The sequence below is a fragment of the Nycticebus coucang genome, chromosome 22 (genome assembly GCF_027406575.1).
Source record: "Nycticebus coucang isolate mNycCou1 chromosome 22, mNycCou1.pri, whole genome shotgun sequence".
NCBI lineage: Eukaryota > Metazoa > Chordata > Mammalia > Primates > Lorisidae > Nycticebus > Nycticebus coucang.
In genome coordinates, this window is record NC_069801.1 from 8299392 (window position 1) to 8370034 (window position 70643).

Here is a 70643-nt window from a genome sequence, read left to right on the forward strand (position 1 = left end):
AACAGAGAAATAAAATGACTTGTCCAAGGTCATACTAATAAAAGACATACACACACCCAGTTTCTTAAATCTAGAGTTCTCTCCAGCATCCCTCAGTTCACCTGACTCTGTCCAATGGCTTCCTGGGGAACGTGAGAGTGGAGGCGGGGGTTGAGCGCTCCAAAGTCAGTGTGTGTTGGCAGACTGAAGAGGGCATTACTTATAAATGTATTTATTCTACTCTCTGCTGCTGGGGCAATGTCTTAATATCATATTTTTTAAAGATAAACACTCCCAACTCTCCACATATGCTCAAACCTCAGCTGCTCAACCATCTGGTGGGAGGACTTGATTTGCACACAATCCCCCTCCCCTAGTGGAGGAGTGAGAAGGGAGAGGTATTATGGTCAACTTTTGCCCAGCAGGTGGTAATAATGTGAAGAAGAAAGTGCTAATATTTATTCAACACTTAATATCTGCCATGCATTGTGCTAAATGCTATTTTTGCAGAGAGATGATCTCATTTAGCAAACTCTTTATAACCACTGCAATGAGATAAATGTTTTTGCCTTCCCCATTCTGTAGATGAGACAACTGGGGCTCAGCAAGGTGAAATGACTTTCCCAAGGTCACATAGTTGATAAAGGGTGGAACAGAGATAAGGCTTTACTGGGAGGGTTGAATCAGAAGCTAAGCTCAGAGGCCCTGCTTCAGACACAGTTGGAGAGAAAATAGGAATAAAAATAAAGGGACAGGAACTGAGGACAAAGCATCCCTTTATAGCTCATACCCCTTATAAATGAAGGCTTTTCAATTAGTCGTGAAGACAGAGTATAAGGGAAGCAGCTTATCGGCACCAAGAGGCATTTAAATCAGATCGAGGAAGGGCCGCCCTGGAATGGGCAGCCAGAGGGGAAGCAGAGTTCATCCTCTGCAGCCTTTCAGCTGGGTGGATCATTTGTCCACTAGAGTCATCTTTGATGCTCACCTGGAGGTAAGGGAGGCTTCAGGGAGGTACCCTGAGGTTGGGCAGGGCTGTCTGAGTCCAGCATCCTCAGGTGCCTGTTATCAGGCTTCCTGAAGGCAGAGGAGGAGAAGGGAGTCTGAGGATGAGCCCCAGGAGGAGGGTTCTCATGACTTTCTACACCCGCGCCAGCTCTGCTGCCACCACCAGTTCCCCTTTATGGCAGGCATATTTCAAAGGCCTGGTTCCATTTGCATTTTTAAAACCCCACTGATAGCCGGGAAAATTGCATCCTTCCAGTGTTCCTGGGTACCACACTCCCCACCTCCTCCCTCACTTCACAGCCCTCAGCCTCTGCACCCTCTCCTTGCAGGAGATCCCCATCGAGGGCAGAGAGCCCAGCCTCACCAGTGATCAGCTGGAGGTCCTGAGAAGCTAGGGAGGGGTCTGAGGAGGGTGTGGATCAGCATGAAGCTGGGACCCTTTTGAAGGTGGTGAGAATTTCAGCAGGGACTTAATCAAATCCACTAAAAATACTTTGAAGGGCTGTAGCTCCAGGCATGGGCTGAGGGTGGCCCAGCATCGTGGGAGCACCAATGGGATGCCCTGTGGATTTCTAAGACTGAGAGGAACAGTACTGAGGTCTTGGAGAACTTTGAGGAGGCTCCTGGAAGCAGCCTTAAAACAAACTGAAAAGAATCAGGCCATTCACCCAGCAAAGAAAATCCTTTCCTCTCAGCTGGGCTTGGGAACACACTTTGTGTCTCCCTATTGCTCCCTTAAAAACAAGTCTTTTCCTTGTTCTCCCTCCTCCCACCCTCTCCCATGGCTCCTTGTTCTCTGCCTTCCCTCTGGGATATGGCAATGGGACTGGAAGTTTGCAGGGCTGTGCTGGGTCTGTTCCTCTGTGCTCTTAGGTCAGATCTGGGGCAGCAACACACACACCCTCCACTGCTTGGGAGAGGTCTCCTGTCTCTCTCTCTCCTCCTCACAGCTGAGAGTGGCCCCCAACTCTAATGTGGTCAAGGCCAGTGGTATCACTGGGAGTCCTCTGACAGTCCTGGGCAGCCTGGCAAAGGTTTCCCTGAGATCCTGAGCACATGGGAAGTGAGTGCTGGGGCAGGCACACTGGGTTGGGTCATTTGCTTCTGCATAGATGAGCTCTCAGGTGTGCAGGGTCATAAATACCAATGTGTCCAGTTGGCAGCCTGCCAGTGGGTACCGTTCCCCGGGACTACACACCACAGAGATCAAGGAGGGAAGCAACAGAACAGGAGCACCACTCAGCACCCTGAAGTTAGAGATGTCTCTGACTCAGTTTTCCTCTTAAAAAAAATAAGGGCGTGGGTGGCGCCTGTGGCTCAGTAGGTAGGGCACTGGCCCCATATACCGAGGGTGGCGGGTTCAAACCCGGCTTGGGCCAAACTGCAACAAAAAAATAGCCGGGCGTTGTGGGGGGCGCCTGTAGTCCCAGCTACTCGGGAGGCTGAGGCAAGAGAATCAGCTAAGCCCAAGAGCTGGAGATTGCTGTAAGCTATGATGCCACTGCACTCTACCCAGGGTGACAAACTGACACTCTGTCTCTAACAACAACAAAATAATAATAATAAGGGCGTGTGGGGGCTGATGTGGGTTGAGCACCTGTGTGTTCAGGGAGAGGTGGTGGGGCTTGTCATGTTTCACTTTCTAACTCTCTGGTATTCTTACCTTTCCCATGAGCTGGAAGCTTCCTGAAGGCAGGGCTGTGTCTCACCCATCTCTATCTTCCCAGTCCCTCATCAGCACACACTGTGAAGATGCACGCTAAAGTCGTGGCTGATCCTTCACACAGAAGTGGCAATGGCCTGTCTTCTTTCTGGCTTTCCTCACTAACACGCCAGATCTTGCAACTGGGGCTGGCAGCTGGTCCTCCTTTGAGGAGTCCTCCTTTGTGCTCCCTGAGTGATACCAAAGCCGATGCCCTTTGAGCCCTGATGGATAGAAATGGGGCGAGCCCCTTTCTCCTTGTGGCCCTCCGCCCAGGGTGTCAGGCAGACAGTGCGCTGGAGCTGGAGGAATGCCCGGTCCCAGGGGCTGGCACAGCTCCGGATTCTGGCGCCAGAGAGGTGAATAAAGAAGGAACGAGAAAGGGACGGCGCCAGGAGCCTGGGTTTGGCAGCTCCCTACCGAGAGCACCTGGGGATGCCCTCGAGCGTCCAGGAGGCTGGTGACCTGCCAAGGCTTGGCGGACCGACCCGGGAGGCACAGGAGCGCGGGCCGGGGAGACTCCGGAACCCAGGAAACTCGGGGGGCGGGGCCAGGGGCCTGGCCCGGGCCGCTTGCAGAGGCGGGGACAGACCCCCAGGGGTCGCTGCGCCGCGCGCTGCCCCCGCCCGCCGGCGTAGCAGCCCGGCTGTACCACCGCGCAGATCCCGAAGGGGCAGCGGCGGCTTCGGCCGCGCCTGGCGGCGGGCTCCGGACACAACGGCGAGCAGCGGAGCGCAGGCCCTCACCGGCCATGGACACAGGGACCCGCGGCGCGGGTCAGAGGTGCCAGTGGCGGGAGGGGGCGGCGCGGCTCCAGAGCCTGCCCTGGACACCCCCACAGCCGGTGGTAGAAGCCGGGACCCAAACAAAGGCGGGCGGCGAATAAAAGGCAGCGGCGGCGCTGAGTGCTCAGGGTTTCCAGCCTGGGACCGGAATCCGCTCGGACCTGTCTGGGGTCGGTACGCCCGGGAGCGGAGCGAAGTCCAGCCTCCTACAGCTCCGAGGAGCTTCCCTCTGTGACTCGGGTGAGGGGACAAGTCTGCGAGGCGTGGTAGCCGCAGCCCCCCGCCCCTCCGGCGTGCCCCTTCCCGCGCCTGCGGTTCAGCCCAGCTCAGCTCAGCTCCGCCGGCCGAGGTGAGTGCGACGGCCGCGGGGCGCCATCCGGTCTCCAGGCTCTGGGCGTTACTCAGAGGAGGGGACCAGTCCTCCGCGCCGCCCGCATCCCAGCCTGCGCGGGGCTGCGCGTGAAGTTATCCCGCTCTGCGGCCAGCCCGGGAGGCGGGCTTCGGAGACCCCCGGGAAAGCCAGAACCCAGAGCTTGCCCCCCGCAGCCCGGCCCCAGCTCCGCGCCAACTCCCAGCAGGGCCGGAGCAGCTTTGATCCGTCTGGGTCTGGGTGAGTTTGATGTCCAGAAACGGCGAGGCTACTGACCTCTGGCCCTCTGCTCGTCCCCGCGGGTGGATGCTTGGTTCCATAAAAGTTGAGCGTCAGTCTGAAGCCGTTTCTGGATCGGGCTCTTGGCCAGGCTAGAGCGGAGGCAGGGGACAGGGAAAGGTTAACTACGCCCTCTTCATCCACCCCCCCTACCTTAGCGCACTTTTGCTCTCGGCGGGACATTTCTCGAGTTCTGGGGCCCAATTAACCTGCTGCAGGTCCGGCCGGGCTCATGGGGACTTTGGAGTGGGCCAGGCAGGCGATGGAAGCCTAACACGAGAGGGTCCCAGGGCTCGGCAGAGAACGCGGAGGATGGAGGTGGGGTGGTGTCCTAGAGGGTTGAGGAATATTCCCTGCGAGCAGCCCCAGTCCCGTGAGCCAACCCCACCTCTGGGAGAACTTTTCCCAACTCCCCAGGGAGGCTCGCAGCTGGGCTGGAAGGTCCCTCCTTGGGGGCTTTCTCTCCTCTGCCCCTCTGGGCACCCGCTGCCAGCTTTCCGCTGGGTACGGGTCGGTCCACGGCCCGGGTCAGCACCGCGGACAGCGCCTCGGGGCGGCCTTGGAGATCCACGAAGCCCGCGCACGCTATGAACCCTCCCGTGCACACTCACCCATCCACGCTCACGCACACGTATCTATAGACCACTCGAAAACAGTCCACACACATATTCATAGCTCATTTGCGCAAACACACACACCCACAGTCCACAGGCGCACACAATCTGCACACAATTCACGCACACGTGGGCAAACACAGATCCCTCGCAAGCCCCAGTCTGTGGACCTGGGCAGCATCTTCACTCTGGGCTGGCACTTGAGGCTGCTGTCTCTGGACATACTGACTAAGCCCTACGCTCCAGAGACTACCACCTTGTGCTCACGCTGGTGCCCAGTGACTCACAAAGCGACTCTGGCGCGCGCGCTCACACACACACACACACACAATTCTGCTCTTAAGGGGGAAGCATGGGAGACGCAGAGCAGATGACACCACCCCATCTCCTCCACACCTCCCACTAGAACCCAGACATCTGCCAAGGGAGGGAGGAAGCCTTGGTTCAGTGGAAGCTCTGGGCAGAAGCCCAGTGTGGGCAGGTACCTTGCAGAATCTTGGTTTTAAACTCAAGGTCCATTTTGCTCAACTCTGCACTCCAGTGCCTACTCCCCTTCCTCTAACCTTATTCCAGACGCATCTTGTGCAGTCAAGGTCCACATTCTTTGCTTGCACTGTATGTTTCCCTGCTCTGTTCTCACCCCCAGGTTCATCTTTCACGATGACTTTCTTTTTTGGTCTTTCTAGTCATCCTTTCCAGCCACCTTCGCTTCTCTCCCCAACTTTCCTTAGCCTGGGTCTGACCCAGTCTTTGCACTGATAGAGGCACAGCTGTTCCTTAGCGGGAGCTGACTCCCTTCTCTCAGACTTGCCTTCTGAACCGCAGATTCCATGCCCTCATTAGTCTCTCTTTGGAACTCTAACTCTCCCCCCCAATCCCCTGTAGCCTCAGCAGCTTTTCCCCCCTTCCCTGGGAAATTTTCTAGGGCCATATGTCCCAGAGCCCCTATAGTCTCTCCAAGGAGCCAAGAATCCACAGAGATTTGGCTTTTGAAGAATCATGTGCCCACGCTCTGGCTTGCCCTTTGACACCTCTCCGCTTTTAAAATCCAGAACTTGTTTGAAGAAGGAGGGAGCCCTAGCGTGGAGCACTGGGCTGGAAATGAGAAGACCTGGATCTTGGTCTCACTTTGACCACAGGCTTCCAGTGTGCCCTTAGGCAAATTTATTCCTTTCTCTGCATTTCAGGCTTCCTCTCTGTAAAAGTACAAGCCTGGTTGAGGTGACATTTAGGATCACTTTTTGGCCCTCATAATCTACAACATTGGTTCTCTAGTGAGTCTCTTGAGTATGGATGAGATTGAGAATCATAGTTCTAATATGAGATTATGGTACCTTTCCCTTTCCTTACAACACCCACCACTGGTAAAGTCAGCCTTTCCCTCAAGTGTTTAAATGGTTTCCTTATTGGGGCCAGAGATGTTAAGTAATTTTCTTGAGGCCACACTGCTGAAGTGTCATCTTCATTGGACAGGGATTGATTCTACTGTCATAGCATCTCTGTGTATCACTGGTTCTGCTAGCAGGTGCTTAGCGAATGAATGAATAGAAGTCTGGAAACTTAAACATGAATCTCCTGATCCCCACATGCTTGGAATTATGGCTTAAACCCCTTCCTTTGATAGTTTAGACATATTTTTCTCATCTCCCCATCCTCTTCCCTTAATTCTCCTGGTCTTTCAAAGGCAGATGGAATTGTTCGCATTAAGATCTTTCTCCCAAGAGGCAGCCTCTGGGCTGGTTGTAGAGGGCCCCAGGGAAGGGATGGTTACCCCAGCCAAGTAGCCTGCCTATGGACAGTTGGTTGCTGACCAAGATCTGAGGCTGGGAGAGAAGACAGCCACTACTACCATTTGGCAGAAGGAACTTCTTCTCCCAGCCCTATGAGTTGTGGACTGCAAAAATAGCCTTTATAAGTGAGCAAAGTGAGCTGCTGAGAGATGAGATTGTTTCCCTAAGGGCAATCAGCCAGGCCACTGTCAGTCATTAAAGTAGGCACCCAAAAAAGGCAGAGGGTGGTGGCAGCCAGTGATTGATAATTACAATACCATTGGTGTCAATAATGATAGCATTATTATAATTGGGAGTTCAATGATTAGCCTCTTTGGTTCCCTTTGTCTTCTTTGAAATTGTTTTCCCACCTAAACCCGTCTTGTACTCCCCCCTCTCAAATATAAAGAAACTGGGATGGCAAGGCAGGGGTGTTCAATTGTCCATCAGTCCTAGTCAAGGAAGGGGGCTTGTCATCTGAAATCATCCACCTCTCTGCCCATCCTCTCCCCACCCTAGCATCTTTCCTGCCAAATGAGTCAGGAGAGGTGTCAAAGTCTGTCAAAACACCCTTCCAAGCTGGATTCCAAAGCGCCAAAGCCCAGGGAAAATAAATAAAGAGAGCAGTGTCAGCCTGAAATAGAAACATGCACCAACTCACAAATATGCATGTTTTCCAAAAGTCGCATTTCACAGCCAGACAGTGCAGCTCACGCTCTAGCTGCTCGACAAAGGCCAGAGGTATGGATGCTGTTGGACTGGTCCAGGGATGGTGGCAGAGCCTCCCCCAGCGAACTCACTCCCTGCCTTGCCATGAGGAGACCAGACGGCTGCATGCTGCTCTGCACCAGCTGGAAAGTATATGGGTTGGGAGGATTGCGATGAATATGCGTCTCCGTGTTAGTCAAAGCTCTTCGGAAACAGGCACCAGGCAAGGCTGGTGGCCTTGGGTCCTCTACCTTACAAAGGGAGGTTGGTGATAACAATATCAAAAATAATAGCTGCCATTTGTTGATACTATGTTTCCCAAGTACTGAGCATTTACACAGACTATCTCACTTAAGCCTTGCAACCATCTGAGGGCATATGAATTGACCTTTTCACTTAATATATGGGAAAAGCAAAGTTCAGGGAAGTGAAGAGATCTGCCTAAGGTTACACAGCTAGAGGAGGTCAAGTTGGGATCAGATTTTGATCTGAATGAATCAGAAGCCCTCCTTTTGCCCAGTAGCTTGCATTATTGTTTCTGGTTTTTTAATTGTTCACGCACTCACTCAATCAGTCAATCCATACATCCATACATCCATACATAATACTCAGGAAACCCATTTATGTGCTAGCTTTCCAAAGAACATAACTTCCTCTGCTGGAAGGGCCAGGAGTCACTTGAGTTTATCACTCAGTAGCTTGGGCTGGGTACCCAAAGCTTTTGGACTGTGTCTATGCTGGGGCTGAGTCCCCAATCGTGCCTCTGTCCCCAACCACCAGAGCCCAGAAGGGACTCATGCAGGAGCCCCACTATGAAGCTTGGACACCTTAACTCTGTAAGAGGTCAGGGCAGTAAGAGGCCTCTGCAGATGGGGAAGTTACTTCAGAGAGGGCAAGTGAGTTGCCCAGCATCACACAGCAGTTGGTGGCCGAGCTTCTGTCTCAGAATCCCAGGCCAGGGTGCTTCCATGCAGCCAGGCTGGCTTCCTTGAGCGTATGAGAAGTGTCCAGGCAGTGCCAGCTTAGGAGTCTGAACCCATACAGGCGGTAAGCCTAATAACTCCCTTCCAAGTGCAATGCCGCTTCCATTCACTGCTCAAGTCCTTTCTCCTGCATCCACTTTTTTTTTTTTTTTTTTGAGACAGAGTCTCACTGTGTCACCTTTGGTGGAGTGCCATGGCATCACAGCTCACAGCAACCTCAAACTCCTGGGCTTCAGCAATTCTCTTGCCTCAGCCTCCCAAATAGCTGGGACCACAGGTACCCGCCACAACGCCCGGCTATTTTGTTGTTGTTGTCATTATTGTTTAGCAGGCCCTGTCCAGGTTCGAACCCACCAGTCCCAGTGCATGTGGCCAGCGCCCTAACCACTGAGCTATGGGCGCCGAGCCCCCTGCATCCACTTTGACATCACTCCTGACCCTGCTGAGCTTCCCCAGCTCCCCGCCTAATGGTCATCTTGAACAACAATGGCAAATGCAGAACATTAGCCATGTGCCAGGCACTGTGCTAAATGCTTTTCATATATTAACTGCTGTAATCCCCACAACCAGCCTAGAGGGAGGTGTTCTTAGTTTGTTTCACAATAGAAATCCCTGAGGTTAGAGAGGTTGAGTCACCTGCTCAAGGTCACATAGCTAATAAAGTGGCAGGTGGGGCCCAGCAGAGCTCCTGCTAGCTGGCTTGCTCTGGGGGTGAGGAAGGGGAAGGCTTGGAACCAGTGCCAGAGGGGAGGAGAAGCTGATGGGCAGCGGCAGGCTATTTATATTATACCTCCAGGCTGGTCACGCTTGCTGGCATGTGTACCAGCAGAGGCTGTGTCTCTGCCAAATCCTGGAAGGAAGAAGCCCAGTGCAGCATCCTGGGACCAGCCCCTGGAAGATACTAGCAAAGCACAGGGTCTGGGTATGTTTCTCTCAGAACTCAGGGAAGAGCAGCCACCAGAGAGGGCCCAGTTGCCTGCAGAACTCCTGGCATGCCCCTAATCCTGGCATCTTGCTTCCTCCCATTTGTTCCTCCCTCTGAAGGAACCAGACGGGGAACTTGGCAGTTTGGAAATGGCCATTGAGTGGCAGGTTATAGTCAAGCTGTACACAGTGAGCTTGACAATTGGGAACTAGGTAAGGGGGTAAGGACAATGGGAGGATTGGCTGGGATTTAGGTGCCAGCAGATGCCATCCAGGGACCTTATGGGGGTACTTGGAACCAGGAGTGATGTCCTGGGAAACAATGTCCAGAGGCTTAAACCTTCTCCACCAGAAAAGGCCTTCTCTTTACTCCCCCTCCTACACACATTTGCCTGAGCTGTCCTACTCCGAGCTGGGTGCTGGGTGTGCAGACATGACACGGTCTCTGCCTCTGCTCTGTAGAGTTCCCCCTGGCACCTCTTGTCCTGGGAGCAGAGGAGATAGGTTAGTGATAGCTCACTCAGTCCCCCACTGGAAGTAGAAAAGGGCCCTGGGGCTGAAAGGACATGATCCTGGCAAGTGGTCATTCCAGGGGCAGGAGGGAAGTTTCCCATGGGTAGTGCTCCCAGCACAACTGGGCACTCTCCCCAGTTCAATGTCTTGGTGGGAAGGGGTTAGGTGAGGAAGACTCTTGCCCACCCAGCCATCTGCTTGGGGCCTCCAACACCTGGGTGACATGTCCTTTGCCAAGCCTTGTTCATGGAGGAGACAGGAATGCCAGCTGGAAGCCATCCCTGCCTTGAAGGAGCACGTGATGATCTCATCTCTGAGGAAGGTGGCTTAAATGGGGCTCAGGTTTGGGAAGGTTGTGGCAAACTGATGTTCCTGGGAGGTCTGGGAAGAAGTAGGTGTCTCTCCCACCCTGTGACTGGATTGACCTTGGCACTGTCCTGGAGGATGTCTCCTGTCCTTCACTGGGGAGTTCTGAGGGGCAATCACACCAGCGCTAATGATAATAAGTCAACATATTTTTAATGTTTACCACCAGCCAGGCACGGGGCTTAGAACTTTTTAGGTATTATCTCATTTCATCCTCATACCTGCCCAGCAAGGGGGATGGCACCATTATCTCCATTTTAAGGATGAGAAATGTGAAGCACAGAGAAAGTAAGCAGCTTACTAATAAGCAATGGGGACTGTACCCAAACCCAGCCAGCTGACCACAGGCATCACGAGCACAGATACTGTGCAGTGAGTAAGGCCTGCACTTTGGCCTTTGTGTTAACTGGATTTGGGTCTTTGAGGAGGAGTCTGATTGAAGCCAGTGTACCCTTTGGATCCTTCAGCAATCTGGGTAATTTGCACATACAGGCTCGGCTGTGTTCCAATTGTTGGGGTGACTTGTGTTGACCATTTACTTCTTAGCTGCCAAGCCACCTCCGAACAGATCACTTTTTGGATGTCCAGATGTGGGCAGCATCTGGCAGACTGGCAAGATGTTGCTGGCTCTCATCCAGCTGTTTCCTCCTTTCTTTCCATGTAGACACAGCTGGGACTTGCCTCCCTCCGGACACAATTGTATGTGGGCAATTTCTGGTTGAAAAGTATTCGCTGTTTTGTTTTTTTAAGTATCATCTTGTGGCTTCACAAAGGCAAGATGTTGGTTTTGGTTCCTTCCTGCAGTCCAGATCTGAGAGGCATGAGGCTAAGTTAAAGAGAAATCAGGCTTTGGAAAAAGTGACAGCCGCTGAAGAGGAAAACCCCTCCTTCCCTTCCTTAGCCAGCGAAGCTGGGAGAGGCTGGAAGAGCGTATGCAGGCAGTTAACGCTGCACGTTCCCTACACGGGTTCCTGACTTTCTGACCTGGTGTTCCGGAGACTTTGAGCAGATGATCCCAGAATAACAGAGCCAGGAATTTGTGATGAATGGGGACCTGTCAGCCAGGAGGCATTCTTGAGCATTAATGAGCATGAGAATAGATCTGGGGTGAGAAGGTTCATGCAGCCTTTGGGAGGAAAGGAGTTCAAGACATCTCAAAGTTAAGATCATGATGATTTAACAGAAAGTTCTTTTTTATAGATAGTGAGCACTGACTAGTGAATGAAGTAAGGCAATGAATGAATGAATGAATTGGTAAATACATGAATTAGTGAATGGAGCCGATATACTCGGACAGTCGGGGCTTTGATATGGCAGGGCCTATCCTAAGTACTGACAAAAAGAAGGGTCATTTTCTTGTCCCCACCCCCCAAATTTGAAAGAATGTTCCCCATCTCAGGAAAAGCTGAGGAGCTGCCCTGCTCTTTGGGGAGGCCTCTGGGTCAGAAAAGCTTGGGCAGTGGGAGCTTCAGCTCTGGATTAGGGAGGGCCCTGCACATATCCCCTTCTGGGGTGAGGGAGCAGTTGTGGCAGCTGCCACCACTGCTTAGAGGTTGCTCCAGTGCTCAGAGCATAGGTGTACAGGGAAATGCTTGGGGGAGAGGAGGCAGCTGCCCTCTGCACCGTGTCCCATGGCTGGGACAGAGTTTGAGTAAGAATCAGTTGTTTCATTACTGCTTCCACCAACCTGAAAGAGTAAGTAGGCTACTTCTCCCTCTGCAGATTTACCTTGAAGCATCCCTAGACTTTCCCTGTCCAGCCAGCTCCCTTTGCTCCAGAGTAATGAGGGACCCAGGGTTGGGGAGAGGTGGTCTGAGTCCCTGAGGCTTGTCCGCTCACTGCACCCCCTTCCCCCTTCATTCTGCAGGACCCACTGGTTGTGGGGCTCCTCTGGCTCCTGACTGTGGCATGGATGGGGACCCAGGAGGCTGAAAGTTGAAAGAGGAATCTACAGCCCCCCTCCCCTTCCCAGCTGACCCCTGGTCCTAAGCCACCCTCACCTTCTTTCCTTATGCCCGACCCTTTCAGAACTCCAAATGACAGAATTGAGAGGTACCTGGAAGCTCATTGAGTCCAGCCCTCCCCTTTGACTCAAGGGGAAACTGAGGCCCAGAGAGGAGGAGAGGCTTGCCCAAGTTCAAAAGGAAATAGGAGACCCAGCCTCATTACTGTGGAAGGACTGGTGTGTGTGGTGGGGGTGGGGGGCGGTGTACCACTAGACTTTGGATAGCACTTCCCTAGGAAGCAGGGTGGGGAGCAGGGAAGGGGCCTGGGATTCTTGAGCCCAGGTAGCTTCACTGGGTCTCTCCTAGCCCCTGGGGCTGGGAGCAGCAGTACTTAGTTCCTGGGCTGAGAACCTCCCAAGCATTTGAGGAGAAAGGCAGGGGATTTGGGGGAGCATTTGAGGATCTGCGCTCCCTCCTGGGCCCTTTGCTCCCGTTGTTCGGCACCGGACCCGACTCTAGAGGCAGCTGTGTGGTCATGGACAGTGGCTTGAGGTCAAGGGTCAGTGTCAGAGCCTCTGACTTGAGCCCACTTCTTGGACTGACACTTCTCTTCATTGTATGTGCCTGAGCTGTCACTCGACAAGGAAGCCAGGGACCTTCCCCAAGAGCCACAGAACTGTGCAGGCACTGCAGGTGCGAGTCCCCCTGGATGGGGAAGCTCAGTGTCAGTTCCTGATTATTTCCACCCTCCTCCCTTTCATGGGACTCACTGTCCCAGCATGCTGTACCTAGACTTGGGCCTGAATAGCTCAGGGGCAGGCACTGTATGTGTGTATGTATGTGAGTGTGTACACCCAGTTGGACTCAGAGTTTCACACATGTAAGACTCAAATAAAACCCACTACAGTGAGAAGAGTACTGAGCTTAGCAGAAATCAAGTTCAAGTAAGTCCTTCACTTCTATAGCCTCAGTTTTCTTGTTTGCAAATTGGAAATAATTCGTCAGAGGAGAAAACCTGCAGGGAACTGATCTGCAAGCTTGGTGTTGCTGCACAGATCCAATATCATCCAGCCCCCATCAGAGGGTGAAGGACAGGAGGAGAAGTGGCTCCGGCACTGGGACACAAGGGCCGCCACCCCAACCATCTCCTTGCTGTTCCTGTTCCAACAATTGCTGGCTTCTCAGCTCTCCAGAAGCCCACACAGCAAGCAGGGGGTGGAGGAGCCCCCAGTCCTTAGAGGGAAAGAGATTTGCCCTGAGGATTTCACTTCCTTTCTAGGCAGTGAGGCTAAGGGTACAGCCCCCATCCCAGAGCTCCATCCCAGACCAGTCAGTCATTAGGGCACTTTGCCTTTGTATCCTGTAGCTTCCAATTTACCTTTTACATTCTAGCTTCTCTCTGGGTGGTGTGGGGCTCAGAGGAATTTTGCAGCATCCCTGGTACCATAGTCTGAGTGTGCTGGGATTGGGCAGGGGGTAGCCTCCAACGCCATCCCCAGAGCTAGGAACCGACAGGTGGCACCCAGCGCGTGGCAATTCAGCTGTTCCTCCCTGTTGGCCTGATTCCTATGAGTGTCCCCTCTAGTTATTCCATAGCCTCTGAGTAGAAGAGAAGAGACCCTCCCCATAATCCAACTCCCCTTGCTGTGCCTCCCCCAAGGAGATAGCAGCTAAGAGTCAGAGGCAAAGGGTTTAGAGAACATCTCTTCCCACCAGAGATGTTAAGTGTCCTTATTCTAGGTCACACAGCAGGCCCAGGTAGCAGGTAGGTCCCTACTCCCATCCCCTGCTGTTTCTTCCTGCAGCTCCCTACCCTCCACCAGCCCCTGAACTTGAACTTGCAGGAAGAGCCTGATATGAAATGCTGGGGAGTTGTTTTACATATCTGCTAATCAGGTCTCAGAGAGAAAAGAGCCCTGAGCTTATCAGCCAAGAAGGAATCCAATTTGGGTTTTATGGATGTGGTTATTGGTCATATATTGTGGGGATCTCTTTGTTGTTTATTAACCTAGCAGGCTTGGGGCTGGAGAGTTAGACTGAGCGCTGGGCCCAGTGGGTCCTCGGGCTCGGCAGCTGCAGTCTCCAGCCTCTCACAGGTTGGGCAGGGCTGGTGCATGGGCCAGGCAGGCCAAGGCCTTCAGTGAGTGCAGTGAACATTTCTGGGAACCTTCTCACCCTTCAGGACAACGGCATCTGGGAGCCTGGTTAAATTCCCCGCATTCTGTAAGTGTTGCTGGTTTTATTAAGCTTTTATTGTCTTTGTCTCAGTGGTGCAAGGCTGCTTCATGGGCTGTGGGACCCAGGGCTGAGGGGTGTAGGTGGTGAGGCCTTAGTTGTGGGTAGATGTGGGGATGGTAGAGGGGCCCGAGTGGGCCCTGCATGGAATTCCTTTGAGCTGCAGAGTACGGTGGCTCTGATTACCCCTCCAGTGCCACCCCACCTGCAAGCAGCCTTTTAGGGTACAGATTGGATCAAAGATGACATAGTTAATAAAGCACCTAGCATATGACATACAGTAGTGCTCAGTGAATGATAAACTTGCAAGGGGCCTGGAAGATAGTAAGCCCTTGGCCTTCTGTTTCCTTACTGCCGGGGCCCGCCAAGAAGAAGCATTTGGCATATTGGCCTATTTATGTCTCCCTCTCCAGTCAGTCCTGTTCCTAGCCCAAATGCCATCATGTCTTCTCTTCCTGTGGCTGGAGGAAGAGACATTCTGAGGAGTAAACCTTGGCCTGAGATCCAACCGCCTGAGTCCATCCCCAGGGCACAGGTGTGCCTCAGCAGTGGGGGTGGAGTGGCAGGCCACCTGTGGAGAAAGCTAGGGGACTTGGGGAGCTGAAGAATGGTCCTGGAGCACCTGCCTCAGAATCACCTAGAGCAGCGGTTCTCAACCTTCCTAATGCCACGACCCTTTAATACAGTTCCTCATGTTGTGGTGACCCCTAACCCTAAAATTATTTTCGTTGCTACTTCATAACTGTAATTGTGTTACTGTTATGAATCATAACGTAAATATCTGATGTGCAGGATGTATTTAGGCAACCCTTGTGAAAGGGTTGTTTGACCCCCAAAGGGGTCGCGACCCACAGTTTGAGAACTGCTGACCTAGAGAGATGTTTAAATACAGATTCCTGGGTTCACCTCCTCAGTGTCTGATCCTGGAGTTTGCATACTAACAAGTCTGACTCACACAAAAGTCCCAGGACCTCTGGCAGAGAAGAAGAAAGTCTGCCCCACTGGCTTTAGACCTGCCCATGGCTGGGGCTCCTGCCTCTGAGTTCACAGTAATCATACTGGTTGCTGTGATTCAGCAAAGGGGGCAGCGCCACCACCCCCACTTTATAGATGAGGAAACTACCACTTGCCCGGGGTGCCTGGCTGGTGGCAGAGCCAGGGTGCGAATCCAGGGGTAGCAGACTGAACGGTCCGTGCTAGTTTCCCCCATGCCCTCAAATCAGGCCCAGATTGCTCTCAGAGTCTGTTTCCCTCTTAGGGTTGGGGGGACCAGTTCTGTCCCAGCCCACTGGAGAGAGGACCCGGAACAGGGAAAGGGACACTGGCTGTTGTACCCGTTAATGCTGGATTCCTCTGGTGTTGGCCAGAATATTTCCTCGGGTGATATATTGACCCGAACAAAGCTTGTTTGCCTGATATATATTGAGCTGTTGGGTTTACGAGTCAGCGCCCTCAGTTTCCTCAGCAGCTGTCAGCTTGGGAAGGCCAGCCGTCCTTCATCCTTTCCATCTCTGCAGCCCGCTCTCCTCTGAGAAATGGGGGGCTTGACAGGCTCACCACGTAGCCCCCACCCAATTGCTTTTCCTCCTCCACCCCCACCTAGGCTCCCATAAATAAGCCCACCTTTTCTTTGAGAGAGGAATGGTCACATGCATCCCTTTGAATTTCCTGGCAGCTAATTGAGCCAACAAGGACTGGGTCTCTTGGAGGGGGCAGCAGGTGTGATGGGGCAGGAGCAGGTGCTTAATTTAGTCACAGCCACAAAGCCATCCTCCCTGGGGCTGGGGCAGGGAGGATGAGGTGGCAGAGTTAGGATCTTCTTTGTGGGGAGAAGAGCTCGCACAAGTATGGAAAGTCGCCCAGCCACACCCCTTCCTCTGTGGATTTGGAGGGCACCCCTGGCACTGCCGCCATTTTCTTTCTTTCTTTCTTTCTTTTTGTAGAGACAGAGGCTCACTTTATAGCCCTCAGTAGAGTGCCGTGGCCTCACACAGCTCACAGCAACCTCCAACTCCTGGGCTTCAGCGATTCTCTTGCCTCAGCCTCCCGAGTAGCTGGGACTACAGGCGCCCGCCACAACGCCCGGCTATTTTTTGGTTGCAGTTCAGCCGGGGCCGGGTTTGAACCCACCACCCTTGGTATATGGGGCCGGCGCCTTACCGACTAAGCCACAGGCACTGCCCCATTTTCTTTAGAGATTCTGTGTAGACTTGGGATTTCTTGAGAGAAGACTCTGGGAGGTCCCTAGTACCCAGCTGCCAGGATGAGGCTTTCTACCTCACCCCCTCTGGGATGCTCCTTGCCCCATGTTATTAACCAGGGTTCCCCAGAGACAAAAACCAATAGGATATACACACGCACACGCAGACAAAGACATTTATTGCAAGGAATTGGCTTATGTGATTATGGAAGCAGAAAAATCCCAATGTCTGCAGGGGCAAGTTGGAGGCCCCAGAGAGCCCATGGTGTCTGTAGCTCCACACAGCATCTGAGAACCAGGGAGGCGCGTGGTGTAAGTTCCAGCCCAGAAGTTGGCAGGCTCCTGACCCAAGAGACAGTGTCTCAAGCTTGAGTCTGATGGCCAGAAAAGACCAACGTCCAAGCCCCTGCAGTCAGGAGAGAGGTCTCTCTTGCTTGGCTTTTTTATTCTGTCCAGGTCTCAGGCCTGCCCACCATAGGGAGGGCATCTGCTGTACTCAGTCTATTGATGCCAATGCTAACCCCATCCAGAAACATCCTCACAGACACACCCAGAATCTGGTTTGGCCAAATGTCTCTGGGCACTCCATGGCCCAATCAAGGTGATACGTAAAAGTAACTGTCATAACCATATCCTGTTGAAGGAGGTGGAGACTTTCTTTATACCATGCCCTGAGTTGTCACCTACCAAAAGTAGAATTGCCAAGATCAGACGGGGGCATTTCAGGTCTTATGGGGATGGTGCAAACTTGCTCAAAGCCATTGGGGGTTTCTGTAGTGGGAGCTGACCTCTTGGCTCCTTGGCTCTTAAGGGACACACAGGCTGCCTGAAATGGCAACAAGAGCCCAAGCTTTGGGATCAGCAGACCCAAGGTTCAAATTCTAGTTCTGATCCTTATTTGCTGTGTGACCACCAGGTAGCATTTAACCTCTCTGATTCTGATTTTTCTTCTGTAAAATGGGGATGGCCCTAATGCCTTCCTTGCAGAGCTGATGTGAGGATGACAGAAGATACATAAGGGGACCTGGTCAATGCAAACTATCTTAACAGGTGTCAGAGTTTCTGCCTCGAGTTAGTTGGGTGATTGGCTCCATCCCACGTGCAGGAGTTTGCCGCAGTTTTACCACCATATGTCCAGTGCTTCTCCAGCCCTCCAGCCTGAGATGGAGTATCCAGCTCTTGGGAAGGATTTAGGGTTCTGGATGACAGGCACATAGCCAAGGCCTCTGGAGAGTGACTGATTCTCAGAAGTAAGAGAATCTTACTTAGGGCTTAGGACAGTGGTGTCTAGGGGGCACCAAGGCCTCTGCTTTTCTTTCCTCCCGTCTCTATTCGTTTTGAACTTCTGCCTAAATCTCTTGACCGAAGGGTAAGAGAATCAAAGACCTGAAGTATTCAAGGACCAGAGCTGAACCAGGAAGGCAAAACACCCCAAGTCAGGAAGAAAAAGCTGATTAGCTCCTAATTGCCGTTAAACTATATATACATATATGTATTTTAAGTCAAATCTGCATGTCTAATGTGATTTTTTGATTACATTTTAATAGTCTGGCTGGGATGGTGGGATGAAGAAGGAAGGGTTCTGCCAGCTTTTGCCAGAGGACAGAAGCTATAAACAGGGCCTCAAGGGCCTCAGCCCTGGGAGCCCTGTTGCTCTGGAGAACAGTGATGCCTGCAGGGGGCTGGGGGTGTCTTTGAGGCAACATCACCTCCCACCAAAACCCCATTCTATCCAGATGGGGAAGTCCATCTGGCTGGTGACTTGAAGAATGTCTTTTCTCTTCGGTTTTAAAAATAGCTTTCCTATTTTGGCTCACTGGGTCCACCTGCCATCTTCTCCAGGTCTGGTTGTTCCCTGGGCCTGCCAAAACTCCCCCCAGAATCTGGTGATGAAGCAGAATGAAAGCTTTGAGCCCAGAGTTCTGGTCCTGCCACTGAAAAAATGACCCTGGGTGATCCCTTCTCTTCTTTGGGTGTCAGTTTACTTACCAGCAAGAGGAAGGTATAGGACTAGGCGTGCGCTGAGGTCCATTCTGGGTCTGAGGGGCCATAATAATCTACTTTCTGCTCATTTAAAGACCCTCTCTGTCCATCTCAGGGAATAGGCAATACCACATACATTCACCCACTGGGCATTTGCTACCTCCCTATGTGCCAAGGTCCCTCTGCTTTCTTACAGGGATTTCTCCTGCTGCAACTTAAGCCAACTCTCCCTGATCTCCACCCTCGGGGGACAGGGCACTCCCCATTACCTAGTATAGTAACTCCTCAAGGATTTGAAGGCTGTTAGAAAAATCTTTTCCCCAAATATATACACACATTCTATTTTTAAATAACATTTATTTCTGAATCTAAAAGTAAGGCTATACCTGATATTTGCAGAAAAATTGTAAACAGGTAAGTATAAAGGAGAAAATAAAAAGTCACCTATAATCCTCCCAAATGGATACTGCTATTAATTTTTTTTAATATTATATATACTCAAAAAATTTTTTCTGTTATAAAATTGGGATTTTGCTGCAGATGTGGCTTTGGGTTGCTCCAAGCCTGGCCTTGAAACCAGCTCATGTTCTTCCTTTGAGGCTCCCTAAGATCTGCTCTTCCCTTTTACGCAGCTGCCCCAGTTGCCTTTCCCAAGAGGAGGAGGACCTTGTTCTGTGTATGTGTGAACACATTGGTTAATGGGCCACTGGGAGACCCAGGGGTTAAATTTTGACCACTTCCGAGTGTGCTTGTGTGAAGGAGAACACTCCCAGGGCACCACAAGGGCATGATCACAGGACTCCTTTGGGCTCTTTGTCTGTGTCAATGGTGGGGACTGTGGGAGCCACCTTTGGTTCTTTTCCATGGAGCAGCTGGAGCTCCTCACTAAGCTAATCAATTCCCATCATTTAAGAAAGGAAAACAAATTACAATTTGCTGTGAATGGGCCTTGGGGGAGGCTACCAGCTGAGACCCCCACCCACCAGCGAGGCCTCAGTGTGGGGGAGGGTCTTGGATGGTGCCCACCCTCCTTGGTCCACAAACTGAGAGGTGGGAATGCCTGGCTGCCTAGGGCTTCTTGGAAACTCCAGGCCTGTCATAGCTGGAAGAATTGGGTCTTAGCCACCCTGTTTCTAGAGGAGAGACAGGACAAGACCTACTCAGGGCCACACAGAAAGATGGTGGCTAAGCCAGACCTGGAGACATGTTGGTTGACCACCGGTCTGGTGTGATTTCCCACATGGCAGCTTTTCATTTCAGGGGTGGGCTGAGAAGGCAGGTACAGGCTTGGCAAGGGGGCGTGATATACCAAGAACCCATTAAATCCACTTCCTGCCTTTTCCATTTTATAGTCTTCCAGATCCTTCCAAACCCAGAAGAATTTATCTTCTCTGTCTTATGCTTATGTTGCTTGGTATCTGATTGTTCTTTCTGTCCAGGGGGAGGTTTCATTGAATACCTAACCCAACCCCTTCAGAGACCCCTTTTGCTTCATTTGGTGAATATCTGCTAAGTACTTCTCCACCTTCCTCACCCTCAGGGTATTTTAGGCCATGGGAACCCAGCTGGGAACATGAAAGCCAAGTCCCTCTCCCTTGGGGCTCCTGTTTCCCAGGCTGTGGGGCTCCCACTGGGAGATGCAGTGGCTGGGCCTAATTCTCTGGTCACTTAAATCCAGCAAATGCTGCTGCAGGGCATGGAGTCACAGACCTAGAGCAGGGCCCTGTTGTAATTGTTCCAGTTGTTAGTGCCACGTAACAAAACATCCCCAAGCGTGGAGACGTGCAAGGACCACTGGCTCACACTCAGGACAGGGCACAGGATAGGTGAATTAGCTCTACTCCATAGTATCTGGGCCATAGCTGGGAAGACTTGAAGGCTGGGGGGTAGTTACTCAATGAGTGGGGGATGGGATTATCTGGAAGCAGCTTCAGTTAAGTGTTCACATTGCGTGCTGGCTGATGTTGGCTCACTGTCTGCAGAGCTAGTCTGGGCTTTCTTACAGTATGGCATGCCAGAAGTGTCCCAAGAGAGCCAGGTGGAAGCTTCTTTTCCCTTTGTTATGTAGCCTCACAGGGCAGAGAGCACCATAGTTACCAGCCTACCCAGACTCAAGGGGAAGGAAGGCACACATTCCTTCCCTGATGGGAAGAGTGTCAAAGTCGTATCATGAAATATACATGTGAAGTGGCAAATATTGTTGCAGCCATCTTTGGAAAATACAACCTGCTACATGAGCTTGTTAGGAGTTCCCAGCCCTTGGGGGGAAGTACAGCATAAAAGAATATAGCCATCATTTCCCAAGCACTCATACCTACCAAGCTCTAATCAGTCTGTGGTGTACATAATCTTTCCAACAACCTCGGTGGTCAGCACTGTTATCCCCATTCTGCAGATGGGAATACTGAGGCTGAGAAAGTCCTAAATCATACAGTTGGCATTTGCACCCAAGTCTATCTGCCTCCAAAGCCAAACCTCATAACACTCTACTGTGTTGCCTCTCCCTTTCTGCCCCTCAGTAATTTTTAATCCCAGAAAAAATGTGGTAGGAGTGGCGAGAAGCTTAGATAGGCAGCTAGGGGTTCAGAACTGGGATGGCTTCTTGGCAGAAGACACATGAGCAAGGCCTTGAAAGATGAGTTGGATTTGGACACCTGAGGAAGGGAGTGGCATTCCCGGTGAATAGCAATGAGATGGAGGGACTCTCAAGACACTCAGGGAGTGTTGCTGTGACTCAGAATCATAGCCTTTAACATCCTCCCCACACACACCCCTACCCACTGTAAACCACACTCCCCACAAGGCAGGCTGGGGCAGGGGAAACAGGGATGGGATTAGTCCCCCCAAAAGTGCAAACATGGCCCCTGCCCCTCTCTACCCCTTTCCCATCAGCTTCCTTCCTCTAAGGCCAGGAATGGGGCAGAGGCTGCCACACACCTGCACCTCCACGTGCAGACTTCATTTTCACTTTGGATGGGATGAGTCTGAGCTGCCTTCAGTGTGAATACAAATTGGACCTGAGAACGGTAACTATCCCCTTTCTTCTCGGCATGCTGGGAGGCTCAGGTGAGGGCATCACAAATGGGAAGTTTAATTATCTCTTCAACAGGAACAGTTCCTGCCTCTCCCAGACCTCTCCCTTGAAAGTCTTCTGCGGTGCACCGCTCCTTCCCACCCACACTCTGCAGACCCCTCCCAGGTCACTCTTTCTGTTTCTCTCCTCTTTTGTTTCCCTATTTGCATCTCCCTGCCCCCCCATCATTCCATTCTCCCTGTCTCTTTCCTCTTTCCTTCTGTCTCTGTCTTAGATCTGTCCCGAGGCTGTCTCAGTTTCCCTCTTTTCCCTTGCCTCCTCTTCTTCACTTTCTCTGGACTGGCAGCAGCCCTCTCTCTTCCTGGACAGACCATCTAATTGAAACGGGGCACTCCAGAGAATGTTAATAGGAAGGCAGCATTAATTAGCCAGTTTCAGCATAATTAGCTTCCTCCTCTCATTGCCTGACATCTAACTGAATGAGTCTCTCTCCATCCAGAGGGCAGGCAGGACAAGGAACAGGCCATGCCTGGGATGCCGGAAGGCCTCTTGCCTTTGGGCCACCCCACTGGAGTCCTTGGCTGCCAAGCTCTGCCCTCTCCTGCCAGGCACTCCTGCTGCTGAGCTCAAGTCTCAGGGAGGCAGATGCCTGGCCCCTGCCTGTGCCCAAAGGTTTGATGTTGCTAGAGCTGCATATTAAGTGGTCTGAGCTTGACAAACAGTGGCTGCAGCTGTAGCATCCCAGAGAAGGGGGTGGGGAGCTATTGAGGTTCTCCAGAAGAGTTATGACAGGCACCCAACCCTGGCACAGCACTATGGGCAATGGCTGAGCATGTTGCAGTCCCCAGAGGGGAGGAAAGAAACCTACTTATGTGACAGATAATAACTGTGTAATGTACTACACAGACTGCAGAATACTTCCACCCTTGACCCCTCAGTCAGGCCAGGCAGAAATGGCCACCTCCATTTTATAGATGAGGACTCTGAAATTAAGAGAAGCTCACTGCCTTGCCAATGTTCACCCTGCCAGGACCCAAACCAGGGTCTATCTGATTCTCCAGGTCATGTTTTTTCCCTTGTACCCTTATGCTTCCTGAAGATACTTTACAACTGATCATTAAGTAAGAGTGGCTGCAGAGGGGCCACATCTTACATTGACCTTGAGTTCTGAAGTAAGAGAATGCAGCAATAATTAGGAAATCATGTGTAGTCAAAATTTCCCCTTTAATATGCCTTACACGGGGAGGAATATGTTTTCTGTTTGCAATTGGGCTGTGGTTTTCTTTTTTTCTGTGGCCTTGAAAGCCAAGATCTAGGTGGGAGAGGTGATGGACAAATAACAGGATTTTTCTTTCTTTTTTGTGCACATATGGTTGAATTCTGTTGAGTTAAATGCCTGCTTGATGTAATTCCACTACAATATTAGCAGTTGATTGTGAGTGGGTAGGATTTGTACCAAGTGCTGAACAAATTGCTCCATAGGGCTCCATCCCTTCCCTCTCTTTCCCGCAGGCTATGGACACAGAAGATGACCCCTTGCTGCAGGACGTGTGGCTAGAGGAAGAACAGGAGGAAGAGGAAACAACCGATGAAGTCTTTAGGAAGGCCCAGAAGCCAGGGCCTGGACCTCGGGCAGAAGGGCAGTGTTGCTGGAGGCACTGGACTTTGCCTTCCCGGCCCCCAGCATCAGGCTTCTGGAATACCCTGGGCTGGGCCTTCACCAATCCGTGCTGTGCGGGGCTGGTGCTCTTTCTGGGTTGCAGCATCCCCATGGCCCTATCGGCCTTCATGTTCCTCTACTATCCACCACTGGACATTGACATCTCCTACAACGCCTTTGAGATCCGCAACCATGAAGCTTCACAGCGTTTTGACGCCCTTGCCTTGGCGCTCAAGTCCCAATTTGGATCCTGGGGGCGCAACCGACGCGACTTGGCCGACTTTACCTCCGAGACGCTCCAGCGCCTCATCTCAGAGCAGTTGCAGCAACTGCATCTCGGTAACCACTCGCGGCAGGCCTCCAGAGCCCTGCGCGCTGTCCCTTCTTTTGCACCTCCCAGCGGCCAGGATTGGTCCAGGGAGGCCGCCAAGGCTCCAAAGCCAGCAGCCAATCGGAGTAGGCGCTTTAGGCGTGAGGCCCCGCCTCTGAGGGATCTGGCAGCCAACCAGAGTGAAGACCCGCAGATCCAGAGGTTGAACATAAATGACCGGCGCCAGCCCAGCGTCCCGCCCCCCGTGGTCACCGCGGCCAATCAGAGCCGTGCCCGCCGAGGAGCCTCGCGCTGGGACTACTCACGTGCGTACGTGAGTGCCAACACCCAGACGCACGCACACTGGCGCATGGAGCTCATCTTCCTGGCGCGTGGCGACTCAGAGCGCAATATTTTCACCAGTGAGAGGCTGATCACCATCCACGAAATTGAGCGCAAGATCATGGACCATCCGGGCTTCCGGGAGTTCTGTTGGAAGCCCCATGAGGTGCTCAAAGACCTGCCCCTTGGTTCCTACTCCTACTGTTCCCCGCCCAGCTCGCTCATGACCTACTTTTTTCCCACGGAGCGGGGCGGCAAGATCTACTATGATGGCATGGGGCAGGACCTGGCTGACATCCGGGGTGAGCAGGGCTGGGGCAGCCCGAGGCGAGGCCTGTGAGGGATGGGGCCTGGGAGAGGGCGGGACCGGCACTTAGGTCCTGCCTTAGCCCAGTGCGTTAGGGGAGACTTCACCCAGGCCAAGTGGGTCTGGGGCAGAGTGCTGGACATGGCCCGAAGACGAGGTGAGAAGGGCTGGATGTGGGTGTGAGGTGAATGTGAGCAAAGAGGGAAGTTTGGGTGCAGACACAAATGAAGGATGTGGGACATTCAGCTGTGGCCAGAGTTAAAGAAAGCACGGGATGAGGCTTGGTTGTGAGGTTGGTTAGAAGGAGGCCAGTATGTAGTTATAGAAAACCAGGATTCTGGTCAGAGGAAGACAGGAGAGACGGGGGTTGAAGGAAAACTGAGGTAGGGCTTGTCTTAGGGAAATTAGGGATGGGACCTGGAGAAGGGCCAGAGAATGGTTGTGGGGGTAGGATGGAGTTCAGATATGCCTTTTCAGGGAGGACGGGGCAGGGCAGAACCTTAGGAGGAAGGATCAGCATGATGACCTTGAAGGAGGGCTGGTGGGAGCTGACCGACTGAGCTCTTTGGGCTTCCATCCGCCCCCTTGCAGGCTCCTTAGAGCTGGCCATGACTCACCCCGAGTTCTACTGGTATGTGGATGAGGGACTTTCAGCAGACAATCTGAAAAGCTCCCTCCTGCGCAGCGAGATCCTGTTTGGAGCACCCCTGCCCAACTACTATTCAGTGGATGACCGCTGGGAAGAGCAACGGGCCAAGTTTCAGAGCTTTGTGGTCACCTACGTGGCCATGTTGGCCAAGCAGTCTACTAGGTAGGAAGTTTAACTGTACCCTAGTGTGTGACAGTCCTTGTGTGTACCAAGAAGGGGCCATTATTAGGGCAAGGAATTGGATTCCTGCTGTCTCTTGACTCATAAACACCATATTCCCTTCTCCACAATTTTTCCCTAGGAAGTATTTACCCAAATCAGGGGCAAAGCCAGGTATATCCTTGCTGTCACTCTGACAAGTGAGCAGCTCCTTTTCTTGATCAGTGTTAATAGTTAGTGAACTTGACAGCTTTGGGTCAGGTAGGAAATCCCAGAATTCTTACCCTGGAGATCTTGGTTATTGATTTTCTCCTGAAGTGGTATTAAGGTCTTTTTGGAAAGAGTGTTGGCCAGGGAGCGAGGAATGCCTCCCTGTATCAGTCAGGGTTCTCCAGAGAGACAGAACCAACAGGATACATGTAGAAGAGTATATGAGAGGGGATTTTTAGGGGACTGGGCTCATGTGATTATGGAGGCTGAGAAGTCCCACAACAGGCTATCTACAAGCAGGGGTCCTCAAACTATGGCCCGTGGGCCACATGAGGTGGTGTGATTGTATTTGTTCCCATTTTGTTTTTTTACTTCAAAATAATATACGTGCAGTGTGCATAGGAATTTGTTCATTCTTTTTTTAAACTGTAGTCTGGCCTTCCAACGGTGTGAGGGACAGTGAACTGGCCCCCTGTTGAAAAAGTTTGAGGACCCCTGAGAGACCCTGGATGCCGGTAGCATGGCTCAAGCTAAGTTTAAAATCCTCAGAACCAGGGAGTAGATGGTGTAATCCTCAGTGGGAGGCTGCTGGGGTAAGTTCTGGAGTCTAAACACCAGATAGTTTGGAGTTCTTATGTCTAAGGGCAGGAGGAGAAGTTGTCTTAGCTCCAAGAGAGAGGGAAAATTGCCTTCTCTCTGCATTTCATGTTCTCTCCAGGGCCCCAGTAGATTGGATGGCGCCCACACACTGAGTGGACTCCCCCACTGAGTCCACTGACTCACATACCAGTCTCCTCTGGGAGCACCTCGCAGGTACACCCGGAGATAACGCCTCGCCAGTTCCTTTAACACAGTCATGTTGACACCTAAAATTAACCACCAGACTTCCTGCCTCTAATACCCAGGGAGATAGTGGGAAAGTTTCTCCACTTCTCTGGGCATCAGTGTCCCTTCTTATAAAATAGAACAATGATTCCTGCTACTTTATAGAGTCATTAGGACGAGCTTGAACAGATGTGAAGGTGCTTTGGGAGTGAAACGTGCTTTGGAATGGTCTGTCCAGGAATACAGCTAGGTCCCTGCTCTCCAGGACAGACAATAAGTACAAAGCTTTCCCAGCGTCCTGCCCTGTCAGGCGAGTGCCAGGCACAGGAGGAATCATTCTGCCTGACACATTCTCATTCCTTCCATTGCTCATCCACATATTGAGCAACGACTGTAATAAGCAGAGCTCATGTTTGTTGAGCATTTACTCTGTGCCTCACACTGTTCTAAGTCCTTTGTACACATCATTTCATTTAATCCTCACACCAGCCTAATGAGATGGGTGTTCTTATGATTATCTCCATTTTACAGTTGAGGAAACAGAGGCTCAGCACATTGTCCACAATTTTAAAGCCCATCATAGTGAAATGGCATTCAGATCCAAATGGCATTTCTTAATCCAGACTCCTCACCTTTTGTGTGTGTGTGTGTGTGTGTGCGCGCACGCGCATGTGTATGTGTGTAAGAGAGATTTGGAGGAAGGCGCTGCTTTTTCATTGAGACAGTCTTGCTCTGTCACTCAAACTACAGTGCAGTGGCAACATCATAGCTCACTGCAACTTCAAATTTTTGGGCTCAAGCAGTCCTCCTGCCTTAGCTTCTCAAGTAGCTGAGACTGAAGGCATATACAATCATGCCCCACTAGTTTTTCTTTTTTTTCTTAGAGACAGGGTCTTGCTCTTGCTCAGGCTGGTCTTGAACTCCTGGGCTTAAGTGATCCTCCTGCCTCAGCCTCCCAGAGTGCTAGGATTACAGGTGTGAGCCACCGCACCTGGCTGTACTTTGTGTTTTCATGCCAGCTGCTGTTCTAGGACCCTTCTCCCTGCCCTACTTCTTTGCTGGGCAAATTCCTGTTCATCTATTACAATCCAACTTGGGCAACTTTTCCCTAAGTCTGGATTAAATGCCCACCCTACCTGCTATGGTTTTTTTTTTTTTTTTTGGAGGCAGAGCCTCAAGCTGTCGCCCTGGGTAGAGTGCTGTGGCATCACAGCTCATAGCAACCTCCAACTCCTGTGCTCAAGCGATTCTCCTGCCTCTGCCTCTGCCTCCCAAGTAGCTGGGACTACAGGCGCACACCACAATGCCCAGCTATATTTTTGGGTTGCACCTGTCATTGTTGTTTGGCGGGTGCGGGATGGATTCGAACCCGCCAGCTCAGGTGTATGTGGCTGGCACCTTAGCCACTTGAGCCACAGGCGCCGAGCCCTGCTATGGTTTTGATGTGGTTTGTACCCACCACAATTCATGCTGAAGTTTAATTGCCGGTGCAGTAGTGTTGGGAGTTGTGGCCTAGTGGGAGGTGGCTTGGGTCATGGGGGTGGATCCCTCATGAATACATTAATGCCATCTTTGGGGAGTAAGTGCTCACCCTCGCCGGAATGGATTAGTTCCCAGAGAGAAGGCTGTTATAAAGTGAGGTTCCTCCTCCTGTTTGGTCCCTTTTCGTACATGCCAGCTCTCCTTTTTACCTTCCTCCATGTTATGACACAGCTTGAAAGCCCTTGACAGAGGCCAGCCCCAGGCCATTGAAATTCCCAGCCTGCAGAACCATAAACTAATAAATCTCTTTTGTTGATAAATTGCCCTGCCTGAGGTCTTCTTTGCAACAAGACAAAGCAGGCTGAGACACTACACTTTTCCACAGTTTCTCCCCTCTCCGTGCAGGAGGCAGGAAAGAGCATACACCCATTTCAGAATAGGATATATTTGGGGTCAGATCCGAGGGCTCCATTTACTGTAAGTTTCAGCAAGCTATTTCACTTCTCTGTGCTACGCTTTCATCCTAGCCATTGTCCTCAGCATTTTAGTTGTAATTGAAAGTGCAGTGCTCCAATTAACAACATCAGCATCACTGGAGGACTTGTTAGAAGTGCAGAATCACAAGCTCCTTCCCAGACGTACAACATTTCCAGGTGATTTCTTTGCACATTAAATTTCGAGAGAGGTCTGGTTTAATTATCAGTCTCAAAAGAATGTGAATTCATCAAGGACGGGTTGTTTCTGGTCCATTTCTACAGGCCTAGCACTTAGGAGCACAGTGCCACGCACCCTTTAGTAAGGATTTGTCTGAGGAATGAATGAATACGTGAATGGAGTTGCCTCATGGAAAGGTACTTGGCTGAGTTGGGAAGCCGAGAGGGGCTGACAGTAGAAGAATCTGTAGGGTTTTAGATGCAATGATTATCTCTGCCCAATACTCAGCTACTGAGGTGAAACCCTTGCCTAGGAAATAATGCTCCTCTTCTGCCTAGGGCACCATAGCAATGGTGACAGTCAGGGCCCCTGTAGACTTGACTTTAGCAAGTCTTCAGCAAGACTTCTTTTGGATTAACAAAAGAAGTTATTGGTTACCCAAGCGATGCCAACATGTACCTTGACTCATTACAGAATAACACTCGCAATCCCTTTGACTACTTTCCTGAGAATACCGGCCCCTTAGAAGACTTTCGCTGCATGTATTGTCCTTCAGCCTTCTGTATTTATGCTTCATGCATTTTAATTCTATATGCATTTTAAACCCCCTAAGATATTATTGTTTTACAGAGTTTGTATTCGTCTATGTTTATTCACATATTTACCTCTTCTGTTGCTGTTGATTACTTTCTGCAATTTCATGTCTCTCTCTGGGATCATTTTCCTTGTGTCTGAAGAGCTCTCCTTAGTACTTCTTTCAGTGCAGGTTTGCTGGTGATAATTTCTCTGTTTTGTTTACCTAGAATACATCTCCATTTTACTTTCATTTGTGAAGTGTATTTTTGACATATAGGATTATAAGTTGGCAGTTTTCTTTAATAGACCTCACCCCATTGTCTTCTGACTTCCGTCACTTCTGTAGAAAAGTTAGCTGTAAATCGTTTTTGTCACTGCTTTAAAAGATCGATGTTTTTATCTGCTTTTAAGATTTCTTTTTGTCTTGGTTTCCTCAGTCTTGCTATGAGGTGTGTTGGTGTATTTTTAGTACATTTGGTCTTTGTGGGGTTACAGAGCTTTTTGAAGCTGTAGGTGAATGATTGTTACCAATTTTAGGGGCTTCCTGGCAGATACCACTTCAAATATTGCTTCTACATTGATCACTGACCCCTTTCCTTTTAAGATTCTAATTATACAAATATTAGATTTTTTTCACGGAGTCTCATGTGTCTCTACTGTTTTTTTACTAGATTATATCCATTATTTTTTCCCCCTAGACTTTGGTTTAAATATTCCAGTTTGCTGATCTTTTATTGTGTCTAATCTACCATTTAATGTCCATTGAGTTTTTTTTTTTTTTTTTGTGGTTTTTGGCCGGGGCTAGGTTTGAACCCGCCACCTCCGGCATATGGGACCAGTGCCCTACTCCTTGAGCCACAGGCACCGCCCGTCCATTGAGTTTTAATGTTTGCTTATTTTTTTATTTTTTTACTTTTTGAGACAGGGTCTTGCTTTGTCTCCTGAGCTAAAATGCAGTGGTGTCATCATAGCTTAGTGTAATCTCAAACTCCTATACTCAAGCAATCCTCCTGCCTCAGCTTCCCAAGTAGCTGGAACTACAGGCACACACCACCTGTAAAAGTTAGTTGTTAAGGACTGTAAAATAACTATATTTTTTCTATTTTTTTGTAGAGACAAGGTCTTACTCTTGATCAGGCTGGTCTCCAACTCCTGGCCTCAAGTGATCCTCCCACTTCAGCCTCTCAGAGTACTGGGATTACAGGCATGAGCCCACTGTACCTGGCCAGATTTTAATGTTAATGTTCTGTTTTTCTATTGAGAATTTCCATTTGATCCATTGTTATTTTCCATGTTCTCTTCTCTGTTCTTAGACATATTATATTATAGTTATTTTACAGTTCTTATCAGCTGACTTTTAATGTCGATCTTTCTCTTGGTTTTGGGTCATGCCTGGTAGTTTTTGTTAAGTGCCGAACATTGTGTATAAAATCATAGAGGTTCAGACAATGTTATTTCCTCCAGAGGAAGTTTATCCTTTTTTCCTTCCAGGAGGCAGTTAGAATTGTGGCTGCATACCTTAAACATCAAATTGAGGAGGGTTTCCAGTCCTGAGAAGTCTCTGTCTTCCTCCCGTTTGTCTTAGCTTCTCTAGGATTTTCAGCTGAGAGCCTGGTGTATTCTGTAGAGTTCCTTTCTCTGACAGGTTCCAATCTCTAATCTTGATCTCTCAACTCTGCTTTTTAAAAAAACCCTCCATTCTGCTTTTCAGAGGCTTTTTTCTACTTTGGCTTTTTAGCTTCATACCCCACACCACCCCCGTCATCAGCAGAAGTGCTGAGGGGAAACGTAACCACACGCCCTGCTCTGCGTTCATCTCTGCTCAGAGCCCTGCCAGCCTCCTGCCCATGTGCAGAATCAGCGATACGTCCAGGATTAAAACATCTCTAGAAGGGCAGCTTCCTTTTCCTAAGTTCTTCCCGTTTGCGAATCTTCAGCAGCTAGTTCTCATTACTTCAGCAACTCGCTGTCATCACAGATGATTTCTGAATTTTACTGGATGTTTTAGCAGTTCTAGGTAAAAGTATTGGTCTTCTACATGCTTTTGCTTTCTACTTGAGAGCAAAAGTTTGGGCCTATGTCTTTTTATAAAAACCGGCAAACTAGGGCGGCGCCTGTGGCTCAGAGAGGAGGGCACCGGCCCCGTATACCGAGGGTGGCGAATTCGAACCTGGCCCTGGCCAAACTGCAACAAAAAATAGCTGGGTGTTGTGGCAGGTGCCTGTAGTCCCAGCTACTCGGGAGGCTGAGGCAAGAGAATCACTTAACCCCAAGAGCTGGAGGTTGCTGTGAGCTGTGACGCCCCAGCACTCTACAGAGGGTGACAAAGTGAGACTCTGTCTCTAAAAAAACAAACAAAAAACGGCAAACTAGAATGGGACCTAGGACCTACAAGACACTGTAAATGCTATACAGATTAATGAAAGTACAGTTAAACCATTTAATTCAACAAAGTAGATAATCCAGAGATCTTTTTGAGTTGGCTTTTAAATGTCCTGTGTGTGTTTTAACAGCTTTGTCAAGGTATAATTGATATACAACCAACTACACATACTTAAACTTTATAATTTGATTAGTTTAGTTTTGATGTGTGTATACTGTGAGACGCTCACTATAGTCAATATAGTGAACATATTCATCACCCCCAGTGTGACTCCTCATGACCCCTTCATAATTGGTCCATCCCATCCTGACTGCCTCCTCCCACCCTAGGCAAACAATTCTATTTTCTGGAATTTTAGATAGCATGCACCCTTTTGATTGGCCTCTTCCATTACATCTTTGGAATTGTATCCGTGTTGTTGCATGTGTCAATAATTCATTCTTTTTAGAGTCTGAGTAGTAGTCCATTGTTTGGAGATGTCACATCGTTCATCTAGGCACCTGTTGGTGGATATTTGGGATGTCTCCAGATTTGGCAATTACAGACAAAGCTGCTGTGAACATTCAGGTACAAGCCTTTGTGTGGACAGACACCTTCATTTGTCTTAGATAAATACCTAGGTGTAAAATGACTAGATCATGTGGTAGGTGTAAGTTAAACTTTGTAACAAATTGCCAAATTATTTTCCACATTAGTGGCCATTTTACTTTCCTCTCAGCAGTGTAGGAGAATTCCATTTCTTCCATATCCTCTGTCAGGCTCATAGGGTCAGCTTGAACATTTTTAACCATTCTAATAGGCATGTAGTGGTATGTCACTGTGGTTTTAACTTGCATTTTCATAATTATTAGTGATATCAGACATCTTTCACATGATTATTTGCCATCTTTTTGTCTTCCTTGGTGAACTATTCAGATTGTTTGCCCATTTCTAATTTGGGTTTTACACAATAATATTCTTTTTCAAATTAATCTTTGTATATGGTACAAGGTATGGATTGAGGTTTATTATTTTCATATGAATATCCAATTTTTTGGCACCATTTGTTAAAAAGATTCTGTTTCCTCTGAGTTGCCTTTGTACATTGGACAAAGACCTTGCCTTTGTACCCTACATGCGTGGGTCTATATCTGAACTCTTGATTCTGTTCCTTCAGACTGTTTTTCTGTCTACACACTAGAATCACATCATCTTGATTACTGTAGCTTTATACTAAGTCTTGAAATCAGATAATGTTAGTCTCCAGACTTTGTTTTTTACAGTTGTTTTAGTTATTCTAGGTCCTTCATGTTTCCATATGAATTTTAGAATCAGCTTATCTGTTTCTACAAAAAAATGTCTGCTGAGATCTTGGTTGTAATTGTATTGATCTGTAGATCAATCTGAGGAGCACTGACATCTTAATATAGAGTCTCCTGGCCTATAAACATGATATATCTGATGTCTTTTGTCATATTTATGTTTCAGTATTTCATGTTTTTATGTTTTTTAAATTTTTTCCAATTGTTAGTTGTTGGTATATATGAATATAATTGATTTTGTGTCCTATATACTTGCTAAACTCACTGATTACTAGTTTTGGTAAATTTTTTGTAGACTCTTTTGGGATTTTCTACATAGATAATCTTGTCTTTTGCTAATAAAGACAGTATTACCTAATTTTTTTTTTTGAGACAGAGTCTCACTTTGTCACCCCCAGTAGAGTGCCGTAGTGTCATAGCTCACAGCAACCTCAAACTCTTGGGCTCAAGTGATTCTCTTGCCTCAACCTCCTGAGTAGCTGGGACTACAGGTGCTTACCAAAATGCAAGGCTATTTTAGAGATGAGGTTTCGCTCTTCTCTGGCCTCAAACCCATGAGCTCAGGCAATTCACCCACCTCGGCCTCCCAGAGTGCTAGGATTATGGGAATGAGCCACTGTGCCTAGTGGTATTACCTTGTTGTTTTCCATTTTAGATGCCTTTTATTTCTTTTTCTTGACTAATTACACTGGCTGAACCTCCAATACAGTGCTGAATAGAAGTGAGAATAGACTTTCTCTGTCTCATTCCCAAAGAATTCAGATTTTCTGTACCTATCCTTTATCAGGTTAAGGAAGTTCTCTTCTCTTCCTTACTGCTAGTAGTACATTTTTTTAAAATCAGCAGTGAATATTAGATTGTTGTCAAATGTTTTTCTTCATGATCATATGTTTTTCTTTTTTAGTTTAATATGGTAAATTACACTGAATTGTCGTGAAATATCCTTTCATACGATGTTAGATTCTATTTGTATTTTGTATTATTGGGCACAATATATTTATGATAGACATCGGAGAGTAGTTTTTTGTAATATCTTTGGCTGATTTTGGTATCAAGGTAGTTCTGACCTAATAGGATAAATAGGAAGTATTCGCTTTTGTTTAGTTTTCTGGAGAGTTGATGTAGAACTGGTGTTATTTCTTTCTTAAATATTTGGTAGAATTTGCCAATGAAACTATCTGGACTTGCAGTTTTCTTTTTGGGAAGGTTTTTAACTATAAATTCAATTTAAAAAATATAATTAAAGGGCTGTTGAGATTGTCAGTTTTTCTTGCATGATCTTTGGTGGTTTGAGTCTTTCATGGAATTTGTCTATTTCATTAAGTTACCAAATTTGTAGGCAAAAAGTGATTTATCATATTCCCTTGTAGAAACTGTAGTGATAGCTCAGTGCCTGTAGCTCAGCGGCTAGGGCGCTGGCCACATACACTGGGGCTGGCAGGTTCAAACCCAGCCTAGGCCTGCTAAAACAACAATGACAACTACAACAAAAAAAATAGCCCGACATTGTGGCGGGTGCCTGTAGTCCCAACTACTTGGGAGGCTGGGGCAAGAGAATCGCTTGAGCCCAAGAGTTTGAGGTTGCTGTGAGGTGTGATGCCATGGCAATCTACCAAGGGTAACATAGTGAGACTCTGTCTCAAAAAAAAAAGAAAAGTAATAATAATAAGAAGAATCCATAGTGATGTCACCTCTTACATGTGTATCTTTTCTTTTTTTGTGATTACTCTAAATAGAATCTTCGTCAATTTTATTGATCTCAAAAATCTAGCTTTTGGTTTCATTGATTTTCTCTATTTTTCTGGTTGCTATTTCACTGAATTCTGCTCTAATCCTTATTTTCTTCTATTTAAATTTGATTTTCTCTTGTTCTATTTTCTTAAAGTAAAGCCAAGGCCATTGATTTCAGCTACTCAGTAGGCTGAAGCAGGAGAATCACCTGAACCCAGGAGTTTGAGGTTGCTGTGAGCTATGACACCATGGCACTCTACCCAGGGTGACAGTGTGAGACTCTGTTTCAAAATAAATAATTAATTAAAACCTTTCTTCTTCCCTAATAGATGTGTTTAGTGCTCTGAAATTCCTCCTAAGTGCTGCTGTTTTAGCACATTTCACAAATTTTGATATGTTGTGTGTTCATTTTCATTCAATTCAAAATACTTTTTTTTTTCCATTTGATCTCTTCTTTGACTCATGAGTAATTGGGATTTCTTTTCTGTTACTTTATTTTGTTGTTGCTGATTTTTAATTTAATTCTGTATGGTTAGAGGACACACTTTGTTTGACTTAAGTTCTTTTACACTTATTGACTCCCGTTTTATGGTCCAGTATAGTCTTGTCTTGCTGAATGTTTCCTTTGCACTTGAAAGAAAAGTGTATTCTGCTGTTGTTGGATAAAATGTTCTGTAAGAGTTAATTAGATCAAGTTCATTGACTGTGTGTTCATGGTCTTCTATATTCTTACTGATTTTCTGCCTAATTGTTCTAGCAATTACTGAGAGGGATATTGAAATGTCCATCTGTAATTATGGGTTGGTCTAATTCTTTTTTCAGTTCTATCAGTTTTTGCTTCATGTATTTAAAATGTTTGCTATTAGGTATAAAAACATTTATGATTATTATATTCTCTTGATGGACTGATCCTTTTAATCATTTTGAAATTATCTTCTTTGTCCCTGGTTATATTATTTGCTCTGAAATGTACTTCATTTGTTATTAATATATAGTATAACCAGTCCAATGTTCTTTTGGTTCATGTTAGTATAGTCTGTCTTTTTCTATTCCTTTACTTTTACACTATTCGCCTCTTTATATTTAAAGTGGGTTTCTTGTAGGGAGCTGGGTCGTGATGTTTGAAAATGTGTCTGATGGTCTTTGTCTTTTAATTGGGCTGTTTAAGTCATTTACATTTAACGCAATTAGTAACATGGTTAGACTTAAGTCTGTTTTATTCTGTTTGCCCCTAGTGTTCTTTATTTCTCTTTACCTCTCTTTTGCCTTGTTTTAAACTGAATGTTTTGTATGGTTCCATTTTATCTACTTTGTTAGCTTTATAGCTATAACTCTTTATTTTAGTGGTCGCTTTAAGGTTTATAGTACCCATCTTTAAATTATCACAGTGTTCCTTTGAATGATGTTGTATCATACCATGTATAGCATAAGAGCCTTATAATAATATACCACCCTTTTTTCCCTCCTAGCCTTTATACTATTTTACATTTAATTAATTTAATTTAATTAAACTACATTTAATTTAATTTAATTTTTTTTTTCAGAGACAAAGTCTCACTTTGTCACCCTTGGTAGAGTGCTGTGGTGTCACAGCTCACAGCAACCTGGGCTTAGGCGATTCTCTTGCCTCAGCCTCCTGAAAAGCTGGGACTACAGACACCCACCACAATGCCCAGCTATTTTTGTTGTTGTTATTGTTGTTGCATTTTGGTCAGGGCCGGGTTTGAACCTGCCACCCGTGGTATATGGGGCTGGCGCCCTACTCACAGAGCCCCAGGCACCGCCCTATACATTTAATTTTAATGTATGTTGTAAATGCCATGCTACATTGTTGTTATTTTTTTTATTTTTATTTTTTATTTTTTTTTTTTTGTGGTTTTTTGGCCGGGGCTGGGTTTGAACCCGCCACCTCCAGCATATGGGACCAGCACCCTACTCCTTGAGCCACAGGCGCCGCCCCTGTTGTTATTTTTTTAAATAGTCAATTATCCTTTGAAGAAATTTAAGTACATAATAAGAAAACTTTATATTTATTTTTGTCATTACCATTTTAAATGCTTTTTGTTGTTTCTTTCTATAAATCCGTATTTCTATCTGTTATTGCTTCCTTCTGCCTGAAGGACTTCCTTTAACATCTTTTGTAATGCAGGTATACTAGAGATGGATTATTTCAATTTTTGTTTATCTGAAAAAGTCTTTTATTTTTGCCTTTGTGTTTAAAATATACTTTTACTGAGCACAGAATTCTGGGTTGACTTTTTTTCCCCCCCGCAGGATCTAAAGGATGTTTACTCTGCTGTCTTCTCACTGCAGTGTTCCCATTGAGAAGTCTGCTGTGTTATCTTTGTTCCTCTGTGATAATGTCTTTTAAGTCAGGCTGCTTTTAAGATTCTCTTTCAGTCACTGTTTTTGAGCAATTTGATTACAATGTGTATTGTTATAGTTTGATTTCATATTTTGTGCTTGGCTTCTTGGATCAATAAGCTTATAGCTGTCATCAAATTTGGAAATCTCCAGCCTCCTTCAGAGTCTAATAACTCATATTTTAGGCTTCACTGAGGATTAGAAATTCTCAAGGCAGCATGTCAAGGTAACCATAGGGCTCATTGTGTTTCTTATCTCACAGGAGTCATCACCCTTGGTTGTCTGATGTCCAGAGTCTTGTTTTATATATTTTCCCATATTTTTTGTTGGTTCCAATGAGAAGATGAATCTAGTCTGTCATCTTGTCACTCCATCTTAGCCAGAAGCAGGTGTCATTCCTGTTTGTATTTTAAAACAGTTTGCCAAGTCTAGTTATGTTTCCTTATCAAAAATAACTTGTGTTAAACACACACTGACTAGTCATACAAAGCTGAATATCTGGAAGCCAGTTTGAATTTAGAACCTTGCGGTAGACAATCAAGAATTGGAAAGTTACACAGTATCTGACCATATATTTGAGTCATTGGGACATTTAAAGAACACTGATGGAGGGCCTTTGCATAACAATCTCAAGCAGTGTAACCTAATTCTTTGTACCCTCCATGAATCCCAAACAATAAAAATTAAAAAAAAAAAAGAACTGATGATTCAGTCCCACCCCAGAAATTCTGATTTAATTTGTCTAGAGCCTGGCCTGGCCGTCAGGGGTTTTGGGAACCTCAGGAGATTTTGATGTCCAGCTAGGTTAACGAGCCCCTGGTCCTTCCCCCAGTGCTCACAGCCATCTTGCTCCCTGCCTTTCCTCTCTGTCTGCTCCCTCCCCAGCAAAGTGCAGGTTCTCTATGGGGGCACAGACCTCTTTGACTACGAGGTGCGCAGGACCTTCAACAACGACATGCTCCTGGCCTTCATCAGCAGCAGCTGCATCGCCGCCCTCGTCTACGTCCTCACTTCCTGCTCAGGTAGGGAGGTCTGGCACAGTGACAGCCCCCTTCTCTCCTCCTGGTATGCTCCCGTCTGCCCAGATCCTGCCTTCTCCAGAATGCTAGGATATTCATGAACCCTGCATGGCAGAGCTGCACACACGCGGGTGTGCTCAGAAATCACCTTCCAACCCAGGCAGGCAGACAGGTCTGGAGGCGGTTGCCAGCCTCATGCATTTCAGCCTTTCGCCATTTGACCGTAATTCTCCCATGGCAGCTTTGTGATGGGGAAGCTGGGTACTGGGCCCCACTTTGCAGGTTCTCCTGGGCCTGTCATGGGTGCTGGGAAGCAACTATGTGCCAGATACTGTACAGTGCCAGGGATCCAGACACAGTTCCTACCCACTTGGGTGACAAGAAACATCTATGTTCATAAGTCCCTTATTTGAGGTGAGGTCTGCAGAGACATGGTCTCATGGGCAACTTCTCTTACCCACTTAGGACTCCTGCCCAGCCCCTCTTTGGGCATGGAGAGTGGTTTCTGGGGGTGGGGGACAAAGAGGGACCCTAAGGGGGTTAGTGCTCGTGAGGGTCCTCCTCCACCTGCCTCTCTGCCTCTCGCCCTGCCAGTGTTCCTGTCCTTCTTTGGGATCGCCAGCATTGGTCTCAGCTGCCTGGTGGCACTCTTCCTGTACCACGTGGTCTTCGGGGTCCAGTACCTGGGCATCCTCAATGGGGTGGCTGCCTTTGTGGTAGTGGGCATTGGTGAGTTGCCTCCATGGCCATGGCGGTGGGTTTCCCACCTGGGAACTGTGCCCCTTGCCACATAGTTCCTTCTCCCTGGGTGCAAAGCCTGGGTTCCGTGGGGGCTCTATAAAGCCCCTCTCAGGCCTCAGGCCTGTGGGGTTAGAATGAGTGGCGGGTGGGTGCCTGGCATTGGGGGAGGAAAGAGCAGAGGGCTGTGCTGAGATGAAAGCTGAGGAGTGGGAGAAGGGGCTAAGTTCTGGGAGGGGTTGGGGCCAACAAAAGTGCTAGTGAGGCTTGGGGCCTCACAGGTGGAGCCAGGCAGATGATCTTCCCAGAGTCCAGATTGAGAAGCAGGACTCTCCTGGGGCCCGACCTCTCAGGAGGCTGCTTGGAGTTGATCTAGACCCAGGCTCGGCCTGGTCCTGGCGACAGCAGAACAATGCTGAGCCTGCCCTCCTGGTCCGGAACCCCCAACTACAGGTGTGGACGACGTCTTCGTGTTCATCAACACCTACCGCCAGGCCACCCACCTGGAAGACCCTCAGCTGCGCATGGTCCATACCATCCAAACGGCTGGCAAGGCCACCTTCTTCACCTCCCTGACCACAGCCGCTGCCTACGCAGCCAATGTCTTCTCCCAGGTAGGGGACCTTACCCTCTACTCCTGTCCTGGCCTCCCCATTTCTCCTGGACTTACCTGGCCCCTGGACTCTGCTTTTCCCGCCTGCCCCTTGGGCAGCCACATAGCTTTTACTACAGGTACTTGCCATGTCTCTAGGGTCCATTTTTGTCAGTAATCAATTACCCAGACTTAGTGAGTGGGAAAATTATAATAATAATAATAAAAAGAACATTTATTACTGATGCTCATTAATAGTAACCAAGCCTCTTGACTGAGAGCATTCGACAGCTTCTAAAGCAGTGGTTATCAACCTTCCTAATGCCGCAACCCTTTAATACAGTTCCTGTGGGTCACGACTCACAGGTTGAGAACCGCTTTTCTAAAGTGCTTTACATTTAATCTTCATTACCTAAGACAAAGGACAATGACCATCCCTGTTTTCCTCATACAGAAACTGGGGCCCAGAGAGGTAAAGTGACTTCCTCAAGGTCACACAGCTGGGAAGTGGTGAGCCTGAGCAAGTCGCCTGGCTCCTGGCCCAGAGCTGCTCCTACCTACCTGTCTCATATAGCATTTCCTTCCCTCCTGACTCCTCTGTCTGCCCCCTGGTCCTTTGGCCTCAGAGTGGGGCTTAGGCAAAGACATTGAAATGGACTGGGTCCTTAGTACTAAGGGAGCCTGACAGATAATGGACCCAACTCTTTGAGGGACTTTATGGCCCTGGATGAGTAGCCCATCTAGAAACTGTTAGACGCCCAGGGATCATCAGGGTCTTCCCAAACAATCCCTTTCAGAAAGCAGGCAGAGCTGCGTTCATTTTCCACTGTGTGACCCTGGGCAGGTTGTGTAACCTCTCTGAGCCTCGCTTTCCTCATGTGGATTATTCAAGGATTGAAGTGAGAAGATCCCTGTGAAAATGTTTCAGGAGTGTGCAGGCCTCTGCTCACTGCCTACTGTTTTCTTCCAGGCGGCACCTCTCCATGCAGGTCCCCATGCCACTTCTGGAATATGCCCATTGCTCCTAGTTCCCAGGCTCCCTGCTTCCGTAATGTGGAAGCACTCTGTCCCTTCTCCCTCGCTGCCACATGGCCTGATCTGACAGGCTGTGTCTTCCTATCCCCCATCCACTCTGTAATGACAGTTACTGAGCACTTTTTTCGTGCCAGGCACTGTTCCGGGCAGTGGGCTGCAGATAAAACCTCTCGCTGCTGTGTCCCTCAGCATAGCCCCTGGCTCCTGGTATTCCTCCTGCCTCAGTCTGGGAATGGCCTGGGGTCCTGAGTGTCTCTGGATCCAGGCTTGACCACCCCACATCCCTGTCTGCCTCTCCGCCACCAGATCCCGGCCGTGCAGGACTTTGGCCTGTTCATGTCCCTCATTGTGTCCTGCTGCTGGCTGGCCGTGCTCTTCACCATGCCGGCCGCCCTGGGCCTCTGGAGCATGTACATGGCACCGCTGGAGAGCTCCTGCCAGACCAGGTGAGCCAGGCAGTGGCCTCCTGTCACTGAATCCCCATTGCAGGCCTCCGGAGGTCACTCAGCATGCCACCTTCTCTTCCCAAAGCCTTTGTGGTTCTTTGGGGAGCAGAGGGCAGGGAAGAAGGGGTGGTGGGATTGAATCAGGCCTGGGTGGCTGCCTGCAGTTGGGTGAACTAAGAGATGATTTAGGGGCTCTGGGCTTAGAGCAGGGCATGTGAAGGCCTCGGCTGGGGATTTCAGGAGTCCACCATAACTTCTATTTGATCATGGTGAGCCCAGGAGGGCTCAGACCTAAGTTTGAGATGGACTCCTCCACTCTCCCCACTCACACCTTCTTTCTCAAGGCTACCATGTAAGGTTGGCACTGCACAAGAGCACCCTGGCTGGGCCACTGCTGTCTGTACTGGGGACATTCAGACTTAACTGTTTCTAAGATGGTTACAGAAAGATAGTGTCTTGTGGAAAGTGCTTCTTTTTCCAATCTCAGCAGAGATGACAGATGAGCCCCAGCCCATGGCTTCCCCAGCAATCTCCCTGGACACAGTAGTCCTCCCAGCCAGTCAGACTCGGGCTTCAGACTCAGCTTCTGCACCAGGCAGCTGTGGAACTTGGGCAGATTACATAACTTTTCTGTGCCTCAGTTTCCTTTCCTTGAAACAGGTGTGAGCACAGTGTAGGAGCCCCGTGAGGATTAAGTGAGATAGTCATGTGGGGCACTTAGCTGTCTGCGTGGCACACAGCACGCTTGGGTGTCAGCTGTGTGTGTTGTCCTTGTCCTCAGTCCCTGGCGTGAGCCTCGTCTCACCCTCCAGCCGAGCCTCTGCCACACCGGCCACAGCTCTAGCCCAGCTCTAATCCCCTCCTCCAGCCTCCCCCAAGGATTAGTTGGTGTCAGTACCCCGGTGCCACATGATGGCAGAGGAATGATTCTCCTTACTTGGTCACCTTGATGTGCTGGCCACTGTATATTGTCATCTCTTCCTGGCTCATGTCTATTGTCACCATTTGTCTCCACAGAGGGAGACACCATTCATCTCCACTGAGGGCCCCAGGGTAGATGGTACTAGAAAGAAACCAAGTGACTTGCTCTTAGAAGTCTGGGATGCATGTTATATGTGTGATGTCAGCAACAGTGTGATACCTGGGCTCACCCCTCCCCCACTGTCTCCACAGCTGCCACCAAAAATGTGGCCGCAAGAGCTCCCTGCACTTCCCCAGGGATGTGTTTGCTGCTCCTGAGCGTGCTGGGGGCAGCCCTGCCCAGGGGCCCCTTCCCTACCTGGATGACGACATCCCTTTGCTGGATGTTGAGGAGGAGCCAGGTGAGAGCTGGCACAAGCCTGCCCTGCTGACCCCGGCCAGATCCAGGGGCTTCCCTGCCAGCGGGTGATGCTGTCAGGGAGGCCTGTGGCAGAGGGCTGGACGGGATGGTCTGTGGGCATGAGGCTTCCCTGGGGGGGTGCAGACCAGGGTAGGCTTTAACTTGGGCTTTGACAGGCCACTGCTTTGCCCTGGCAGTGTCACTGGAGCTGGGAGATGTGTCCTTGCTGTCCGTGTCCCCTGGGGGCCTGCAGCCAGCCCCTGAGAGTGGCAGCCGGGGCCAGCTCATCGTGCAGCTGCAGGAGCTGCTGCACCACTGGGTGCTGTGGTCTGCCGTCAAGAGCCGCTGGGTGATCGTGGGTGAGTGGGCTGCCTGTCCCTGCCCTCTGTCTGGTGGCCACATTCCAGGGAGGGCAGACTCCCCCAGAGAACATACAGGCACAGGGCACCCGGACCTCCTGCAGAGGCCCAGCATGGGGCAGAGTGAAGCCAGTCTACAGGGACTACTGCTTATGGGGCCTACCACATGCTTGTCATCACCCTGGGCAGTGGAGTATGGAATGCTCTGGAGTTAGAGCCACTTCAAATCCCGATTCTGCCACATACCAGCTGTGTGACTTTGGTGGTGTCAGTCCATCTGACATCAGTCTCCCACCCTGGAATTGGGGATGAGAAGAGTGCCCAGTAAGGCAGCCAGGAGGAGCACAGTGGTGGACGTGAAGATCTTAGCCCAGGGCACAGCACGCAGTAAGTGCTCAGTAAGCAGTTGGCATCGTGGTTGCTATTAATACCATCATCTTCCACAGTGTTTTGGAGGTGGGTTAGATGGAGGGGATGTGCCAGCTCTTACAAACTGTGAAATGCTGAGGCAGTGGCTTGTTCTTACCGAGGAGTGGTAGCTTATACCTACTATCAGACCCCCAGGGACACCGCACTTAACAACCACCCCCTATCCCTAGGAGGACCCATGCCTAGCAAGCTTTACCTGCTGGCTGGCATGCTGGGCCGGTGCCCACTCCCTTGGCACTCCCCGCCCCCACAGTGAAAGCAACTGTCCCCAGAGCCCAGGAGGCCCTGGCCTAGTGCAGTGCTTTCCCTTGCAGCACTGTTTGTGTCCATCCTCGTCCTGTCCCTGGTATTCGCCAGCCGGCTCCGCCCTGCCAGCCGGGCCCCGCTGCTCTTCAGGCCCGATACCAACATCCAGGTGCTGCTAGACCTCAAGTACAACCTGAGTGCTGAGGGAATCTCCTGCATCACCTGCTCAGGTGAGGGTTTCCCACTGGGACATCCCCTGCCCTGTCTGGTATCCAGGTCTCAAAGACTGTTGGCTTGAGAGAGGCAAGAGCCAGGCTTCCCATCACTGCATGACCTCAGGCAAATCTCACTTAACTCTGAGCCTCAGTGTCCACATAGTCACAAACACTTGCTGGGTGCTGGCTCTGGGGAGGTACAGTGGGAGGGACAGGCTTCTAGGGATAGGTCATTGTAACAGTAAATCTGAGCTTTGGGGAAAGAAGAGCAGGGACACAGTATCATGGAAGGCTTCCTGGAGGAGATAATGTCTGAGACACAAAGGATGGGAAGCAATTAGCCAGGCCAGAGAGAAAGGAGGAAGGTATCTAGGCAGAGGGGAGCACCAGAGGTGGGAGAGACCAGGGCAAGTTCAAGAAAGGTGGTTGCAGGAGCTCAGGCTGGTCAGGTGGGCTAAAGTGAAGAGTTTGGATTCTATTCCAGTTGTCACTGGAAATTAGAAGGGGGGTTAGGTCAAGAAGGATGGTGACTGAGCGTCCCAGGTGCTGTGTAGGTTGGGGGGTGGCTAGGAGGCTGGTAGGAGACACGTACGGGGTGCATGCTGAGGGTGGTGGTGGAGTCGAGATTTTGGGCAGGTGATTCCCAAGGACCTGGTGACAGCATGGTTGTCAGAGATGATCGTGGAGGAGAGATAAAGGTGCTTCCTTGCCTTGGAGGTGATCTGCTCTAGGCCCTCATTTTACAGAGGTGGGAGCCTGATGTCAGGGCTGGGGTGAGTGAAGTCAGCCCAAGGTCATCCAGCTTTGCCAAGGCAGCTGGAAACCGAAGGAGGAGATGCTTGGGGAGAGCCTCCAGGTCGCAGGAGCGGATCTGCTGGCTCCTGTAATTGCTTTCATTTAATTAGGGTGGTGTTCAGATTAACCCAGCCTTCCCCTTGGCAATGGCGGCCAAATGCATGATAATCGACGGAGCTCAGAGAGATGCCCGAAGGGGCCCTGGTGAACTGGAGCCAGCCCAGCCACATCGCCAGCTCCTGTGCCCCGCTGTCTGGGTGCAGAATTATCCTCCGTTATTACTGCTGCTAGGCTCCTTCTCCCCACAGTGTCCGGCTCCCCTTGCACAGATGGCCAGACCCAGGATGGCCTCAGAGCTCCTGGACAGCATCAGGCAAGAACCAGGCCTCCAGTCAGGCCCAATCCCACCTTGCCCTTCTGTCTCTGTGAGCTGCCTCTCAGAGGGACCTTCAGAGAGCAGGGAGAGCACCTGGCTACGGAAAGGCCCAGCAAGGCCAGGCTTGCTTGGGGGCTGCGTCCTCACTGCCTTGGGCGGGTCTCTTACCCTCCCTGAGGGGAGCCTTCCTCCTCCACCAAGCGTGGTTCTTAATAACAGGCTTCGTGGGCTTCTGAGAGGAATAAAACTTATAAAGGGTAAAATTTTAATTAAAAAAATTTTTTTAACATTAAAAAAAAAAAAACTAAAAAACCTAATGCGCAATGCAGGAGGCAAAACAGGAAGGTCACTCATCTCTGCTGGTTGTTAATGTCGCCCTTCCACATGCTCCTATCAATCAAGCGTTTATTAGGAGCCAGGCATGTTGCTAAGTGCAGGGGAGGCAGTGTCCCATCTGGTTCCTCAGCCTCCTCTGTGGGAAGTACCGTGTCCCCCACCGGCCAGAGGAGGACAGTGGGATCCAGGGCAGGAGAACAGCAGCAGTGCCTGTCTCTGCCAGGGCCAGACAGAGCCTTTCTTTTGGCCTGCGAGTCCAAAAAGTTCAATATTTGGTATTTTATTAAGTTCTCTCTAGCTTCTGACTTCTAATACCCACCTGTTCCAGTCCCTGGGTCCCGATTCCTGGGACTATCAGGGATCCCAACCTTTTTCCTCTGCCCACCGCGCCCCACCAAGGAGACCCTGCTGTCCCTGACATGGTACGGGGCACAGGTCTGTTCCAGGAGAAGCCCCACAGTCTGCAGAACAACATCCGCACATCCCTGGAGAAAAAGAAGCGAGGCCCGGGGGTGCTTTGGGCCAGCCGGGCGGAGGCCACCCCACAGGGTGAGCACTGGGGGCAGGGGTATTGGGAAACGCTCCTTGGTTAGGGTATGGGGGCCTTGTGCAGGGAACCGATAAAATTCATTCCTGATTCTACTGCAAGAACAAGCACCTGTTGCTGGGTCACTACAGAGGGGCTGGATGTAGGGGTGGACTCAGGGCCTACACTCACTGCTCCAGCAGCTCTCACAGGCCAGGGCACCATTCTGAGGGTCTGAGGCAGGAGAGGGGACACCTTGGGCCCTGGACACTGCTTTATCCCTCCTGGGGTCTCCATCTAAGGTTAGTTACGGGACAAGTGTACTGTGGGACTGAACCTTGTCACCCCATAGCATTGTCACCACCCCTGTCCTCACCGATGTCATTCCCAGCACCAGCCCCACTACTCATACTGTGGTCCCCATCAATGGAAACTGCCCTGGTCCACCACTGGCACATCTTCCCCATAGCTTCCTCCATCGTTTTCGGTCCCACACGCCATCCTGGTGACCACCTGCCCCACTGTCATTGCTATGGGCCTGGTTCAGTAGAGAGGGACACAGACAGCATCTGGAGAAAAGCCCAAGGTCAGGGCTCAGCTGCTCCAGGGTCAGGAGAAGCCAGTCGAGGTGACTGTCCACCCCTCATTTGTCCTAGACTCCCTGGGCACTGTGTTCGTCTCCAGAGTGAAGAATAAAGGCCACCCGGCTATCTACAGGCTCTCCCTCAATGCCAGCCTGCCTTCCCCTTGGCAGGCTGTGTCCCCTGGGGATGGAGAGGTGCCCTCTTTCCAGGTGAGCCTGGGCTTTCCAGTGATCTGCCATCACTGGGGGAGGGGCCCTTAATGCCAGTTCGTGGGCACTGGCCATGTAGGGAGGCAGAAGTCAGGTGTTTGAGGATAGCTGCTACTGGCAGATGAGGCCCCTTCCCCACCCCCAGACCAGCCAGGTGTGTGACAGGGACCTGCCGAGTGGTAACAGCATGGGCTTCTGTGTCATCCAGGCCTGCGTTTGAGTCCTAACTCTGCATTTGTAACCTGTATGTCTTTGGGCAGATGACTTCATCTCTCTGAGCCTCAGTTATTCTCATGAAATGGAGGGAAATCAAAGGTACCAGGCAGTGTTGGTGGAGGGACACGAGGTCAGGCTGTGCAGTTAAGCACACCTGGGATGTGATAAGTGCTCAATAAATGGGAGCCAGTAGTTAATCCCATTCTTGGCAGCTGCTCCAGCACCCCAGCAAAGGGTCTCTGGCCCACCCAGACTTCTGTTTTGCCCCTCACAGGGACCATCTTCTGTGTTTCTTTAACATGTTATACCCCCCAGGATGACAGGGACCTATGTGAACTCTTTTTCTCAGGCTTTATATTTCCACTGGAAAGATAGTTTCTGAGGCTTTTCCTGACTCTGAGCCTTTGCATTTGCTGTTCCCACTGCCCGAAAGCTTTCCTTGCAGCTTATGGTGTGGCTGCCTCCTTAGTCCTTCACACTGATGTCAGCCCTCTCAGCCGCTTCTCCCTTTGCTCCCTCTCCCGCCATTTATCCTCCATCTTGTCATCCTAAATCTCAGGAGCCATTGTAAGGGCCAGCTCTGTGGGGCAGGGACCTTGCCTGTCCTGCTTGCTGCTCTAACCTCAGAGCCTGGCACAGGGCCTGGCACACAGTTGCTGCTCTGTGACCAGTTGTAAAGGCAGAAATGAGGCTCAAAGAGGAAGGGATTTGCCCAAGTTCTTGACTCAAACCCAGGCCTCCTGAGCCTATGCCCAGGGCTCTATCCCCCACTCTGAGGGCAGGGACACGGAATACACTGAGGAGAGAGGGGATGGAGCCTGAGGCCGGGCCCAGGCCGAGACAGCCCCCCCGAGTCACGTGTCTTGTCTCTGTCAACCCACTGCTTAGGTGTATAGAGCGCCTTTTGGTAACTTCACCAGGAAGCTGACCGCTTGTATGTCTACAGTAGGGCTGCTCCAGGCGGCGAGCCCCTCCCGCAAGTGGATGGTGACGACCTTGGCCTGTGACGCCAAGCGGGGCTGGAAGTTTGACTTCAGCTTCTATGTGGCCGCCAAGGAGCAGCAGCACAGCCGGTAACAGCCTGTGGATAAGCCTGTGTCCCCCCAACTGGCCTGTTCACTGTCTCCTCACTGTCTCTGTCTTGTATTCACTGTCTCTGTCTTGGTATTACCTGCAAAATACCAGCAGGCACCTGTAAGGAGCCCCACCCATCTCCACACACCCGTTCAGATGTCTCTCTGCCCAGGACTGGGGAGAGGGACACTAGCAAGGACAACAGGCCCATGATCTACTCCCCAGCACCCATCTCCAAGCCCCCTCTGATGGCACCACAGGGGTGGTAGTGGCCGCCTTGCGGTTCCTCCAGCTCACCAGCCACTGTAGGCCCTTTTGCATTAGCTGTTTTCTCTGTTTGGAATGTTCTTCCCACCTTGTGTGGTTGAGTTCTCAAGACTCAGCTTTCTATGTAAATGTCACCTACCACATTCAAAATCACCTTGCCCAGCCTCTTGCCACATGTCACCCACTGCTCTCCTCCTGATGCCATCATCACCTGATGTCATGCTGACTTGGTATATTACATATATTCTCTCTGGGGCATGTACCCACCCTGTGGTGGCACATTGACTATCTTTTTGGTGCTGTGACCCTGGCACCTAGCAGGCTGTCTGGCACAGAGTGAGTGCTCACAAGTACATGCTGGATGGATGGATGGATGGACCTGGCACTTCCTCTCCAGGGCACTCATTTATTTATTTAATCACACTCCCTCCCCCAGACCACAAGGGGCCTAAGGTGAGGGCTGTTCCATGTATTTACCTTCTGTAGGCCCCATCCCTGCAAGTGCCTGGTGAGGGGGCGGGTCCTGCTGTGTGCTGAGTGGGAGGCTGCATTCATCTCATGGGGTCTTCACACCAGCTGAGGTGACTTTGCCCAAGTTTTCCTCCCTGTGCTCTGAAATGATACCACATTCTTTTATCCCAGGAGGTTGTATTAGCAAAGATCTCCTCTCTCATCCATTCACTGGTTGAACAAACTGTGAGCACCAACTGTGTGGCCCTGTGCTAAGCCAGGAACACAGTGGTGACAAGAGACAGATGTGACTCCTGCCCTTGGGCCCTCTGGCAGGAGACAGACAGCTAACAAGTAGACACTGGTGTCCTTACAAATGATGCTGTGTGTGCTCTGAGAGAAACAGCACCCCCCTGGGGTTGCAAAGAACAACAGAGCCAGCCAGCTTGTGCTGTGAGGACTGGCTTCAAAGCTTCAAGCAGCTGCAGAGGGCTGAGCTCTGCTTGGGACAGAGGGTACAGCTTGGAGGCAGGGGGACAACCAAGAGGCCCTCACTGGGGCCTTTCTAGCCTGGAGTCAGGAATGAGGGTCCCTCTTCCTGCCCTCTCCTGTCCTAAGGCGGGGCTCATGCGCATCAGCTGCTGCCTGAATGAGCCTAAAACATTCTAGAAAGAACTTTGTGTTCCTTTAGATCCAGCTAGAACTCTTTTTCCAAACAGAATCTTGTGACTCTCTACTTGGTCAGGGTGAGGCAGGGCTGGGAGCTTCTCGGCAGGCCCCACCAATGCTGGGCCTGGGGCCCCTCCTGAACCCTTGGGGAAGAGTTTGAGAGCTGCTTGTCTCCTCAGCCTTTTGCGCCACCCGTGGGGAGACAGGCCAGAGAGGGGAAGGGCCTCGCTGGGGGCCCTGTAGTCAGCTTCAGCAGGGGTGCAGCAGAACAGGCCTCCACACCCCAGCCCTGGGCCGGCACCTTCTCCAGACCCCCACCCCCCGCCTGAGGCCGACTCCCTGTTGGTGGGGAAGCCTGAGTCCAGTCCCTGACCACACCCACGAAGGTCACACTGGCCGTGCCTCCCCGACCCCTGGTGGCTCCTCTGTCCTCATGGCGGCCTCCCTCCCTCCGCAGGAAGCTGTACTTTGCTCAGTCCCACAAGCCGCCCTTCCACGGGCGAGTGTGTGTGACTCCTCCTGGCTGCCTGCTCAGCTCCAGCCCCGACGGGCCCACCAAAGGCTTCTTCTATGTGCCTAGTGAGAAAGGTACCGTGGGGCACACGGAGGGGCCCTGGGAGCCAGGCCCCGCCATCCCCTACAGCTCTGCCTCCCGCCCCGCAGGGCCTAAGCCCCGCCTCTCCGCCACCTTTGGCTTCAACCCCTGCGTGAACACCGGCTGTGGGAAGCCGGCAGTGCGCCCCCTAGTGGACACCGGGGCCATGGTCTTCGTGGTCTTCGGCATTCTTGGCATCAACCGCACACGGCAGGTGGACAACCACGTTATCGGAGACCCGGTATGTGGCCCCCAGCTCAGCTCCTTACATCCCCATGGGCCCCTGATGGCTCATTCCGCCCAAACAAGACCCCATAGGCTCCTGAGGGCACTGCTTCTCTTCAAAACTAAGTAGAGTTGCCCAGGAATCTGGGCACATCTTAGAGCCCAAGCTGGCTGCCCGTCTGCGTGAGAGGCTGGAGTGGAGAGAGGGAGATCCAGGCATGCCTTGGGAAGGGGGCAGCCCTTGCTACAAGCCTGGTTGGTGCTCTCCATCTGAGGGCTCCTTCCTTTTCACACATGTGTGTCCTGCACTGGGCTTTCAAGCTTTGGAAGGCAGTGTGGGGCCAGGGCCTGGCCTGCAGCAGATGCCAAGGTTGTGGTCAGAAGGACGGGTGACTAGGCCCTACCCTTAGAAGTCACAGTCCTGTGGGTTGCATGGGAATGACAGACATGAATAAAGTTGGGAGCAGGGTGGAGTTGGAGGAGGTCTGTCTGTCCCATCCAGGTTGGGATTCTGCAGGTGCTCAGAGCAGGGGCCTTAGGGACCAAAAGAACAGGTATGACGGGGCTATCTGGGGGCAGGAGAGGAAGCAGGAAATCCAGGTGAGGGGAAATGTTGCACAGGGCAGAGTGAGATTGGAGGGGACAGTGGGTAACCAGGCAGAGGGTTGCAACTTGAGGGAGCTACTGGAGGTTCTTACCCTGGGCAGGGGGAGGCAGGATACAAGACTGAGTCCCCATCTCACTGAGTGGCCCGGGCTGGCCTGTATCTCTTTGGGAAAGGGCAGCGTCATCTATGACAGCAGCTTTGACCTCTTCAAAGAAGTTGGGCACCTGTGCCGCCTCTGCAAGGCCATCGCAGGCAACTCCGAGCTGGTGAAGCCGGGAGGGGCGCAGTGCCTGCCCTCAGGTGGGTGGGGCGGGGAGCCAGCTCCTCTGAGGGGGCAAGCTAGGGAGGCCATGGAGGCCACAGTTCAGGAAGGACACGCACCTGGCCCATGGGTGTCTTTGCAGACATGCGTCTGTGCTTGAGGGTGTCCACACGGGTGGGGGTGTGCTGACGGGGGGTTTCCAGGTGAGAACAGGCTTGTGTGTGAGCAGGGATCAGCACAGAGGGGTGGAGGTGGGCACACCTGCAGAAGTAACCTGGAAGAGACCGTGCCAGGGCTGTCCCTGAGAGAGCCCAAAATGTCATTTCCAGCCCAAGTACAAATGTATGGTGTGGGTTTCCCAGTGACATTGCCAGTGTTTGCAAATACTGTCAAGGGTGTGGTGGGGTGAGGATGGGCTCCCCCAGGCCCCGCACCCACCACACCCCACTTGCACTTCTCCCCACAGGCTACAGCATCTCCTCCTTCCTACAGATGTTGCACCCTGAGTGCAAGGAGCTGCCTGAGCCCAACCTGCTCCCAGGGCAGCTATCCCATGGGGCCGTGGGTGTGAAGGAGGGCCGCGTGCAGTGGATCTCCATGGCCTTTGAGTCGGTGAGCCCCGCATGGCCATGCTGGTTACCTTGTCAAATGCTTGCCTTGCAGTGTCACCTCTGATCCCTGGCCCTTGTCCCAAATCAGGGGACTAAGGCTTAGAGAGATAGAATGATTCACATGGTTAGTGAGTGTCAGCAGCAGTGTGAAACTGGGCTTTCTACCTGCAGAGCTCTGCCCTTTCTTCCCACAGGCAGCTGCCAGCTCCCCCAAACAGGGGTCCACATCATTTTGAAGCCTCTGGGTTATAGGGGCTGGTGGAAGTCCAGGATGTTCCCCTCTGCCACTGTGGAGGCCAGGGTTGGTTGGGGCCACAGACCCTAGCAATGGGCCTCTTTTGGGGTGGCCAGGGTCAGGCTGTCCCACACACGCCCCTGCTGCCTACATCACCGCTGAACACTCCTGGGCTCTGCCCAAGGAGGCATGTGTGTGCACACACTTACACATACTCACACACTCCTACCTGGCACCTGCAGGGCCTCAAGGTCCTGGCACTTGGCTTTCTGAGGCTTGGTAAGTCTGTTCCTGCTGCCTCATGCAGAGACTCTGGGTTCAGTCCTTGCTCTGATCCTGGTATGCTCTGTGTCACTTGTCCCTCTGACCTAAAGTTCCTTGTGTAAGAATATCATTAAAGGTCCCTGCCCTCCCCTGGCAAGAGTGGAAATAAAAATGACACTTGAATGCCTAGGGCTTCCTTTTGCAGCCTGAAGCCCCATTTCAGGGAGGAGAGAGGTCTCAGCTTAGGCTCATCCCCGCAGCAGGGTGCTCACTCCCAAGCCGACCCCACTGACATGCAGACACATGCACACAGACACTCTAGGCTGGCTTGAGCTCAGTGAGAGCAGAACTGGGCCAGAGAAATAACATCAGAAGGGGCCAAAGAGATAAGAAGATTCCAGAGCCACGTGAGTGCCAGTTCCGTCGTTCATCATTCCCCATTTTGTGAACAACCCTCAGTGCTGGACATTGACCCAGACAGGCTGCTGCTTCCCTCAAGAGGTCAGAGTCCCACCAGGGACAGGCAGGTTACCAGGCAGTGATGAGCTATGATGGAGAAGTACTGAGGGCTTGGAGGGCCCAGAGGAGGCCCACTGAGGGCACCACAGAAGGCTTCCTGGAGGATGTGTTGGAGCTGGCTGTGCAGCAGGGGGAACAGCCTCAGGGCTTCTGGGAGATGAAAGTAGTCCTGGAAGGAAGGGACAGGGGACTGTGGTTGCATCTAACCCTGCTGCTGTAAAGATCATCTGATGCCTCCAGAGCCTGGTGGCAGCTCATTTGGGATTGGGTCATTGTTCACCTCCTCCCGCCTCACACTCCATTGGTGGCCACAGAGGGGACCCACTATGCCCTGGATAGGGTGAGCAGGCCATGACCCCCACCTGTCTCATTGGCTCCTGTCCCCCACAGACCACGTACAAGGGCAAGTCCTCCTTCCAGACCTACTCAGACTACCTGCGCTGGGAGCGCTTTCTCCAGCAGCAGCTGCAGACCTTCCCCGAGGGCTCAGCCCTGCGCAGGGGCTTCCAGACCTGCGAGCACTGGAAGCAGATCTTCATGGAGATCGTAGGCACGTGGCAGCCCTGCCCCTCCACCCAGACCCTCCAGGGCTGAGGCCAGGGTGGAGTGGGGTGGTGGGGGACTGGGGCAGGGAGGGCATTCTTGGCCTTTCTGAGTCATACTCTTGTCATCTCAGTCCTGGCCAAGAACCCCAGGGAAGCTGGGATGACACAATGGCCAGGATGCTGATCAGAGGCCTGAGTTTGGATCTTGTCCTGCTCAGGAGCATCTGGCCCCATTCTCTGATAATGACTTTGGCCACCTAAAAATAAACAGTCACAACCATTACAACACCTGTCAGTTATAAGCCCTTTCTAGGTTTGAGCCTCATGGTGAGGGCCTGACCTATGTTATCTCTTAAATGCCAACTGAGGCCTACGGCTGGGGGCTGTGATCTCCCCACCTTACAGATGAAGACATGGGGACCCAGAGAGGTCAGGGGCCTACGCAGAGTGGCTGGCTGTGACTGCCCACCCTGTAGCCAACTGAGACCCTCTCCCCTTGCAGGTGTACAGAGCGCTCTGCATGGGCTGGCACTGTCCCTGCTCATCTGTGTGGCCGCAGTGGCTGTGTTCACCACCCACATCCTGCTTCTGCTGCCTGTGCTCCTGAGCATCTTGGGTACGTGGGCTAGGGGTTGATGGGCACTGGGCCAGTGGGGACAGGAACAGGCAGGAGTGTCCCTCGTGGCCCCAAGTGAGGAAATTTCTCTGAACTCTTAACTGTTAAGTCTTATTGATTTGAGGTCACTTCCACTCCAGGTAAAGAGACCCTCTGCCCAGAGCCATTTGTGACAGTGTTTCATGGGACTGTCTCCCCCACAGTCTGTGCTCCCCAAGCAGAGCTGGTGGACCCAGGTGGCAGCTTTCAGCTCAGTGATATGTTGCTGTACCTGTCCCCAAACTCTCTGTACATGGCTCTCCTCCATCCTGTCACCTGATGGGGGGTTGGGTTTGGACTGTGTCAGTCCCCAGGGGCTCTCCAGGGCTATGCGGTGATGATGGGAGGGGGAATCCAAGGTGCCTTCCCCCCCATTCCTCTTGCAGGCATTGTCTGCCTTGTGGTGACCATCATGTACTGGAGCGGCTGGGAGATGGGGGCCGTGGAAGCCATCTCCCTGTCCATCCTCGTGGGCTCCTCTGTGGACTACTGCGTCCATCTGGTCGAGGGCTACCTGCTGGCTGGAGAGAACCTGCCCCCCCATCAGGCTGAGGTGAGTGCCCTACTGCTTTACCCCACCCCAGCACAGCCGAGGGGCCCCCCAAGACAGCGGGACCTCCAGCCAGGTTGTGTTCTGGGAACTGGGGTTCCCAAGGCCAATCCATGAACCCCAGGGACTCAGATTCTACCCAGATGGCTGGAACAGCACTGTGACACCTTGGGTAGATCCTTGCTCCCCCAGCCTCAGTCTCCCCATGTGAGCAGTGAGGAGACTGGGTTAGACAGAGGATGTCCAAGGCCCTTACTGGTTCACCTTTCCAGGGTCCAGCCATGACCTTGAGTCCCTTGTGGCTTGGTGAGGATGCATTTGTGAATTCAGTGTCAAAACCATCTGTAGGCCTGCTAAAGGGATTTTTTTCTTAGTTTTAGAATTGTGTTGATGTGAAAACATAAGTATGTGGAAATTAATCAATTATACATTTAACTGACTCTGGTCAAAACAAAGGAATCAGTTCCCAACTAGGATCCCCATTTAGGAAGACCTGCTGTGCAGGTCCCCATGTCTGTCGCCATCCCAGCATGCGCTGGCACCTTGCGCTGCAGGGGGTCTTTCGCCCCGCCCACCCCAGTGCACAGCAGCAGAGTGGGCTGTAGCTCCCCTGGCCCACAGGGTCCCCTAGCAGTGGCTCTCCATTCAGGATGCACGCACACAGCGCCAATGGCGCACCCTGGAGGCCGTGCGACATGTGGGCGTGGCCATCGTCTCCAGCGCAGTCACCACGGTCATCGCTACAGTGCCATTGTTCTTCTGCATCATTGCCCCGTTTGCCAAGTTCGGCAAGATCGTCGCACTCAACACAGGCGTGTCCATCCTCTACACGCTCACCGTCAGCACCGCGCTGCTCGGCATCATGGGGCCCGGCTCCTTCACCCGGACCCGGACTTCCTTTCTCAAGGCTCTGGGCGCCGTGCTCCTGGCTGGGGCTCTGGGACTGGGCGCCTGCCTCGTGCTCCTCTGGAGTGGCTATAAGATCCCACTGCCCACCGGGGCCGCCCTATAGCCGTGCCTGGCCTCTGACTCATATGCCTTTGGCCCAGGGTGGAGGAAGGGCACCCTGCTTCACCCCAGGGGTGCTGTTCCCCACCTCGGCCCCAGCTAGCCTTGTTCCCTGGCCTAGGGTAAAGGCACCGCACAGGTACTGGTGGGAGCTGCCGCCCATACCCACACTCTGGGGACCACACTGCTTTCTCCTGAGGATCCAGAGCTGAGAGGTGAAACCTCAGCCCCATCGGCCCAGCCCTCCTCCCGTGCCCCACCACCACAGGGGCCAGGCGGTTTTTGTAGGGGCTACCTGTCACACTGCCTCTACGCCCACAACCTTTTAGTGTGGGTATTACAGGGCCCCCATTCTACAGATGTGAAGACTGAGGCATCAAGAGGCAAAGTGACTGTGGTAGAGCCAGCACTGCCTCCCTAGCCTTCGAGTATGCACTTGGGGGCTTTGCAGGATGAGCACAGTGGATTCAGGGCAGGGCCTTACCCCTGCACACCCGTTCCTCCCCACTCCCCTCAGCTTTACAGAGGCCAGTGCTGAATAGCCCAGACCCTCGCCAGGCCTTTCACTCTGGCTAGAGAGGACAAAGGTACTGGGCTTGGGCTTCTGCATGTCGTAGCCCTGGTTCAGCCTCAAGGGGTCCATCCGAGGCCTTCCCTGGCCGCTGTGGGGCCCAGCACAGCTCTCCTCACAGATCCGTGCCCCCTCCCCCACCCAGCTTTGAGAGTGAATGTCTGGGGGTGGCCCCTGTGGGAGGAGATGTTTGTGCCTGCAGCCTGCTCCTGGTGGAGGTTCCTATTAAAGAGAAGTGAAACCACGGTTTTAGGTGCTGCTGCCTGGGTCATATTTCAGAACTAAAGTGATTATTTGCATGTTGCCCAGCTGGACTCTGGCACAGAGGGTGGGGCTGGCCATGGAGGGAGATGGGTGGGCAAGAGGGCATCCAACCTTCCTGGGAACAAGGTCATGGGCATTCTAGGGCCTCCATGAAGGGGTTGAGAGATGCATCTTTAACTGATTCCTCTGGCTCCATGGTTGGGACGTTTTTGAGCACCTTTGGTATGCCTGGCATTGTGCTGGGCACAGACCTTTTTCCTTGGCGACAGATGTTGCCACTGGGCTTTATGAAGCTGGACACGGAATGAGCTGAAACTAATCCCTGAGAGTGGGCAAGAAATTAGGGGTGGTTTCCAGGCCAGCTTACCTGGTCATCTGTAAATATTAACTGGGGGATGGGGACAAAGACAGATGGACAGCACTGTGTCCCCCTAGTCTCTGTCCAGGGAATATCAGACCTTTGTGCCCACTCAGGGTGAAGGAAGACATCAAACAAACAGTTAATGATATTAGCTGTCACAGCACTGACTGTGCTCGGTGCTCTTCTCAAGGTCTGGGTTAGTGTCCCAGGGCTGTCACAACAAAGTTCCACACACCAGTTCAACAGGTTTATTCCCACACAGTTCAAGAGGCTGGAAGTTCAGGGTATTGGCAGGGCGGGTCCTCTGGAGGCTCTGTGCTTTTCTCCTGGTTTCTGCTGGTTGTGGGCAAACGAGCCTCGTCCCCCAGCTTGTGGGGGTAGCACTCCAGGCGCCATCTTTTCTGTGTTTATGTCATCTTCCTTCTTTGTGGGAGGGGTTCCTGTCATACTGGATTGGGTCCACCTTAAGCATCTTAACTTTATCACTATAGAGATCCTGTGTCCACACAAGCTCAACCACCAAGGTGTGGACTTCACGTGTCTTTTTGAGGAACACAGTCCCTCCCCTCACAGGGCTCAGCATGTGCAGCTCATTCCTCAGCTGTGCACGGTAGGGGTCGGCGCACCCCTTTCCACTGGGGCAGCCAAGGAGCCAGGAGACAGACTTGTCTGCATTGTGCAGCTAGTGAGCTGGCCAGTCTGTCCCCAGGGTCCCCAGTAAGGTATGCAGCGTCTCATTACAGTTGGAACACAGCCTGGTGGCAGCTACAGGGACGCCAAGGTTGGTCAAATCAAGAGTTCTGTTCTTGGAAATTCTGGAATGAAAACACTGTGTTTGATGGTAATTCCCAGGGGCCCAGCCAAGAGCACTGTGGCTGAGGGGAGTGTGGTGCCCCGCAGCACCCAAGGCCACATCTGTAGGGTCAGTCCCCTTCCCAAGTGGCCACCAGTGCGGAGGGAATGGGGCAAGCATATGGGAGGTGGCCAGGGCAAGGGGTGGGGAAGAACAGGGGGCTGACAAATGGACAGGACACCCAGATGTTGCTTGAGGTCCTTGTCCTGAGATCTTCCCGATAACCTCATTTTAATGTGGAGGTAGAATATTTGCATACTATTTACATACACTCCACATAATTTGTAGAGAAACCCTCCCCAAGCCCATCTCCCTGCTTTAAAGGGGCAGCTCCTCTCCCTTCCCCTTGGCCTCTTTTCCAGGGCATCGTGGGGTGTTGGGCAGGCATGTTGGGAGAGAAGGGGGCTGCGCTGTGTCATTGTCACCTCCCTCCAAGGTGCCTGGGGTTCCTGGATCTGTACAGCTCTGACATGACCCTCCTGACTCACTGGTGAGTTGGGTTCCTATTTCACAGATGAGCACTGAGGCCTGGAGAGGGGAAGGGGAAGGAGGGGCACGCAGCACACTGCCAGGGGGCTTCTCCCAACCAGGGCCCTGCTCCCTCTAGCGTCTGGCCAGGCTCACCCTCTGGATGGCATTCTCAACTTCAGATCTGTATCTCCTCACCAAAACTGACCCATCTTGTCCCTCCAGGCCCTGCATGGTGACTGATCCCCTAGGGGCAGGGCTGGGGGAAGGGTAGGGGAAGGGTATGGGTGACCATTTGGGAGTTTCAGGGAACTCGGGCCACACAACTGCCTGCCTACTTGCCTACAAATAAATCCCCTTTCATCTCATTTGTGAACACTGGCGCCACAGGGTCCCAGAGGGACTAACTCCCATGAAAAGAACCTTGACCCTCCTTTGTGCTAAGGCACAGCTCACATTTTTAATGAGCTTTACTAGCACTAATGGGATGCTCTTCATTAACTTGGGTGCAGCTGTCAGCCAGGGGTCTTGGAGAATGTGCAGGCCTTTGGCATACCAAGGTGGCAGAGCATGGCACGAGGGGAGACGGGAGAGACCCACATCACCAGCCAAGTTTCTCTAAGGCCCTGCTTCTCTCTTCCTTTCCCTTGGAGACCAGCAGATCCCATGAGAGCCAGCCTGTATGGAGCGCCCACCTTGCCCAGGCCCCACCCACGCACCCCCACCCGTGGCTCCTGCCAGCATTCCTCACTGCTAAGGAGCAGAAGCCCAGAGACACACGCTGTGCGCACATCCACCTTCCTAGCTGACGGTGAGCCTTGAGAAAGGACAGGGCTGGGCCCATCCCCATGTTTGCCTAAGGATGCTGAACTTTATCCGGAAGGAGATGGGGATACAAGGAAAGGTTTTTAAAAACAGAAGACCAGTTTTTGCCTATCCAATTGGTAAAGATCTGAAAGTCTGATAGAGGGACCAAGGGGAAACAGGCCTTCTTATGTGTTCATTGCTGGTGGGCCTGCAAACTGGCTCAGCAGTAGTGGAGGGCAATCTCTGGCAGGAACTATCAAAATCACAATCAGAAATGCTTTTGATTCAGCTATTCTGCTTCTGAGAATTTATCCTGCAGATAAACTCACACTGGCCAAGTGTAGAAGTCATTCACTGAAGACACGGACAGATGAAAGGAGCTATGCTTAGTTCCCCCAGACAGCGGGATATGAATGAGGCAGCTCTCTGAGCCGATGCGGAAAAAGTACCAAGATATATTCAATGGGAGAGAAAGGTTGCAAGACAGTGTGTAAAATAGGCTAGCTTATGTGTAGAAAAAATGGGTGGGTGAGAACATACATTCCTTTTTGCTTGCATATACATACAGAAATTTGGAAGAAAACACAAGGAAAACTAAAACAGTGGTTACCTGTGTGGTAGGGGTCTGGGGTGCGAGGTGGATGGCAGAGAGCAACGGGATAAAGATTTTGTTATAAATCTTTCCACGCTCTTAGAGTTTTTGACTGCTGGAATGTACAATCTAGATGATTTGTGTAAGCAGGGGAGAGATGGGGCTATCATTTTCTCCTCAGAAAGCTCACTCTGGCTGCAGGGGAGAGGGTAGGGGGAGGCAGGGAGAGCAGTGAGGAAGGAGAGAAGGGGCTCCCACCTCCCCCCCAGGCCATCAGTAAACATCAGCTGACTTACTTGGCACCCAAGGCACTTCCAGGAGCTGCCAGGGCCAGCACAGCCAACCTACCCACCTTCCCCAAGCAGAGGAGACACAAGACCTCTCTGCCCTGAAGCCAGAGTCCCCAGTCACACAGAGCCTTGGAGCGATCAGCAGGGTAGCATGGCCTGCTGCTGCTCCCGCAGGGCAGGCAGAGACCATCAGGGGGTACCAGCAGAGAGACCCTGGAGCTGAGCTGCAAGGCCATCCTGCTGTGTCGTCACATCCTTGTCCTGCCTCCGTTCACTGTGCAGATGTGGGCAGGTCACAAACTCTACCTTAGCCTGTTTGCTCATCCATTAAATACAGTAACACCCATCATGCATGGTCACTGTGTTTTAATGAGAGGATGTTTACCAAGGGCTTGGCCACAGACACCTGCTAAACCACCATCACTGTCATCCTTGTTATAAAACAGCTTTCTCCCAACTCAGACGGCTTCTGTGTACTCGGAGTTGCAAAGTACTTCAACAGAAAGGAACATCTCTCCTCCACGGGACCCTCTCCGACTCTGGGTGGAATATGCTTTCTTGTCCTGTGGATGTCGGGCCTGACCATGTAACTTTTGTCAGCAGCAAAGGCTTGAAATGTGCCTGTCTGAGGAGCCCCGCCCCCTGTGCTTCTGCCCCTCCCTGGGAAGAAAGAGCCCTCCGAGACCCACTGGCTCCAGGAGGCTGAGAGACGTGGAACTGATCTGACCCAGTCTGTGGCCTAGAGCCAGGCCCTGCTGGTGCTAGAATAGATAAGCTGACTCCCAGCTGACACCAGCGAATGACTGTTGTCCAAAGCCACCGAGTTTGGGAGGTTCGTCATGCAGCATTTTGCAGCAACAGTCGACCAGAGCATTATCCGTCACCTCCAGAGTCAAGGTGAAGTTTCTTCATACAGCCTTCAAGGCCCGTTAGGGTCTCCTTGGCACCTTCTCTGTGAGTGTCTCATGCCACTGCCTCACTGTGCACAAGCGGCAGCTGCACGGAACCTCTCACTCCCGCGGCCATGCTGCACCCACCCCCCGGCTGCCCCTCTTTGGCCCTCAGAACGCTGCTTCCTCCACGAAGCCTTCACTGGTGCCTACGTCTCAGTTAGTCATCCTGGGATGTGACCACACAGCACTTTGTACTTCCTTTGCCTTGTGTTTTTAATGACTTGCTACTTGGCTCTGTCAGGGAGAGAAGGCATGAAGGTGCCGTGACAGCAAATACAGGACGTCGCCAGTTCCTGGCATGCAGTGAGCTCATTACAAATATCATTGACTAGTGATCTAACTGCCCTGGTGTAGGGAGTCCCTGCCCGCCTCGTATCTGAAGTGCTGGGTCCATTGTAAAAAAAGCTGCCACCTGTGTAAAGAACACATCGGCCTGTAGCCCCTCCAAGCTCACTCATCCTGGGAAGCTGCTTCTTGGGCACACACCCCCATCTCCTGGTCCAGACTGAGGCAGGGACCACAGACAAAGGGCAGGGTTACCTCCCACTCTGAGCCAGGCAGAGCCAGCTCAGAGACAGGTCAGCTCCTCCAGGCCTCCTGCTCCGCTCCACACTCCTCCCTAAACTATCACTGATGCGCCAGTGGGTCACAAAGGAACAAGCTCTTTGCAGCATCCCTTTCCTTCCCTAATTGCTTCAAACACGTAATTGTAGCATCAGATCAAAACCTCAGACCAGAAGACAGATGATAAAGCATTTTTGGTTTTTTTCCTAGAAAAATAGAAAAGGCAAGGGTGGCGAGGAGAGGAAGGACGCATGCTCTCACATTTGCCAACCCCAAAATGTAATTTATAAAATGAAAATCTGGTGTGAAGTTCAACTAAATGAACAATTTGTAGATAACTCGCATGCTCATACCATTAAGCAAATGCACTTTAAATTGATTTCAAATTAGTGGGCTAATGATTCCCCCCAGGTCCAATCTCTGCCAGCCCCCAGTGCAGCGTTTTTAATAAGAGGTAGGTGTGCGGTAACAGCCTCTTTATTCCGTAATTGAAGCCATAATTGAACCTGAGGTCACAGTCAAGGGCCCTATTGATCTGTGTGCAGAGGGAAAGTGCTGACAGTGACCATCTCAGGCCAGAGGAGTGGAGGGGCCAGGGAGACTCCTACAGCTGTGGCAGCTTTTGCCCCATTTCCTAAATGAACTGCAGGTGGCCTTGGTGGCTAATGGGGGAATTAAATAAGCTGAGACAGAGCTCCTACTCCCAGTCCTGCAGATTGCACTCAGAACTCCCTAAAAGCATGTCGAGGATCTGTGTGACCCTCTAGTATTTATTCCTAGGGCCCAAGGGTGGACTCTGTACCCTCCCTTGGCTCACAGTGCCACCTGACCCTCAGCTTTCCAGACCAAGGGAAAGAAGCGAAGGTGCACCACAAATCCATTCTACTCTTCCCTCCTCATCCTGGGTGCCGAGTCCTTTAACCCTCAGCCCAGCCAAGAACTCTCTCCCAACCCCAACTCAGAAAGTCAGGGCAGAAGGTCTATGACCCGGTTGGCTTAGCCCTGATTGCTCTCAGCTCACGAAGCACAAAGCATTACTCATCTCTTCTGCCTCCGCAGGGGCTAGGAGAACCTTTGGCTCCAATCTCAAGAGAACACAGGAGTCTCATTTTAGGTTGCACCAGTCATTTTGGCTATTCTGAATCTAGAGCTCTTTTCTCCAAAGAGTATGGCAAAGACGGAGGATTAGGAGAAGAAGCAGAGAGAGAGAGAGAGAAAGAGATCCAGAGGAAAGGAGTGAGGAGGATGACAAAGAGCTTGTGTTAAAAAAAGACAGGGAGAGAGACGGACAGAAAAACATACAAGACACACAGAGGCAGAGAGAGAAAAAGAGAGAGAGATTGATTTTACAGAGGAGTAAGTATGTGATGGGAAATCTGACCCCAGTGTCAGAGAGGACAGCTAGCTGGATGAGGTGAACTCTGGGCCCTGGGTCCTCTAATGGAAGGATCAATGTTAAGTACTCCAGGAGTGCCTTTGAGTTTGTAGAACTGTCTATCATACAGTCCCAGTTTGAACCTTAAAACAATCTAAGCACTAGCACTATACATTAGCTGTAAACATATTGCCCCAAATCTCATAAAATCTAAGGAAACGGTGAGAAGGGAGAACAAAGGAGAAAGAGTTTGCTCTTCCCTGACTACATGCCCCACCCCACCCCCATCCTCCAAGCACAAAGCTCCTTGCAGACTTTCAGGGGGCTTTTGCGTGTCACTGGGCTGAAGACCAAGCTCCTTGGCTGGAGTCTTCTCTCAGGCATGCCCTAGCCTGGGGTATGAGGAAGAGGAGGAGGAGGTCTTTCCTTCCACCCTCTGCACCGACTCATTCAGACTCCGTTGCAGGAGTCATTTGCAGTGAAAAGGTTCTGGTTTCCAAGCAGAAATTGCTAGGGAACAGTCATCTAATCATTACGGATCAACAGAGTGCCTTAGAAAACTCTAAAGCCACCATTCTTTACATAGAGCCTCCCTTTAGAACACCTCCATTGATCAAGATAACAGAAAAGGAAAAATCAAGAAGAATAAATTTTTTTTCAAGAAGTGACTGTACATTGATATAACCACTTTGGAAACATATGCGTAACACTAGCAACTCTACACACTGGTGTATATCCAACATAAATGAGTGTTTTGCCCATCAAAAAGATAACACTCAAGAATGTTCACAGCTTTATTCATGATCGCCTTAATCTGGAAACCACCCAAGTATCCATCAGCAGCAGAATACGCATACATAGATAAACAGTGGCTTATTCACATGGAGTGTTATACGACAAGGAATAAAGAATGAACTACTGATACGCAACAACATGGGTGAATCTGCAAAGGTAACATTGAATGAAAGAAGTAGCGCATGCTGAATAATCCCATTGATATGAAGTATGACAATCAGAAGAACTAATCTATGGCAACAGATGGCAGAAAAATGGTTAATTTGGTGAAAGATGCTGCCTGTTAGGTGACACAAGTGGAGGGCATCTTGGAAAATGTCATGCATTTTTATCCAGATGGTTGTCACACACACACACACATTCTTTAAGCTGTGGACTTTTATGTTATACTTCAAAATTTTTAACAAATATTTTTAAATGTCACCCTGTAACTCCAAAATTTAAATTGCCACTTGTCACTTCTTTTTTTTTTTTTTTTTTGTTTGGGATTCACTGAGGGCACAAAGAATTAGGTTATACTGATTGAGTTTCTTAGGTAAATTCCCTTTTATAATTGAGTCCTGCCCCCAAGACTTAGTGTGCCATACACAGTGACTCCCCATCCCCCTCCCTCTCCCCTCTGCCCGCTCCCTCATTCCCCTTCCCTACCCTGTATTAGCTCATCTACTGCCTTCATATTAGAAATGAGTACATTGGATTCTTGCTCCTCCATTCTTGTGATGCTTTACTTAGAAGAATGTGTTCCACCTCTATCCAGGTTAATACAAAAGATGTCAAGTCTCCATCTTTTTAATGGCTGGATAGTTTCCATGGTATACATATACCACAGCTTGTTAATCCATGCCACTTGTCACTTCTTAAGGGCCACAAGATTCACAGAGCTTGTTCCTTGTTCTCCATCTTGGGGGAAATGGAACAATATCTTCCCATTGTACACATGGGTTTCTCAGGCAGAGGCACCACTACAGACCCTACAGTCTAAGGCAGGTGTCATGGAAAGTGGAGACTATGGTCTGAGATCTGTGCCCTGCCCCCATCTTTTCTCTTGGCATTACTGATGGGGTTCCCAATACCTGTGGCTAGACATTCCCGGTGGAGCTACTAAAAGGACTCTCCATCCCATGGCCCTGCCACTCTCTAGAGCAGAGCTGGATGACTGCAGCAGCAGCTCCTAGATGATCTTCAAGAGATGCCAAGTGGGAACTGAATTATAGTCCAGCTTGGTGAGATCTAATACCTATCTTTGCAGTGTGACCCAACAATGCCACAGCATGAGACCCTATGCTGCCAGGCAGCTCCTGGTGAGTGTGTGTGCGTGTGCGTGTGTGTGTGAATGTGTGTTGAGCAGCGAGGTGGGGCGGATTTCCAGAACTTCAGACAGAGGTGTCCTCCTGCCAAAGCCCAGACGCCTGGCTGATTCTATTTCAGCACCAGGGACAGCAACTCATGCATTAAATGGATATGGAAATAGACTGGGTTGGCAAACAGTACTTGTGGAGAGCAATCTTCCCACGGTTTGCTATTTACACACAATGCTACTGCTTCCAGCTTTGTATAACAAATTAAATTTCTGCAGCATTAAAAAAGTATGTGTGATGAGAAGATTGGTTTGGAAAATACCCAACATTTACCTCTCTCTTCCACAGCCTTCTCCTTCCTTCCATCCTCCAATTCTCCAATCCAGGTGTTTCCCAAGGGATCCAAATGTCAGGGAATGCCCAGGTAAATGGTGTTTCTGTAATTGTCACTGGAGGACATTCATAAAAGAGCAGAACCTCTGGAACACACCCTATTTTCCAAAACACAGATACAAGAATACTTTCCTCTGTAACAGGGCAAAGACAAACTATTTTAAAATCTCTTCTTTAAAATATGGAAATTGACTGACATACGAATTCATTCATTCATTCCACTAATATTTATTGAAAGCCTTCTGTGTACCAGGCACTGGAAATAAGTGAGAAATCAAATAAATCCTCTGCTCTCATGGAGTTTACATTCTAGTGGGAGGGAAGAACAATAAACAATGAACATATCAGTAACTAGTATAGTTTTAGTTTGTTCTAAGTGACATGAAAAAAAATAAGCAGGGAAATGGGCTGTGTGATGACTGAGTGAGAACCGCCTTGGCCAGGGGGCCTCAGGGATGGCCTCTCCAAGCGGGCATGGTGGAGTTGACTCGGACCATGAGAAGGAACTAGACCTGTGAAGATCTAGCAGAAACGCACCCCAAGGGAAGGGTGCAGCAGCTGACCGGTGCCGAAGTGGACTCAAACGTGGCATGTTCAGAGGGTGGGAAGGAGGCCAGGGCAGAGGCAGCATAGTGACTAAGGGGCGTCATGGAAGGAACCTCACCACAGCTAGTGGGAAGGGTTGCCAACAGCGGAGACTGCACGCTACCAATTATACAGTGAACAAAAGCACCAACATGCAACAAGGTCAGACAATGAAGTTCAAGAACTTGTCCTAGAAAGAGTAGTGCATACCTCATTGCTGAATATCACTATGGTCACCTTCGAAGTACCCTCCTTGGGAAGCTCTGCACTGACACCAGCTCCTAGTCCACCCTTCACAGCAATTTGGGAACTTTTCCTGGAATGACCATCCCTTGTTCGTACATAGCATTAAAAGCATTAATACAACACCAGCCATAGGTGCCTTGGGAATCTGCACCCAGTGTGACCTCCAGGAAGGAAGCAAGCTAAACCATGAGGAAAAGACGAGGACTACTTGGCTCCACACCAGAGCCCCAGCCCCAGTTCTCTCTCATTCACTAATTCACTTGAGGATGGCCAGCAAATCCCTTTCTCTACCCGGGCCTTATCTGAACTCCACAATCCTCTAGCCCTGACAGTCTGCAAGTCTGTAGGTGGCCCAGCACCTGCATCTGCCACATTGCTTTTGCTTCCACACCTGAGTATCTGTCTCCTCGGGTCCTCCTACAGCACCCCCCCCCCAAAAGTATGGAAAGCTTGTATTGTTGTACCCATTTCAGGATGGGAACACTGAGGTCTGAGGGCATATAGGACTCTTCACAAGCTTACAAACTGCTTGAGGTAGAGACCTAGATCCCATCACAACTCACCCAGGTAAACCCTACCTCTCCCAGAGGGCCTGATGACAGGACATTTCACAAGGCCTTCCTCACCTCACTCTGCAGTCATCCTCTTTCCCTCCTCCCAGCACCTTCTGGTCCCTGCTGGGCCCTGGCTGTCCTGCAAGTTCTCTGACCATCCTCAGGAGGTTCTGGGGTATAGTTGCTCTTTTGGTTTCAAGGCCACTGTTAAACTCCATCATGCAGGCCCTTCCACTGGGCTTGTAATTGGAATCTGTCAGCTCATGAACATGAGGACAGGGAGGAGGACACTCTGGGCTTTATCCACCAGTCTTGATTTAATAGGTGTTCCCTTCACAGCCCCTGGGCCTTGGAGGAATCTGTGTCCTGCCTGAATGTGCCCGTTTGTCACGGAAATTGCCATTTGTCCATATGTATAAATCTGTAGGAGAGCCTCCTGTTGCTTTCGGTAGTTCTGCAGGCTGCACTCAGAGCAGCCTGGGCAGGGCTGGGACTGTCTCGGCGATGCTGAGACCATCATCTTCATGCTACCATCAGAGGAATCTTGACCACCCAAAGAGCTCATGGAACAGCTTCCAGGCCTCAAGAGTTTGCTGTGCACCCAGCACTGTGCTCAGGGTTTCACGTGCATTGTCTCATTCAATCTTCACCATAACCCCAGTCTCCACATTATATGAGAACACTGAGGCTCAAACAGACTTGCACAATATCACAGGAATGGAAAGCAGTTGCCCTGATTACCCAGCTTCTAGGTCATCTCCATGATTCTTGGATTCCTTGGGGGATAAAATCATGGTGGGAGGAGAGGAGGGAATGGAGGTGACAAACTCCAGGGGGGGTGAGGATGCCCCCAAAGCATTTTCCTAGCATTTTTCCCCTGGAGATGTTCTGTCTCCCCTCTGGAGGCAGTTTTTCCTCCCTAGAATGAGTCTTGGGGCTCAAAACCTTGATCTTTTCACCATATTTGTGGTACAATCATCTATTTATCCTCTGCTCTGGAGGTAAGAGTTCTTTCAGTTGTGCCAGAAACAAAATTATTGGACAGGACCAGCTTAGGACCATGATGCTACCTGGAGGCTCCAGCAGCATTGTCAGACATCTCTCTCTCTCTCTCTAGCTCTGCAGGGATCTGCAGACAGCATTCGCACAGCTGGAAGCCTCAGAGTCACCAGCAAGGCCCGACTTGCATCCTCCTAGAAAATTCCTCTCCCAAATTCACAGGCCAACACCAGGAAGTTAGGGGGACATGGAAGCAGGATGCCCTTCAAAGCTTTAGCTCAGGGAGTCACACTTGCTTTCAGGGCCCCTCAGCTGTGGCACACGTGAGTCATGTGCAGTGGAGACTCCATTCACTCCAGACCACTTTCTTGAGTCTTGGGGGACCCACTCACAATAGATCTTCTGTCTGTGCTCCCTGTCTGTGATAAACCTGCTTCATATGACTTGTGAAGAGCGTCCGAGAGTGTCTGTCTCACCAGATTCAGAGACGTTGGCAACCTGTGCACAGTGAGCCTGCCTCACACCACCCCTCTCATCTCACACTTGGGTTCAAGTTCCTGCCCCTTGAAACTGGGTGGACCTTTGTGGCTTCCCCAACCAATAGAATATGACAAGAGTGACATTGCTTCATTTCTAGGCCTGGTCTTAGAAACTGGCACTTTTCACTTCTTCCTTCCTGAAACACTCACCTCTGAAGCTCCCATTGAAGAAGGTCAAGGCCGCCATGTTGTGAGGAAGCCCAGCCCATGCCACAGCTCTGATGGACAGCCCCAGCTGAGATCTAGGCAACAAGCAACATGTGAGCAGCATTGCCTCGAGAGGATTCTTGCCCCAAGACTAAGTCTTCCTAAGTGAGGAGGCAGAAGACCCAGGCACTGTGTGAGCAGAGACAAGCCATCTCTTGCCCTTTCCCAATGTTTGACCCTAGAATCTGTGAGTATAATAAATTGGTTGTTTTAAGCCATCAAGTTTTGGGTAATGTGTCATGCAGCAAAGGAGGAATGAAAAACTGTGTGTGTGAGGGCAGCGCCTGTGCCTCAAGGAGTAGGGTGCCGGTCCCATATGCCGGAGGTGGCGGGTTCAAACCTAGCCCCGGCCAAAAACAAAACAAAAAGAAAACTGTGTGTGTGCACTCGTCCCAAAGGAATCAGAAGGAGAGTGGTGGGTGGGGGGAACCACTACACAAAGAGGTGCTGTGTCTTACCCCTGAAGACCTGCCCGTGACGCCGCCGTTTAGAAGTGCACCAACTTCTGTTACTAGGAGGAGTGATTGTGTGATCCAGCAACATGCAAATTGGTACCTCCTCCGACCCAGGCAGCACAACACTGCATAGTCTACATCAGACACCTGGCTCTGGCCCTGCCCACGGTGTGTCCTTAGGCACTTTCTTCAGTCCCATCGTGTCTCACTGTCCAGTGCCACTCCCCTAGAGTTACTATGGGGATTAAACTGAGATAACCCAGGTGAAGGACTCAGCACTTCGCTCACATTAATTCAAACCAGACAGAGCCTCTCCAACTCCTTGTTTAACTAAGACTCCTAGAGAAGCCTGGGTCCTACGCGAGGTGGAGGCCTCTGGTTTAACAAAGACTCGCAAGAGAATTCATCGATGCCTTTCCGAAAATGGGAAGATCTGGGGTGGTGCCTGTGGCTCAAAGGGATAGGGCCCCGGCCCTATATGCTGGAGGTGGCGGGTTCAAACCCAGCCCCAGCCAAAAACTGCAAAAAAAAGAAAGAAAGAAAGAAAAAAAGAAAATGGAAAGCTCCATTTCAATAGTATTGCCAGGCAATGAATTATTAAGTAAGATAATCAAACAGAACTGTGGGGTGTTTTAAAGAGTAAAATGTACTTGCCATGGAGTTTTTGTGACCCTCTCACAAGTCACTTGTTAGAAAAAAATATCTGCAAGGGGGGATGTTTTGCTGCTGACTAGGACCTGCATTCCTGAGCTGCAGGAGGAGTGGAGGTATTCTTCACACCTTATCTTGCTGAGATTTCATTCCCCAGCAGTTATAAGGCCCCAAGGTTTAAGACTAAATATTGAAATTCTATTAGTCAGCACTGAGCAGGGGAGAAAAGCAGCCCAAGAAGGTTAAAACTCACCATGGAGGGTGGCGCCTGTGGCTCAAGGAGTAGGGCACCAGTCCCATATGCCGAAGGTGGCGGGTTCAAACCTAGCCCCGGCCAAAAAAAAAATAAAATAAAATAAAAAATAAAAAATAAAAAAACTCACCATGGAAAAGCAGAATAGTTACGAAATAAAATCCTTTATTCACGCATGGTGCAAAACGTTAACACTCCGTTAGGAATTGTTTCTGCCTTTGTTCTGAGGACATAGAATCCAACTGAAACCACGGTCTGTGTCACCATGACTAAAGACGCAGAGTGCAGCCACCAACAAGTTAATTAAGATTATTTAAAATTCTTCAACTGCCTACCTCAAACCTTTGGGGAGGACAGACAGAGAAACTGCAGTTCATTCCTCCAGTGCCTCCTACCTCCAACCCCTCTCAACTCCTGAGCCCCAGATTTCCCCCCTCCCCATTCTACAGGAGGGGACAGGCTGGAGGTGTCCCCAGATGAAAACTTTGTGTCCCGCCACCCCTCAGGTGATGGGGACTCTGGGCAGCTAGCATCCCTCTTCTGCCCACCTGCATCCAGCGTTCCCACCTGGATGCTTGTCACACATCACCTGTCACCCAACTCCAGCCCACGGTGGGACTGCAGCTGTTCACAGACTGGGGGGAGTGGCCTGGGGGAAGGAGACTCTGGCTTCTCCCAGCCTAGGCCGCCCACAGCCCCATGATGCTTTCCATCTCAACCATGGCCCCGATGAAAGGGGGGGCACTCAACCGGCAGAGATCTCATAGACCACCAAGGCTTGTACGAAAGGTCTTTATTGGTGGGGGGGGAGGATTGCAGGACAATACCAAGGAGGAGTGAGGAAAGAAAGAGAAAGAGGAAAGGAGGAGAGAGACGGAGACCGAGAGAGACAGAGAGAGAGGAGGGGAGAGAGAGAGCACGCGTGCGAGAGAGAGTTATATTCAGTTAGGGGAAGTCTTAGAATGGTGATGGGAGGGTAGAATAGCCAATAAGGAGTTACTGCCCTGGCCGGAAGAGGCGTTAGGGGCAGGCCATAGTTAATCTTGGTCTATAGAAAGTAGGAGGGGCTTTTCTGGGGCAATTACCTAACACCTGACTCCAGCCTTGCCACCCACTCCCAGGGCACATGGGACGAGTCCCTGGAGTCTCCTCTTCCTCATCTGCCTGGCCTGTCTGGCTCCCATCCACGTGAGGCTCAGGCAAGGTAGAATTTTGGAATTCTCTCTTCCCTTTTCTTGAACCAGAGATCTCTTCCTCAGCCACCTACCAGGGTACCTACCACACCCGCCACTCGGCTTACTTCCTTGGTTTGAGAAACTAATCATCTCTGAAATGCTCCAAGAGCAGCAGGCTTTGGGCACTGGATGTGAACTTCCTGGCCACAGTGACTTTGTCTGGCCACAGTGGACGCACAATAATTATTGGTGATGAGCAAACTAGTGCCCACAATACAAGCACAGAGAGTAGCTTAGGCCATGTCACCTGCTGACAGTGGGCAAGGGACTGGACATGGAGCTCACTCATTCACCCAGTCAAGGCTAGTCAAGCCTGCATGCTGAGCACCATACAGGCATCCCTGTCCTTGGAGGGGTGAAAGGGGCCGCCCCGAGTGTCAGGGACATCCCTGCCCCACCCCAGAATGGAATTCACTCAGTTCCCCTTCCCCAGAAAGCTGACTCTCTCCAAACCCCCATCCCACCCCCACCACCTCCCCCCAGGACCTATGCCGTAATAACCTCCCACGGGGGAACCAGTGGTGAGATGTGAGTCATTGCACGTGGCTGTTATGTGTTTAAACCCCAGGGCCCCAGCAGCCCCACCACAGCCGGCCTCAGCTGCCACCGCTCCCTCCTGTGGGCCCATTTCATGCCTCCCTTCACAGCACAGGGGACACAGACTCTGAGCTGCCAGCCCCTTCGCCCCAAGTGCCCACTCACACATACACCTACACATGTGTGAACATACACACGCGAATTCTATGAGGGGTTCAGGCCCATCTCTGAGCCCAGGCCCCACCTTCTGTCCCTCCTTCAGGACCAGAAGAAGAGCTGTCCACCCCGTGCAGCAGGGAGGGACCCCCTCCTCTGTACCCCCACCCAGGCGCCCCCACCTCCCCTGAGGGCCCTGGGCCCTGTGCTGGACACAAACCTGCTGATGTCCGCAAATCGGCACAGGGTTGGGGGAGGCCATCTCAGTCCCTGCAGGCAGATCTGGGACGAGATCAGGGAACTTCAAGCATGA

The 70643-nt window shown here is 50.9% G+C and overlaps 1 protein-coding gene across 1 annotated transcript; it reads left to right on the forward strand.

Annotated features, from left to right (window-relative positions):
• Nucleotides 1-3375: 3375 nt before the first annotated feature.
• Nucleotides 3376-60015, forward strand: DISP3 (dispatched RND transporter family member 3). The gene is made up of 23 exons (XM_053577229.1): nt 3376-3823; nt 22911-24012; nt 24609-24828; nt 37237-37373; nt 37965-38099; nt 38562-38722; nt 40042-40181; nt 41355-41503; nt 41700-41861; nt 42605-42766; nt 44694-44807; nt 45441-45577; nt 46682-46866; nt 48711-48841; nt 48917-49089; nt 49854-49980; nt 50409-50554; nt 51962-52121; nt 52619-52732; nt 53158-53324; nt 53971-56868; nt 57500-57657; nt 59139-60015. The coding sequence occupies exons 2-21, from the start codon at nt 22914-22916 to the stop codon at nt 54331-54333; spliced, it is 4182 nt and encodes a 1393-aa protein (XP_053433204.1). The 5' UTR covers nt 3376-3823; nt 22911-22913; the 3' UTR covers nt 54334-56868; nt 57500-57657; nt 59139-60015.
• The last annotated feature ends 10628 nt before the right edge of the window (nt 60016-70643 follow it).

Coding starts and splice junctions, on each gene's coding strand:
- DISP3 (XM_053577229.1), top strand. CDS start 22,914: ATGGACACAGAAGATGACCCCTTGCTGCAGGACGTGTGGCTAGAGGAA. Junction 24,013..24,608: donor GGACCTGGCTGACATCCGGG/GTGAGCAGGGCT, acceptor GCCCCCTTGCAG/GCTCCTTAGAGCTGGCCATG. Junction 38,723..40,041: donor CAGCCAATGTCTTCTCCCAG/GTAGGGGACCTT, acceptor CTCCGCCACCAG/ATCCCGGCCGTGCAGGACTT.